Source organism: Engystomops pustulosus, chromosome 9 (genome assembly GCF_040894005.1).
Source record: "Engystomops pustulosus chromosome 9, aEngPut4.maternal, whole genome shotgun sequence".
NCBI lineage: Eukaryota > Metazoa > Chordata > Amphibia > Anura > Leptodactylidae > Engystomops > Engystomops pustulosus.
The window spans coordinates 7,697,146-7,750,443 of NC_092419.1; the positions used below are offsets into that span (position 1 = coordinate 7,697,146).

Genomic DNA, 53,298 nt, shown 5'->3' on the forward strand with positions numbered 1-53,298 from the left:
ACACATGGTGGCAATGCCAGTCGTTACTGAAGAAAAGCAACTTCCAAAAAGCACAAAACCTACATGGTGGCCTTAATTGGCACTCTTATTAGAAGAACTGTTACTTCCCGACCCTAGTCACAAGCCTCTCACCCAGCCAAACCAGTTCCCTACACTGTACTTAGGAGACCCAACCAGGTCGAAACAGTTGGGAGCCCATTCCTTCTGGAATAGATATACTGGTTTGGTTTTAATCCCGCATCATGTCATTAGGCTTCTTGTAGGTCATGCTTAATGTCAAGGGAGCTGCCTTACAAGGAGCTAAAAGAGGCGGGGTTTTTCTTATCCCATCCTGGAAAACTTTCCATATTTTCCCAAAACTAAAGGATCACATTCCTCATAAATACCTTTCTCAATCCACATGGAAGTGCTCAGCAGAGCGATGAAAGGTTACAAGTTCCTTTTAGTAGTAGAAGCCTCTAGAATTTCTCGAGTGTCTCCTCTTTCCAATCCTATCCCCTTCCCCCTTGTCCTATGAGGAGCTAACTGTCAGGACAGATGGTGTGAGGTGCATTATGGGGTGTGTTTTATATTTTATGCCAATCGTGGAATAAATTTTAGCTCAACATAAATTTGTGTTTTTGGTGCAGGATATGTTCATAATTCATCAAGAAGCATAAACCTTAAAGAACCAGGTGTCCATAACGCCAGATACATCTCCCCAACAATATTTTATTATAAACATAAATCATGATATAACATTTTAAATTATTTTTTTATACAAAAATTTACAGTTTTATAAATTGAAAGTCACCATAGCAATTGACGGCCACTGACTTTTAGCTTTTTAGGCCTGAAATATTTCATTCTAGATGTAAAAATACAATTACTGACATAAAAAGGTTTAGAACAATTTAGCGCGGGATGAAGGCCAGTTCATAATTAGGGGGCAGATTTCCAAATCCACTCATTGAAGGTGTCAAGTCTATTTCCTCTCTGTCCACAGGTGACCGAAGGGTGAAGTTCTGTAATATTGTTGTAAGGAACAAGAAGAGCTCCATTCGAGCAAGACCTTCCCCGGCACAGATCCGTTTACCTGCAGGACACAACAAAAGGCTGTAGTTGATGTAACAATCTACGTCATGAACACATTCACCATGAAGACTCATCTTCTTTTAGCCAGGTCTTTCCCCTTTTATCGTATAAAATTTCATATGATAACTGCATCCGCTCATGGATCCTGGCTGTGACCATGATCTTACTGCCCAATATCCCTGTTCCTACAGAGGCCACTGTTGGTATGACCGACCCCTCGTCGCTCATCAGACTAATGGAGCAGACGGCCATGTATGACCCTTCTTATTAATGTCTATGGGGCTGACGGAGATCGATGAACGCATTGCCAATTTCCGTCAGCTCAATACAGATTAATGGAGCAGAACGGTCATACGCGGTCTGAGGAGCGTCCGTCGGACCCCTCATTTTCGCGATCCGCGGGGGTCTTAGCACAGAGACCCCCCACTGATCAGCAAGTTTGGCCCTATCCCGTGGATTAGGCTTAACTTGTCTTCGTGGGAAAACCCCTTTAAGGATTTAAGACAGTTTTTAGACATTTTGTACATGTAGTGCTCCAAAAGGGTGTGCCCGGCTCCACAGGGACAGTCTATGGGGCGCATTTACTAAGAGTGCAGTTAGTACTGTGTAGTGTGCAGGTTCATGATTCATGAAGAACGGGTGCCCCCCGCACTGCCACTGTCCGACTGAGCACTGGAACGCCCGGAGAACAGAAATTTGTGTTGCATGATGAGTATTGCAGCCGAGACACAAAAGGGTTGCATGCAACACATATATAGCGCGGACATTTCTTAAATACCTGTGCAAGCAGTTTGCACAAGAAAGAACATGCAAAGTCAGATAGAAAACTGGCGCAAGGCCCTTAGGAAATGTGCCCCTTTGTCTGGCTTACTGAAATGAGACATACTAAGTACTGCCCCCTAGCTTGGAGGTGTCTTATTACGCTCTTACCTGAAGAGAACGGCATGTATCCATCATTCCGCCTGAACTTGCCTTTATCATCCAGAAAATGTCCCGGATTGAACTGATCTGGACATTTAAACTGCTTTGGATCTCGTAGCACAGAACTGAGTACTGTATATATGGTCGTGCCCTGGAAATCAGAAAACATCAGAAAACTTATCTCTTTTACTCCTGGCAGTACTGCAATTGTTCATGGAAGCCTAAGGGGGTGTGTGTGGTTTGTTAATGGGGTACAAACACTTTTTATAAGGGGATATCACTAAATCTTGGGCCATACCCTTGGTGTTCATTGAGTGGTTACTGATAGTATTATGCCAGTACTTTATATTGCCAAATAATTTCAGGATAGGACGGCACAGTTTTACCTTTGGAATAAAATAATCTCTAAACGTCAGGTCCTGGGTTACTTTGTGGGGGACTCCCAATGGTACAATGTCAATAAATCTTTGAATTTCATGGATAGCTGCATCTGTATACGGCATATGAGATCGATCTTCTATACACGGAGCCCTGTCCCTTCCAATGACTTTGTCGATCTCTTGATGGATACGTTCTGAAGAGATGGAAGATGATTGAGTTTAGAAAAAGTCAACGCTACTTCTAAAAGCTTTTCTATCAATATTTTATATCCAAGGAACTTCAGAAGAAAGATTCGTTGGAAATCTAAACATGTTTCTTAGCACGTTACTGTTTTGGTTATTGGTATCCCTCTGTCTTCTTTATGCCCTGCTTGTAAAGCCATCTGGTTGTTTTGGCCTAAGACGCCTAAATTCTTGCCTCTCTGCCTCTCCTAGTTGTCTAGATTGTGATCGTCTTCCCTGACCTTGAATAGTTTACTGACTATGTCTCTGAGGGCTACTTTGGTACTATGCTTTCGTATCTCATCAGCTATCTTGGTCATCTTTCATCTACATCAGAACTTATTGAGATTGAAAAGTCTATACTTCCTGTACAGGAGTTAAACGCTAAACATTTTGGAGTTACATGACTTCCACTGCTATTTTTGTGTCGGACATAGAAAGAGGAAAAATATGATTTTTTTCATAACTTTAGGTATATTAGTACATTGGCACCTAATTAGGGATTGTTACATTGTTACATTTCTGAAACATTTTTTTTGCATCTATCATTGGTAAGGACTACATGGCAACTTTCGCAATGACTTCCCAAAGCAATAACGCAACAAATTGGGGCACCGAGGACTCCTGGATGTGCTGATTGATTTGCTTCAAAGTAATATTCAGATAGAATTACACTAAGACCCTGGGGGCTCTGTAAATTCTGATTTCAAACACCAGTACTAACCTTCAACATCTGGATGCTTGAGTAGAATCAGCATTCCGTATCTTAGGGTTGAGCTTACTGTTTCCGTCCCAGCCCCAAACAAATCAAGTATGGTATTGACCATTGCTTCCTCATGAAACTCAGTCGTAGATATATCTTTTTCCTAGTGAAATAAGATTAGCTCCATGACGTAAAATAATATTTTAAGTTTCTCTTGACATCAGCTCTTGGTATGTAAATGGTTTCCAAATCATTCATTGTTTGGCACAAATATTTTATTTCCTGTACTGTTTAGGGCAAACACACTAGTTGCTTCCACCCACACCAAATTCTTGAGGCACGTGCCCCTCCAACATTCATGGTATCATAGTATCATAGTATATAAGGCTGGAAAAAGACGCAAGTCCATCTAGTCAACCTTAAAAAATTAAACAAATGTTTTTTCGAGAAAGTCATCCAGGGGTCTCTTGAACATGTACATAGAGTACGCCAAAAAAACCTCCTGCAGCCTCCTCTACTTTGCATGTAAAAGATGCCCCCTGTCTATGGTGATGGTAGAACCTCCTCTCCTCTACATGTATAGGATACCTCGTGTCTATGGTGATGGTAGAACCACCTCTCCCTTAGGTGTAGAGGATGCCCCTGTCTATGGTGATGGTAGAAACTCCTCTCCTCTAGGTGTAGAGGATGCCCCCTTTCTATGGTGATGGTAGAACCTCCTCTCCTCTAGGTGAAGATAATGCCCCTGTCTATGGTGATGGTAGAACCTCCTCTCCTCTAGGTGTAGAGGATACCCCCTGTCTATGGTGATGGTAGAACCTCCTATCCTCTAGGTGAAGATAATGCCCCTGTCTATGGTGATGGTAGAACCTCCTCTCCTCTAGGTGTAGAGAATTCCCCCTGTCTATGGTGATGGTAGAACTTCCTCCCCTCTAGATGTAGAGGATGCCGTCTGTCTATGGTGATGGTAGAACCTCCTCTCCTCTAGGTGTAGAGGATGCCGCCTATCTATGGTGATGGTAGAACCTCCTCTCCTCTAAGTGTAGAGGATGTCCCCTGTCTATGGTGATGGTAGAACCTCCTCTCCTCTAGGTGTAGAGGATGCCCCCTGTCTGTGGTGATGGTAGTACCTCCTCTCCTCTAGGTGTAGAGGATGCCCCTGTCTATGGTGATGGTAGAATCCCCTCTCCTATAGGTGTAGAGGATGCCCCCTGTCTATGGTGATGGTAGAACCTCCTCTCCTCTAGGTGTAGAGGATGCCCCCTGTCTATGGTGATGGTAGAACCTCCTCTCTTCTAGGTGTAGAGGATGCCCCCTGTCTATGGTGATGATAGAACCTCCTCTCCTCTAGGCGTAGAGGATGTCCCCCTGTCTATGGTGATGGTAGAACCTCCTCTCCTCTACATGTATAGGATACCTGGTGTCTATGGTGATGGTAGAACCACCTCTCCCCTAGATGTAGAGGATGCCCCCTGTCTATGGTGATGGTAGAACCTCCTCTCCTCTAGGTGTAGAGGATACCCCCTGTCTATGGTGAAGGTAGAACCTCCTATCCTCTAGGTGAAGATAATGCCCCTGTCTATGGTGAAGGTAGAACCTCCTATCCTCTAGGTGAAGATAATGCCCCTGTCTATGGTGATGGTAGAACCTCCTTTCCTCTAGGTGTAGAGAATTCCCCCTGTCTATGGTGATGGTAGAACCTCCTCCCCTCTAGGTGTAGAGGATGCCGTCTGTCTATGGTGATGGTAGAACCTCCTCTCCTCTAGGTGTAGAGGATGCCGCCTATCTATGGTGATGGTAGAACCTCCTCTCCTCTAAGTGTAGAGGATGTCCCCTGTCTATGGTGATGGTAGAACCTCCTCTCCTCTAGGTGTAGAGGATGCCCCCTGTCTGTGGTGATGGTAGTACCTCCTCTCCTCTAGGTGTAGAGGATGCTTCTGTCTATGGTGATGGTAGAATCCCCTCTCCTATAGGTGTAGAGGATGCCCCCTGTCTATGGTGATGGTAGAACCTCCTCTCCTCTAGGCGTAGAGGATGTCCCCCTGTCTATGGTGATGGTAGAACCTCCTCTCTTCTACATGTATAGGATACCTGGTGTCTATGGTGATGGTAGAACCACCTCTCCGCTAGATGTAGAGGATGCCCCCTGTCTATGGTGATGGTAGAACCTCCTCTCCTCTAGGTGTAGAGGATACCCCCTGTCTATGGTGATGGTAGAACCTCCTATCCTCTAGGTGAAGATAATGCCCCTGTCTATGGTGATGGTAGAACCTCCTCTCCTCTAGGTGTAGAGAATTCCCCCTGTCTATGGTGATGGTAGAACCTCCTCCCCTCTAGGTGTAGAGGATGCCATCTGTCTATGGGGATGGTAGAACCTCCTCTCCTCTAGGTGTAGAGGATGCCCCCTGTCTATGGTGATGGTAGAACCTCCTCTCCTCTAGGTGTAGAGGATGTCCCCTGTCTATGGTGATGGTAGAACCTCCTCTCCTCTAGGTTTAGAGGATGCCCCCTGTCTGTGGTGATGGTAGTACCTCCTCTCCTCTAGGTGTAGAGGATGCCCCTGTCTATGGTGATGGTAGAACCTCCTCTCCTCTAGGTGTAGAGGATGTCCCCTGTCTATGGTGATGGTAGAACCTCCTCTCCTCTAGGTTTAGAGGATGCCCCCTGTCTGTGGTGATGGTAGTACCTCCTCTCCTCTAGGTGTAGAGGATGCCCCTGTCTATGGTGATGGTAGAACCTCCTCTACTCTAGGTGTAGAGGATGTCCCCTGTCTATGGTGATGATAGAACCTCCTCTCCTCTAGGCGTAGAGGATGTCCCCCTGTCTATGGTGATGGTAGAACCTCCTCTCCTCTACATGTATAGGATACCTGGTGTCTATGGTGATGGTAGAACCACCTCTCCCCTAGATGTAGAGGATGCCCCCTGTCTATGGTGATGGTAGAACCTCCTTTCCTCTAGGTGTAGAGGATGCCTCCTGTCTATGGTGATGATAGAACCTCCTCTCCTCTAGGAGTAGAGGATGCCCCCTGTCTATGGTGATGATAGAACCTCCCGTCCTCTAGGTGTAGAGGATGTCCCTGTCTATGGTGATGGAAGAACCACCTCTCCTCTAGTTGTAGAGGATGCCCTCTGTCTATGGTGATGGTAGAACCTCCTCTCCTCTAGGTGTAGAGGATGTCCCCTGTCTATGGTGATGGTAGAACCTCCTCTCCTCTAGGTGTAGAGGATGCCCCTTTCTACGGTGATGGTAGAACCTCCTCTCCTCTAGGTGTAGAGGATACCCCTGTCTGTGGTGATGGTAGAACCTCCTCTCCTCTAGGTGTAGAGGATGCCCCTGTCTATGGTGATGGTAGAACCACCTCTCCTCTAGGTGTAGAGGATGCCCCCTGTCTATGGTGATGGTAGAACCTCCTCTCCTCTATGTGTAGATGATGCCCCCTTGTCCTGGTCATAGGCTTAGGTATGAAAAGATCTTTGAGAGATCCTTGTACTGTCCGTTCAGGTATTTGTACATTGTAATGAGGTTTACCCTCCACCATTACCCCCAAGTCCTTTTCAGCTTCAGTTTTACTAAGTAATTGACTGTTTAGAACATAATTATACTTATTCTTCTATATAAAGTACAGCATTTAGAACCAACCTACCTGTTGCATCCTCATTATAAAGCAGTCAATAAAATCCCGGGGATCATTGGGATCCAGAGTTTCCCTATGCATTTTTACACGCTTGGAAATAAATTCCTTGATGACTTCACCGGCAGCAAACAATTTGTGATGAGGTCCCGGAATCTTTTGCATAACATTAGGATAGATATTGTATATCTGAAAATAATTGATTTAGTAAAGTCAGAATATGTAGACAATGAGCACGTTTCTAGAACCAAAACAAATCTTCCATTACCTGTCCCCAAGCTGAGCTAAATCCTATAAAGATTTTATGTAGTAAATCCAGAAGCGTCAGAAATTCCTTGTCCTCATACTTGAATCTTTTTCCAAATACCACCGAACAAATGACATTGGAAACCGCTTTGGAGAGATAGAAGGTTGGATCCAATTGCTGACCTGTAATGGAAGAACTTTTTTTCTTTACGGAAGTGTTCTTTTTTTTTGTTGCTGGGTGGTCCAAGGTAGGAAGAGTGTAGATATACAATCCTTGTTTCTTCTTCAAACAATGTATAGTGTAGTATTTGTTATAGGAAAGCTCCATTCCATCCATTGTGTGCTCAGTGTAGAACCCATTAAAGGGGTCTTCCCACGAACAAAAGTTAGAAGATTGATTGCGTCAATCTCACCTTCAGTATTCCTTGACCCCTTGCCTGTTTTCTGACTATTCATTTTGTTAAGGTAAACTTTTCTTACTTTCCTAAAAGCATTGTAACAGAGACTTCATGTTAAGATGGCGCTGGCATCATGATCATTACCAAAACAATCAAAGATTAAGAATTTCAAAAATGCATTATCCTGACGTCATGGAAGTTCTCCAATCAAGAGACTACATGAGCTGGGAATTCTCCGCCCCCCTTCTACTTCTCTCCTAATTTCTATATAGACTTGTGGATCCAAATAAAGCTTGCGCAGTGCCAAACTGCCCGGGGCATGAGTGAGACTTAAATCAGCAAATGTTGTCTGAATTATTTCTTATGATGTGCACACATGCTTATTGATTAGAAACACACGGTCAACGCACACTAAAAGAGGATGTCTTAAATCCCTACCCCAACAGTTTTGCCTGTAAAATCTGTACTGCGTTGTTCTCTTGGTTTTGATCTCTATTTATGGAATTCATTTCTATCTATGTATTGTCCAGTCTTTGTCTCAGTATTTGTACATTGGTGCAAGAAGGGAACATCAACCAGTTGCCACCTAACATTAAAGGGGTTTTTCCACCAAAGATCCTCATAGAACGTGAAAACAAGGGGGCCGTCGGATTAATGCACGGCCGTCTGATGGGGAGACGAGGGGGGCGAGTTTTCGCGATCTGCAGGGGATAACTTTCCTTCGTGGGAAAACACCTTTAATGTTAGGTGGCAACTGGTGGATGTTCCCTTCTTGCACCAATATACAAATACTGAGATAAAGACTGGACAATACAAAGATAGAAATGCATTCCATCAATAGAGATCAAAACCAAGAGAACAACGCAGTACAGATTCTCTAGGCAAAATGAATAGTCAGAAAACGGGCAACGGGTCAAGCAATACTAAAGGTAAGATTGATGCAAGCTCTAAATATGCTTCATAGCCAGCACTGGTAAATGACAGGAAACTCTTCTATGAGATGTCAGAATCCTTGTCCAGGAGGTGATTGGACATGATCCCTGACATCCACACAAGGTGGACCAGCAGGGGAGAAATCTGAATGGGGGGAGAATATTTTACGGACAGATAATAGCACTGAAGCCTGGATTGTAGATAAGGTGTGATTTTATGTAGTTCTTACCTTTGCTCTTTTGAAATTCTTCCACAAGGAACTGGGCCTCTTCTTGGATTCTCTGTTCGATGCTTCTTTTACCCATCCCGAAGTTCCTTAATGTCATCAAAGAAAATCGGCGTAGCTGTTTCCAGCGCTCCCCATTACTGCCTATCACGCCTAAGAAAATATGAAAGATTATTATGAAGGATTTCATCTAAACTATTCGGAAAGACATTTTCCAATAGTCAATTGTGGAAGTTTTGGCTCCAAATAAAATTAATTAGGTAAATTACGGAGCATCAGAAGCCACATGGTCTACGAAGACTTATACCTCTCCTATGGGGTTAATGGATTGTCAAGATCGATACACATTTTAATCAAAATTCGGTCTTGGTCCTTACCATGTCCTCCAGAATTAAACTTGTCCATAAAGGGCATATACCCTCTGCCACTGAAGACCTCCGCGTTGTCAATGAGCGCCTCCTTCACTGCATCGTAACTGCACAACACCACGACAGGATCCATGCCCATATGAAGAGTATATACCGGTCCATATTTTTCACTCAGCTAGGTCAGACAAGAAAAACTGGTCAGAACAATGCGATGCAAATATCTTTTCCAGGGTAGGATAATAAAAACATTGCCTCTTAGCTTCCATGCAAGGCAACCCCCTTTTCATCAAGAATGACTTTTAGGACGCCTAATGCTGTCAATAGTTGGGAATCTGTTCCTTTTCGAATAGATATACAGGCAGTCCCCGGGTTACGTACAAGATCGGTTCTGTAGGTTTGTCCTTAAGTTGAATTTGTATGTAAGTTGGAACTGTATGTTTTATAATTGTAACCATAGACAAATGTTTTTGGTTTCTGTGACAATTGGATTAATAAATGTTGGATTGTCATAAGAACCAGGATTAACAATAAAGTTTCATTGCAGACGCCTTTGATAATGTTTATAACTGTTTATTGTAGCCTAGGGCTAAAGTATATTAAATTGCCAACATCCAGAGATCCGTTTGTAACTAGGGGTTGTCTGTAAGTTGGGTGTTCTTAAGTAGGGGACCGCCTGTACTGGTTTGGCATTTATCCTGCATTATGTCATTAGGCTTCCTGGAAGTCATGCATGATGGTAAGGGGACTGCCTTACAAGGTAGTAAAAGACAATCCTGGAAATGTATTTGCATTTTTCCCAGAATCCCCCAGTGGAGCATCAATGGCTGTAAGTCTCTATAAGTAGACCTCTTACTTCCCTGTGATTTTATACTCTTCCATGCTCTTATACCTAAGATCCAACAACAGAACTGGATTCAAATTTGATTCTACACATTTATTCCTGTAATTGTGGCTTTTCCTCAGGCTTTCTGATTAGAGCTAAACACATGCCAACGTTACCGAATCTTGTCCATGCCTGTGCGCTTCTTATACTCAAACACGTGAGACCTCCGACTGTTGGTGCAAGGAGCCTTACAGAAATGTTTATTATCTCTCAATCGGGTGAACTCATTTTTATTTTACTGATAATCGTACACAATAGTAACAAAGAAATTTTCAAAATATTGAAAGTTATGGGACCGATGTATTATGATTGGGGCTTTGTGTGCCAGGCTTAGTAATCGATGTACTTGGTGCACGACCTACCAAAATTACTAAGAGGTGTCAACCTCTTAGAGATTCTGGCACAGGACCAGATGTGAAATCTACACCAGGTCCCGGATTTCAAATCTAACCTGAAGAAGGTTTTTGGTGCAGGTTGTAGTAAATTTGACCGCCTAGGTATCCCTGGAAATGGCAAAAAGAGTCGTAATTTCTGTTTTGCCTTCATTGGCCAAAATTGGCACTCAAGGAATGATATTTCAGCCCCAATGGGGAACATTTACTTACCCGTCCGGAGGAGTTCCCGAAAGTGCGTTGTCCGACGACAATGCCCTGTGCCACGATTCACAAACATCATGCGCCCGATATCCTGCATGTGTCTCCTCCCTGTCCAGGTCCGACAAAGTTCACCTTCTTCTTCCTGGTGCATGTAAGTGCATTGGTTGCGACACAATTTTAATCTTAATTCCCGAGCTCAGTCCAAATCAGTTGGATCGTCTGACGGCCCACCGCCCCGATTCCTGTTGCTTGAAAGCAGCGCAGCTGCGCCAAAATCCGATTGTGTGCGACACAATCCCCAGTTAAATACCTGTCACAGCAGCGCAAATCCCAAATACCATGAACAGTCCGATGGAAATGCGATCCGCAGACCCATAGTAAATAAGCCTCATTGGGGGTCATTTACTAAGGGCCGATTCGCGTTTTCCCGACGTGTTATCCAAATATTTCCGATTTGCGCCAATTTCCCTTGAATTGCCCCGGCGTGGCCGAACGAAAACCCGACGGATTCGGAAAAACCGCCGCATTTTTTTAAAAAAATGTGTCGCGGAGCTTGCACTTACCTTCACTAGGAATAGGCCTGTGAACTGGAGTGCGTTCTGGTGCTCTTCAGCGCAGAAGCGCTACCTGGTGGACGTCGGAGGAACTGCCTCAATGTATCCCGGCTGGACCCGAATCCACCGCAGAGAACGCGCCGCTGGATCACGAATGGACCGGGTAAGTAAATCTGCCCCAATGTCTTTAAAATTAGAAAATACTGCAGATAGTCCAACATGTGTTATGCTGCTTATAAATCCTCTGTAGTCAATAGACTGTTAATATGAATTAATTTTTATAAGGTTTAACCCCTTTAAACCTAAGTTTTTAAATTTTTTTGTGTTTCCCTTTTTTAACTGCTTTACTTCCAGAAGACATAACTTTTGGATTTTTTCGATTACAAAGCTATATGTTGGCTTCTTATATCCGAGACAAATTTTATTTTCTAGCGGCACCATTTTATATTCTGTGAAATTGTAACAAGTATTGGGTAGTGGACCCACTGGGGCAGATTTACTTACCCGGTCCATTCGCGATCCAGCGGCGCGTTCTCTGCGCTGGATTCGGGTCCGGCCGGGATTCATTAAGGTAGTTCCTCTGCCGTCCACCAGGTGGCGCTGCTGCGCTGAAAAGGATCGGAACGCACTGGAGTTCACCGGGCCGGGCTGAGTGAAGGTAAGCGCAAGCTCCGCGCCAGATTTTTTTTTTTTAAATGCGGTGGTCTTTCCGAATCCGTCGGGTTTTCATTCGGCCACACCCCCGATTTCCGTCGCGTGCATGCCAGCGCCGATGCGCCACAAACCGATCGGGTGCGCCAAAATCCCGGGGCAATTCAGGGGAAATCGGCGCAAATCGGAAATATTCGGGTAACACGTCGGGAAAACGCGAATCGGGCCCTTAGTAAATGACCCCCACTACTGTGTTATCCTACTGATTTGACTTAGGGTTATCCCTAAACCTCTCCGGTATTTACACTTTAAGAGGGATCTGGACTTTGCTGTGGAGGGGTTACAAGGCCGCTACCTCTTGTGGTGGTCCTAGTGCAGAGAGCAGCTGGCCCAGCGGGCACAGCGACACCGGTGCATGGTACCAATGGGTCAGGCAAGTAAATGGTCAATGTCAGAAGTAGAGACCGGCGGCGTACTAGCAGAATCAGAAAACAGGCCCAGCGTCATGGCTGGTAGCAAAGGTTCAAGATGCAAGCCGGGGTCGAATACCAAGGGGCACACAACCGGAAAGGAGTCTGAGAACAAGCCGGGGGTCACACACAGGAAGTCAACAGAAACAAGCACCATAATGCAGGACTAACAAACTAGGAAGCTTTGCTCAGGTGAAGGGAAGCAGGGCATGCTGGACTATATGGCTACACGTGCACACTGATAGGTTGGAATATAAATGGTGGTACATTCCCTGTTCCATTAAGAAGGGGAGAGGGACACCCTGTGCACCCTAAGGGACCTGGAGGATTAAGCATGCCCGACAGAGGAGGGAGTACGCAACAGGGGTTTGATGGAACATGGCTGGAGAAGGCAACGGTAAGTAAGCTGCATCGGGGGATGAGTGCAGGGGCGGAACCCTTTGGCAGCTTTACAGCCATTTACTGCGACACAGGAAAAATATTCTAAAGGTGGTGGAATTGGCAAAAATACACCGTTGTGCCATATTATGATGACATAAGTTGTATGGTTTTCAATTTTAATTTACATTTTTTTCATATTTTTTTACGTTATTTTTTAACCATTATTTCAGCCCCCTAGGGTACATGAACCCTGAGAGGTCTGATCATTAAACAATATATTGCAAATCAATTGTATTGTAGTACCGGTATATTGTAGATTTTGCAGTTTGTCTCAGATGATAAACCAGAGACATTACTCATAGATCTAGGCACAGTGACTGTGGTAATCCTTTTATATTTGTTTTTCATGGTCTCCTTCCTTCTAAAATAAGCTTTTAAAAAATTCTGTTAAAGAGCCTGAAGGGCTCTAGTGGGTGTTTCTACAGCCTTTCAGTGCCAAAGTGACAAAGTTACAATGAGCAGAACAGCCTGTGAAAAGACATCACTGAGGGGCTCCGTGAAAAACTACCACAGCCCTTCAGGCTCATTAGCATAATCCTCAAAGTTGATTTTAGACGGAAGGAGACCATGGATAACAAATATTAAGAAGATACCCACAGTCCCGGTGCCTGGATCTATAAGTAATGTCCTTGGTTTATCAGGATGGATTTTGATGAAAGATTTTCTTTAATGTGTTCCTGACACCAAACCTTCCCAAAACTAAACAAACGGGGAGTAAAAACAGTTTCCTTACTTTATATTAAAAAACTAAAGCTAAATTTTACTTTACCAAAACTTGGTAACTGAAAGCTTCAAGGAAAGCGTCCAAGGATGAGACATTATTTACTTGCATCAAATTGGGCAGAGACCTTGTGGCTCCCTGAGGACCAGTCTGGAAATATCTAGACTTACCTTAATGAGCGACTTGTGGACTTCTTTGCCGTTGAGTTGATGAAGGTTCCCCAGGATGGGCAGCGGTGTTGGACCTGGTGGTAGTTTCCCTTTGCTCTTCCCTTTCTGGGCTTGTGTTATACTGAGGACAATGAAGACTATGCACACGATTAGTAACAAGGTAGAAGCTCCGATGATCTCCATTGTAACAACTTCCTCCTCGTCAGACTGTAGCACTAGGGTATTAACTCTTTATAAATAGGTTCCCCCAGGGGGTTGTATTTGGCACATTTGATATTTATCTGATACATGGACTTAGTTCTTAGTGTTGGAGCCAAATGCACGGCAGAGATTGAGAAACTAACCAGGAACGGACAGTCACGAGGATAGGAAAGTCCACCCTTTTTCTACACTTTTATAAGGACGGAATAAATAACACGTCTTGTCCCTGGATGATCTGACAGTAAGGTAACTACAACCGAGATAAAGAAAAGCTATAAAAACACTAACAATAGTTATGTATCAGAAACTGGGGTAAAATGCAGGAGCAGCGTGTGAAATGAAGTACATCCGTTACTGCTTCTATAGGAATTTAGAGTGTGACCTTACAGTTTTAGGGGTTCACTGGTCTGATGCATTACTAAGTGTCAGGGATAGTGGACCCAGTGTACCAACCTTAGCGATGATGCAAGCCGACACCTGGGAGCGGAGTCTAAATGGCAGCCGCTTTTCACCAGAGCCCGCCGCAAAGCGGACAGAATTGCTGCGGCAGCATACCACCAGCGGTGGTGGCAAAGGCAAGGTCCAGAATCGGCAGGCTGGATAAGATTCAAGGTCAGGCAGGAGGTCAGCAAGGAATCGAAGGTCAGGAATGCAGCATAAGGTCACAACGGAAAATCCACAGGAATCACAACAGGAACACTTTCGCTAAGGCTATGAGGCACAAAGATCTGGAAGAGGGGTCACAGGAAGAGGCCGGCTATTTAATAGGTCAGCGGCTGGTCAGCGGCAATTAGCGGCTCCCTGGGCCTTTAAATCTCACAGAGCCGGCTTGTGCCCTATGAGGTGGGGACATGCACCCCGAGCCTCGGGAGACGTTGCTGGAGCACGGAGAGGTAAGTGAGGCTTAAGCTGGCACGGAGCCACACGGGGGCACCTGCAACCCGAGACACATCAGAAATAATCTTAGAGAAGAAATATTTTCTGCTCATCTATTTGAAATCCATCAAAATACAGTGAGAAAGATTATTCACAAGTGGGAAGTATTGAGTTGCAAATCTTCTCAGGAGTAGACTTTCCAGCCAATTCACGCCAAGAACCACACAAAAAACTAATGCTACATCTAAGACTTCAAGGGCCTCAGTTAGTATGTTAAATGTTCAAGTTCAGAACAGAGTTTGGCTTGTTTGGAAGGTTAAAGCAGAGATTTAGTATAATAACGCATTTTTGGGCATAAACCAAACACATCAATGAAAATCTAATTTCAGCAATCGAACACAGTGGTGGTCGGAGATATTTCTGGCTTGTTTTGCATACCACACCGTAGCCTTATTGAACATGTGAGTGAAATGCAGGAAAGGATGGCCGCCATAATGCCCATTGTGAAAGAGCACATGTTGCAGGCTCAAGAAGCTCAAGCTAGGGTGTACAATAAATCTGCAAAAGTCAAGTCCTTTCAAAGCGGTGATCGTGTGTTAGTGCTTTTGCCGACAGTTGAAAGCAAATTTTTGGCAAAGTGGCAAGGCCCCTATGAGATTCGGGAAACACTAAGTGAGGTAAACTATAGGGTGCATCAACCAGGGAAAAGAAAGCCACTCCAAATTTACCATGTGAACTTGCTTAAGCCTTGGAAAGACAGAGAGGTGCTGACTGCTGGAAGTTGGCCTAGAGATTCACCTAGTCATGAACTACAGGAGGTCAAGGAGTTCCTACAGAGAAATAGAGAGATTTTTCTGACCTGCCAGGGTGGACCAATGTCATACAGCACGACATAGTGACAGAGCCAGGACAAAAGGTACGGTTGAGATCTTATAGGGTAGCAGAGGCTCAAACACAGACTATTTCGGAGGAGGTGGGAAAAATGTTGTCTCTGGGGGTTATAGAGAAGTCTAACAGTGGTTGGTCAAGCCCCATAGTTCTAATTCCCAAATCTGATGGCAGTCTTAGGTTCTGCAATGACTTTAAACAGTTAAATGAAGTTTCAAAATTTGACGCCTACCCTATGCCACGAGTAGACGAACTGATTGAAAGATTAGACCTGGCAAGATATATTACTACTTTGGATCTGACCAAAGGCTATTGGCAAGTGCCACTTACTGAAGCGGCGAAGGAGAAAATAGCATTTTCCACGCCTGATGGTCATTTCCAATATGTAGTTCTCCCCTTTGGCCTGCATGGTGCGCCGGCTACATTTCAAAGATTGATGGACCTTATTTAACAGCCTCACAAGGAGTATGCGTCTGCATATTTGGACGATGTGGTTATTTTTAGCCCAGACTGGGAGTCACATTTAAAAAAGGTCCAAGGGGTGTTAAACTCAATTCGAGAGGCGGGCTTGACAGCTAACCCAAAAAAATGTGCCATAGCCCTGGAGGAAGCCAGATATTTGGGATACACCATTGGGCGAGGTGTCATTAAGCCCCAAATGGATAAGGTTGAGGCTATAAGAAATTAGCCTAAACCTGTTTCAAAAAAGCAGGTAAAGGCTTTTTTTTAGGAATAGCCGGGTATTATAGAAGGTTTGTGCCAAACTTTGCCACAATTGCAGCACCCCTCACAGACCTTACCAAAGGGTCAAAATCTGCTTTGATCAAGTGGGATGAGAAAGCAGACAAAGCGTTCCAACAGTTAAAGGAGATGTTGTGCAAAAGGCCAGTGTTGATAGCACCAAATTTCAGAGAAGAATTTGTGGTCCAGGCAGATGCCTCTAATGTCGGCTTGGGAGCTGTCCTCTCACAGATAGTCAATGGAGAAGAACATCCTGTTGTGAGTAGGAAATTATCTTCTGCAGAAAAGAATGATGCCATCATAGAGAGGGAATGTCTTGGGTTAAGTGGGCCATTGAGTCCCTAAGATATTACCTACTAGGGAGACAGTTCAGGTTGGTGACGGATCATTCTCCCTTAAAATGGATTGCTCAGAATAAAGGGAAAAATGCCAGGGTAACCCGGTGGTTTTCAGCCTTGCAGGACTATAAGTTCTATGTGGAACACCGCCCAGGGTCTAAGCAAGGTAATGCTGATGCCTTGTCCCGTGTCCACTCTCTAGGGGCACAAAGTGCTCCTCCCCACAGGTCTGAGCAGAGGGGGAGGGTATGTAGGACAGCGGCTGGAAAGGTAATAGATGGTGTATATATTCCTTTCAGGTTACTTCCATACCTGGGGTAAAGGGTTAATGCACTGACCAGAGACTGCACAGCCCTAATTACCAAGTGCAGCTGGGAGATGGGGTTTATAACCCAGAGCTGCATCCTGGGCTGGAGCTCTGTGTGAGAGACATTGCTCTGGAAGGCTATAGCCAGCCGTGTGTCACTAGCCGCTGTGATTACGCTGTTTTGCTAGAGAGGGACTTACCGATGTACAGGTAGTGCTCAGACGAGCCCGTTTTTGTTTCCCCGCTTTGTTTTATTTTACTTGCCTGTAAAGCTGCATTGTTTTGGCTGCCAATAAAAGCCGCAAGGAAACCGCATTTCTGCCGTCAAGCCTGTCTGTGTCTCTGGACTTTGTCACATTAAAACTGACCCCGCTACAATTAGTCCCAGGTTACAATGATCAGATGTAAAGTGTCTGTAATGAAGCTTTATTGATAATCCTTGGTCCAATTACCTCCAAAAATTTTGAAACTCCAATTGTTACTGCTACAAAAAACATTTGTCTGGAACTACCATTATAAAATATACAGTTTAGACTTACATACAAATTCAACTTAAGAACAAACCTATTGGGGGTCATTTGCTAAGGGCCCGATTCTCGTTTTTGCGGCGGGTTACTGGAATTTTTCCGTTTTGCGCCGATTTTCCATGTATTGCCCCAGGATTTTTCCGGCGCACGGGATCGAATTGTGGCGCATCGGTGCCGGCATGCACGCAACAGAAATTGGGGACTGGCCGTAAAAAAAACGGACGGATTCGGAAAAACCGCCGCATTTAAAAAAAATAGTGTCGCTTACCTTCATCCAGGATGGCTCGGTGAACTCCAGTGCATTCCGATGCTCTTCAGCGCAGCAGCGACACCTGGTGGACATCGGAGGAACTGCATTAGTGAATCCTGGTCGGACCCGAATCCACCACAGAGAACGCGCCGCTGGATCGTGAATGGACCGGGTAAGTAAATCTTAAGCAAAAAGGAAAAAAAAAAGTCCAAAGTAAACATATAATAAACCCTCAAGCCACAGTATTTTGACATTTTTCATGATTCCTCCTAGATTTCCCCCCTGGACTGGACCGGGTAAGTAAATGAGCCCCAATGTGTGCGGGTAACATACAAAAAGTAAAGATTGGCCGCACTCCAAAGTTGAAACAAATATAAAGTCCTTTCTATTCCAAAGTGTCCATGCTACTACATATATATTAAACAATTGAACAATATTTAATACCTCTCATGTTCCATGATAACATCTCTGCCGTTCTTAAGAAGATGGGAGCAAACAGAAGCAAAAACAAAGCAATAATGCAGACCCTCTAACCCCCCCAAAGCACATCGAAATCTTTTTAAGAAAAATACATTTTCATCCTGATGACTTCCTCCCCCACACATCGCGCATTATAACAACTCTGTAGATGCTGCAAATCCATCCGGGAGCAAACCAAATTCAGTGCCGAGGAGAATTCTCAAAAAACAACAAAAGAAACAAACAACAAGACAAAAACTTCTGTTTTTCTTTCCAAACAATCCTCAGTTTTGCTGGAGAAATCATCATATACGCAAGAGAATTGCCGTATGTTCTCAAGTATAAGCCGATACTTTCAGCACAATTTTTTTCACTCGACCTATACCCGGGTATATGAAAAAGTTCTCACCCTCAGGCGCTGGTCCTGGCCTCCTCTTATCCCTGCGGCACCTTTTTGCAATCTCCCATTCTTTTTGCAACTACACGTTTATGCAATCTCCCGGCACAGAAACTTTGGCACGGCTGTGTCGCCACCTGTTGGCGGCATAGTTTATCTGGTGGAAAATCGCATTGAAGCGCATCTACCATCCCAGCCGGGGACCTGAAGACATGCTGTGGGGAGAAGAAACCAGAGGTAGACATTTTATTAATGGGGCACTCTGCTGGATATTTTATTAATGGGGGCACTCTGCTGGACATTTTATTAATGGGGGCACTCTGCTGGACATTTTATTAATGGGGGCACTCTGCTGGACATTTTATTAATGTGGACACTCTGCTGGACATTTTATCAATGGGGGCACTCTGCTGGACATTTTATTAATGGGGGTATTCTGTTGGACGTTTTATTAATGGGGGCACTCTGCTGGACATTTTATTAATGGGGGCACTCTGCTTGAACATTTTATTAATGGGGCACTCTGCTGGATGTTTTATTAATGGGGGCACTCTGCTGAACATTTTATTAATGGGGGCATTCTGTTGGACATTTTATTAATGAGGGCACTCTGCTGGACGTTTTATTAATGTGGCACTCTGCTGGACGTTTTATTAATGGGGCACTCTGCTGGATGTTTTATTAATGGGGCACTCTGCTGGATGTTTTATTAATGAGAGCACTCTGCTGGACATTTTATTAATGGGGGTATTCTGCTGGAGATTTTACTAATGGGGGCACTCTGTTGGACATTTTATTAATGGGGGCACTCTGCTGGACATTTTATTAATGGGGCACTCTGCTGGACATTTTATTAATGGCGGCACTCTGCTGGACATTTTATTAATGGGGGCACTCTGCTGGACATTTTATTAATGGGGGCACTCTGCTGGACGTTTTATTAATGGGGGCACTCTGCTGGACATTTTATTAATGGGGCACTCTGCTGGATGTTTTATTAATGTGGCACTCTGCTTGAACGTTTTATTAATGGGGGCACTCTGCTGGACGTTTTATTAAATGGGCACTCTGCTGGACATTTTATTAATGGGGACACTCTGCATTAAAGTCCCATCAGGCTGCAGTGTAAGTTAAAGGCAGCTGCGTTCTGAGAGACGGTGATGTCATCGTCTTCTCTTTTCCAATCTTGCCGGCTCTTAGTACGCGTCTGGCACGGCATAAATTATATTACGGTGCAGCCTGACGGGGGTTTTCTGCAGAGCACCACAGCCTAATTTGTGTATCTTATAAACTTGTTTTTTACAGAAATGCGGCCATGCAAAGTTATAAGAAATGAAGCTTGAAACACACTGGGACGAGACGGGGAGGTAAGTAATAGTCATCTACCATAAGGTCATCTGATTTACGAAGGTCGATCTCTTTTTCTATGTATTATGTGAGAGATCTGGGTCTATTATTACCGAGTGAATATCGTAACTATTTCCCTTACCATTTTCTCATCCAAAAAATTCACAATAAATGGAGTGGGCAGGTTCCCAACCATTTTTTTTACTGACTCAATGGGGCAGATTTACTTACCCGGTCCATTCGCGATCCAGCGGCGCGTTCTCTGTGGTGGATTCGGGTCCGGCCGGGATTCACTAAGGCAGTTCCTCCGACGTCCACCAGGTGTCGCTGCTGCGCTGAAGTTGCCCGGAATGCACTGAAGTTCACCGTCCTCCACTGGATGCAGGTAAGCGCGTGTGTAAGCGACACTGTTTTTTGCGTCGGTTTTTCCGAATCCGTCGGGTTTTCGTTTGGCCACGCCCCCCGATTTCCGTCGCGTACGTGCCAGCGCCGATGCGCCACAATCCAATCGTGTGCGCCAAAATCCCAGGGCAATTGAAGGGAAATCGGCGCAAATCAGAAATATTCGGGTGACACGTCGGGAAAATGCGAATCGGGCCCTTAGTAAATGACCCCCAATTGGGCAGATTTACTTACCTGGTCCTGTTGCGATCCCGCGGTGCATTGTCCAATGAGGATTCGGGTCTGTTGCGATTCAGTAAGATCCTGCGTCCAATTTCCTGCATGTGTCGCTGCTGCGCCGAGGTCTGCCGGAGTTCACCTTCTTCTTCCCGGTGCATGTGAGAGCTTGATTTTGCGACACAATTTTGTTTTTAAATTCCACGGTGTGTCCGAATCCGTTGGGTTGTCAGACGGTACGCCCCCCGATTTCTGTTGCATGCAAGTCGGCGCAGATGCGCCACAATCCGATCACGTGCGCCAAAAATTTGGCGCAAAAAGGAAATATTTGGGAAACCTGAAAGAATCGCAAATCCCTATCCTCCAAATCCATCCCTTTATCCTGAAGGGAATCTATCTGCTGTGTTTCTGCCATGTTCCTCTTCTGCCGGCTCTATGAGCCGGTGGCTGGAGACTATGACGCTGCTTTGATGTCTCCCAAATTAGTTTGCATTTACCAACACTAAAAAAGAACCTTCCATGTTCTGGCCAAATATTGTAAATCTGCAGATCATATTTTGCTCTTGTTGGCTGATCTGCTCTTCCAATAACACGTTACACGTCTCCAATAAGTGAAAAACTTGCATGAACTCAAATTAAACTCGTTTCACATTGTTGGCTCTCAAATCCTGTAGATATCAGCTATGAAGCAAGACCTTTGCTTGACGTTTGGATCAGATTTCCAGAAGGTTAATGTTGTCAGGTGAATCAAGTTCATTAAAGGGGTTGGTCACTTTACCTCTTGTTTTTGTAATGTGTGTGGGTGGGTTGCAGTGGAGGTGAGGTTGCAGTGTGCTTATCTACCTATATAATAGGGGTGGAGTGTGGCTACAGTGTGCTGGCTACCTATATACTGGGGGGATGCATTGTACTGGCTGCCTACATACTGGGGGGATGCAGTGTGCTGGCTACCTACATACTGGGGGGATTCAGTGTGCTATCTACCTATATACTAGGGGAGGAGTGTGGCTACAGTGTGCTGGCTAAATACTGGAGGATGCAGTGTGCTGGCTACCTATATACTTGGGGAATGCAGTGTGCTGGCTACCAATATACTGGGGGGATGCAGTGTGCTGGCTACCTATATACTGGGGGGATGCAGCGTGCTGGCTTCCTATATACTAGGGGGTGGAGGGTGGCTAGCGTGTGGTGGCTACCTATATACTGGGGGGATGCAGTGTGCTGGCTACCTATATACTGGGGGGATGCAGCGTGCTGGCTAAATTTAGGGGGTGCAGCGTGCTGGCTGAATACAAGGGGATACAGTGTGCTGGCTACCTATATACTTGGGGAATGCAGTGTGCTGGTTACCTATATACTGGGGGGATGCAGTGTGTTGGCTACCTATATACTGGGGGGATGCAGTGTGTTAGCTACCTATATACTGGGGGAATACAGTGTGCTGGATGCCTATATCCTGGGGGGGATGCATTGTGCTGGATACCTATATACTGGTGGAGAAGGGGGAATGTGGTGTGCTGGCTACCTATAATTTAGGGGGATGCATTGTGCTGGCTACCTATATACTGGAGGATGCAAGGTGCTGGCTACCTATATACTGGGGGATGCAGGGTGCTGGCTACCTATATACTGGGGGGGTTGCAGTGTGCTGGATGCCTATATACTGGTGGGGAAGGGGGAATGCGGTGTGCTAGCTACCTATAATTTAGGGGGATGCATTGTGCTGGCTACCTATATACTGGGGGGGATGCATTGTGCTGGATACCTATATACTGGTGGAGAAGGGGGAATGTGGTGTGCTGGCTACCTATAATTTAGGGGGATGCATTGTGCTGGCTACCTATATACTGGGGGGGATGCATTGTGCTGGATACCTATATACTGGTGGAGAAGGGGGAATGTGGTGTGCTGGCTACCTATAATTTAGGGGGATGCATTGTGCTGGCTACCTATATACTGGGAGGATGCATGGTGCTGGTTACCTATATACTGTGGATGCAGTGTGCTGGCTACCTATATACTGGGGGGGTTGCAGTGTGCTGGGTACCTACATAATGAGTGGGTGGGGGTTATTATGTTTTTAAGTTGCCATTCAGAATATTCAGTATTTGGATTCTCCAGTTTTCTCCCTGTGGTTACCAGCTCAGTTCCCGTCCTGCTGGGGCGATGCCATAAAGTGTGTGATCAATGATATGTATACAGGTGCATCATCAAATATATATATCTAATAGAGAGGGGCACAGTATATGTATCTCATAATGGGGATGCTAATAGAAATTTCAAACAGCACACGCAATAGGGAAAGTTGGGTGCGAGCTCACTGAGATCGGGCTCCAGATCCTCCAAATAGAAAAATCAAAGGTAAGCAGCACTCCGAGACGTCAGATGTCAGGTAGCCAAAAAGGTGACGATCTTTATTCCATGTTTAATGGGGATGACGGCATTTAGTGCAGGGGCACGGTATATAGCTGATACGGTACGGATTAGAAGGGGGGGGCTCATTGTATTAATTTATTATAGGGGTCCTGTATACATGTAAATTAGAGGGTTCTGTACATAAGTACTGTATATATGTATATAGGAGATTGGTCCTGGTGCTGTGTTTCTGTACGATGCTTAGTTCTAGTTCTGTACTTATGTGCTGGATACTCCATACTGGTGCTGGGCGTGGAGTAGCTGCGCCGTGTACCCTCAGCTCCGCCTACTCCACGCCTACAGTAGCCTCTTTAGAAAATTTGCATATTACTCTGATTAAAGATTAGAAAACATAGAGGGGAGTAAAGGATTAGCCCTAAAAAGGACTATCCTTACATATGTTAGATGCACCTACCACCGCATTTACCTTAATACCTAGTGGTAGGTATCCTTTAATAACCGAGAGGTAACATTCACCCTGTGCAACAAGTTACCTAGACACTGCTTGGGATCTGTAATAGTAAGCCACCGGCTTCAGGGGCCAGTAATGCAGTTTCTCCTCCTCCTGCTCAGACCAGATATTCGGCTGGGGAGAAGGTGGCGGTCATTACCCCTTCTGCCTTTCCTTACTACTGCTGAACCATCACTACACAGTGGTGAGAGGAAGCGGCAGTGCCAATGCCCCTATAGACCCGGCGGTGGGACGGCTGCTCGGTGCTGCACCCCTGTTGATCTTGTAGATAAAGTAATATGGAATATAAAAAAATCACTAAAATCTTCTAACAACATGTAATGTATAAAACATCATTCTAACAATAGTCATTTTGTGTCCTTTTTATCTGCACCCCTCACCCTTCTCCCTCATTGTAGAATATCTCCTCCTTGTTGTCATATAACAAATAATAACATGAATGATTGAGAAACTTGGATGAACCCGGTGGAACGTTAAATGCATGAACTCGGATCCCCTCAGATTAAACGCGCTTCACCCGCTGGCACCTTTACCATCAGGTATGAAGTAGGAGCTGGCACTGGATGCCAATCTGATAAGCAGAAGGTCAACATCGTGGGGCGAATCGAGTTTATTATGGAGAGAAAGTTAATATTTACAAAACGAGACTTTCCTTAATGTGCACTGCGGTTCCCTCCTGCACTTTCATGGCTCATGGGACCAGTTGTACTGTTCCTTTAATTTGTACCTGATGTAGAGTTGAGCAGAACCGAAACACCATTGGGTAATACCCAATGATCGGTGCTGACGGGTGTTAACCCTTTAATGTAATTAATAAAACGATTAGTGCATATAAGATCCACATATTATCTGCTGTAATTCACTCAATATGACATTAGATGGCGCTGTTACTCCCTGGAAAAATCATAGATCTAATGGTTTTGATTTTCAATGCGTGATAACTACATATGGTGCTGCAAGATGTGCCTGGGTATAATGCTCCTGGGTATGATGAACCTGCATATGATGCGCCTAAGTGTGCTGGCTACCTATATACTAGGGGGTGGAGTGTGGCTACATTGTGCTGGCTACCTATATACTGAGGGGATGGAGTGTGCTGGCTACCTAAATACTGAGGGGATGGAGTGTGCTAGCTACCTATATACTGCGGGAGGATGCAGTGTGCTGGCTACCTATATACTGGGGGGATGTAATGTGCTGGCTGTCTATATACTGGTGGGATGAAGTGTGCTGGCTACCTAATTACTGGTGGGATGGAGTGTGCTGGCTACCTAAATACTGGGGGGATGGAGTGTGCTGGCTACCTATATACTGGGGGATAGAGTGTGCTGGCTACCTATATACTGGGGGATGCAGTTTGCTGGCTACCTATATACTGGGGGAGGATGCAGTGTGCTAGCTACCTATATACTAGGGGCATGGAACGGCCTGGCTACCTATAAACTGGGGGGATGGAGTGTGCTGGCTACCTATATACTAAGGAGGATGCAGTGTGCTAGCTACCTATATACTAGGGGGATAGAACGCGCTGGCTACCTATATACTGGGGGATGGAGTGTTCTGGCTACCTATATACTGAGGGGATGGAGTGTGATGGCTACCTATACACTGAGGGGATGCAGTGTGCTGGCTACCTATATACTAAGGAGGATGCAGTGTGCTGGCTACCTATATACTGGGGGGATGGAATGTGCTGGCTACCTATATACTGGGGGGATGGAGTGTGATGGCTACCTATCTACTGGGGGGATGGAGTGTGCTGGCTACCTTTATACTGGGGGGATGGAGTGTGCTGGCTACCTATATATTTCAAATTAATTAATAAAACGATTAGTGCATATAAGATCCACATATTATCTGCTGTAGTTCACTTAATATGACGTTAGATGGCGATGTTACTCCCTGGAAAAATCAGAGATCTTGTGGTTTTGATTTTCAATGTGTGATAAATACATATGCTGCAGCAAGATGCACCTGTGTATGATGCTCCTGGGTATGATGCGCCTGGGTGTGATGCGCCTGGGTATGATGCACCTGGATATGATGTGCCTGAGTGTGCTGGCTATTTATATACTAGGGGGTGGAGTGTAGCTACATTGTGCTGGCTACCTATATACTGGGGGGATGGAGTGTGCTAGCTACCTATATACTGGGGGAGGATGCAGTGTGCTGGCTACCTATATACTGGGGGGATGGAATGTGCTGGCTGCCTATATATGGTGGGATGGAGTGTGCTGGCTACCTAAATACTGGGGAAATGGAGTGTGCTGGCTACCTATATACTGGGGTGATGCAGTGTGCTGGCTACCTATATACTGGGGTGATGCAGTGTGCTGGCTATCTATATACTAGGGGGATGGAGTGTGCTGGCTACCTGTATACTGGGGGAGGGTGCAGTGTGCTGGCTACCTATATACTAGGGGGATGGAATGTGCTGGCTGCATATATACTAGGGGATGGAGTGTGCTGGCTACCTATATACTGGGGGATGCAGTGTGCAGGCTACCTATATACTGGGGGAGGATGCAGTGTGCTGGCTACCTATATACTGGGAGGATGGAGTGTGCTGGCTACCTTTATACTGGGGGGATGGAGTGTGCTGGCTACCTATATATTTTAAATTAATTAATAAAACGATTCGTGAATATAAGATCCACATATTATTCACTGTAATTCACTCAATTTGTCACTAGATGACACTGTTACTCCCAGGAAAAATCACAGATCTAATGGTTTTGATTTACAATGTGTGATACATATGGTGCTGCAGGATGTGCCTGGGTATGATGGGCCTGGGTATGATGCACCTGGGTGTAATGCGCCTGGGTATGATGCGCCTGGGTATGATATGCCTGGGTATGATGCGCTTGGGTATGATGCACCTGGGTGTAATGCGCCTGGGTATGATGCGCCTGGGTATGATGTGTCTGGGTATGATATGCCTGGGTACGATGCGCCTGGGTACAATGCTCCTGGGTATGATGCGCCTGGGTACAATGCTCCTGGGTATGATGCCCCTGGGTACGATGCGCCTGGGTACGATGCACCTGGGTATGATGCTCCTGGGTATGATGTGCCTGGGTATGATGCGCCGGAGTATGATGTGCCTGGGTATGATGCGCCGGGGTATGATGCACCTGGGTATGATGCACCTGGGTATGATGCTCCTGGGTATGATATGCCTGGGTATGATGCTACTGGGTATGATGTGTCTGGGTATGATGTGCCTGGGTGCGATGCACCTCAGTATGATGCGCCTGGGTATGATATGCCTGGGTATGATGTGCCTGGGTATGATGTGCCTGGGTATGATGTGCCTGGGTATGATGTGCCTGGGTATGATGCTCCTGGGTATGATGCGCCTGGGTACGATGCGCCTTGGTACGATGCTCCTGGGTATGATATCCCTGGGTATGATGCTACTGGGTATGATGCGCCGGGGTATGATATGCCTGGGTATGATGCGCCTGGGTATTATATGCCTGGGTATGATGCGCCTGGGTATGATGCGCCTGGGTATGATGCGCCTGGGTATGATGCGCCTGGGTATGATGCGCCTCGGTACGATGCGCCTGGGTATGATGCGCCTGGGTATGATGCACCTGGGTGTAATGCGCCTGGGTATGATGCGCCTGGGTATGATGCGTATGATCTGCTTTGGTATGATGCGCCTTGGTACGATGCACCTGGGTACGATGCACCTGGGTACGATGCGCCTGGGTACGATGCGCCTGGGTATGATGCGCCGGGGTATGATATGCCTGGGTATGATGCGCCTGGGTATGATGCACCTGAGTATGATGCGCCTGAGTATGATGCGCCTGGGTACGATGCGCCTGGGTACGATGCGCCTGGGTATGATGCACCTGGGTGTAATGCGCCTGGGTATGATGCGCCTGGGTATGATGCGTATGATCTGCCTGGGTATGATGCGCCTTGGTACGATGCACCTGGGTACGATGCACCTGGGTGTAATGCGTCTGGGTATGATGCGCCTGGGTATGATGCGCCTGGGTATGATGCGCCGGGGTATGATGCGCCGGGGTATGATGCTCCTGGGTATGATGCGCCTGGGTACGATGCTCCTGGGTACGATGCTCCTGGGTACGATGCTCCTGGGTACGATGCTCCTGGGTATGATATCCCTGGGTATGATGCTACTGGGTATGATGCGCCGGGGTATGATATGCCTGGGTATGATGCGCCTGGGTATGATATGCCTGGGTATGATGCGCCTGGGTATGATGCGTATGATCTGCCTGGGTATGATGCGCCTTGGTACGATGCACCTGGGTACGATGCGCCCTGGTACGATGCGCCTGGGTATGATGCGCCGGGGTATGATGCGCCGGAGTATGATGTGCCTGGGTATGATGCACCTGGGTATGATTCACCTGGGTATGATGCTCCTTGGTATGATATGCCTGTGTATGATGCTACTGGGTATGATGTGTCTGGGTATGATGTGCCTGGGTGCGATGCACCTCAGTATGATGCGCCTGGGTATGATATGCCTGGGTATGATGCGCCTGGGTATGATGCACCTGGGTATGATATGCCTGAGTATGATGCGCCTGGGTATGATGCGCCTGGGTACGATGCTCCTGGGTATGATATCCCTGGGTATGATGCTCCTGAGTATGATGCTCCTGGGTATGATGTGCCTGGGTATGATGCGCCTGGGTATGATATGCCTGGGTATGATGCACCTGGGTATGATGCGCCGGGGTATGATGTGCCTGGGTACGATGCGTCTGGGTATAATGTGCCGGTTACACAAGGGGCGTAACTACAGCCGCAGCAGCCGCTATGGGGCTCACAGTGTCAGGGGGCCCACGTCAGACCTGACACTAAAGAATGGAGGATGTGCACTATTAGATACATATAATGCAGCACATTGTGTAAATATATATATATTATATGATATGTATATAACATATATGTGATGTATATACCCTGTATATGTGTGTATTTGTGATGTGTATATGGTGTGTATATATGCTATGTATGTGTATATATATGCTGTATGTCTGTATATGGCACTGTACATGTGATGTGTATTTGTTGTATATGTGTTTATCTGTGATATGTATATTATGTATAGTGTGTATATATGCCACATCCTTTACTAATCACTATTGTGTTCCGACTAGTCGGCACAGTGGACCCCCGACACATTGGGCCCCATAGACGCCACCATGGCTGCAAAAGTGGAAATTATGTCCATACTGTAGACACTTTGACCAAGAGGAACATAACGTTGTGTGGAGAGTAGCCTTAGACTACAGAATGACCAGACGTCCTACTGCAGGGAGAGATGCCTGGAGCCAGAAGGGTTAAGACACGAGTTCATACTGGGCAGCGCCCTCTCCAATGGATTGACAGGGAGCTGTAGAGCCCGTGCTTGTTGACTTTGTGAGCATTGTTGGGTAGATTAAGATTGTGTTGCAATGATTACATAAAGGCAGACACCACCCACATATTATAGGTAGGAGCATCTAATCCACTCACGTGCTACAGACTAAATATAATACGTCTCCACAGAAATCCTGGGTCGGTTTTGGTAAGTTATATGATGCTTTGAAAAAAGTAAATCTTTACGGGCTAGACCATAGGTAGACCATTCCAACCCAAGTGTCTTAGGTCCTTCACACATCTACATGAGGAATGTCCTTTGACCTCAGTGGCTGTAGAAGGCCACCACTGGGGCCAGTGAATCTCTACAGGGGTGACCTACCCTCTAACGACCCTCATCCTACAAGAGCCGAGCAGGAGCTGTAGAAGTCACCATCAGTGACTAAGCCTCTTGGTCCTGGATCTTGGCCAAAATAAAACTGTATAAATTGACACTATGTTCCAATATATATTTTTTTCTACCAAAATATAAGACTTTTTCAACAAAGAGGATGAATAATTATCGATATTATATAACATTAGCATATTGACGAGGTCACCACAGCAGCTGTTGGCAAAACGATTTTTCTTCGAGCCTTGACAACGTTGGTGCAGAAGTTTAACCGATGATAAAAAACTTCTCAACGCGGGGTGAAAGCCAACTGGTAATAACGGGGAAAATTTCCAAATCCACTCAGCAAAGGTGTCAAGTCTATGTCTTCTATGTCCACCGGGGACCAAAGGCTGAAGTTCTGTAGAATGGTGGTGAAGAACAGGAAGAGCTCCATCCTTGCGAGACCTTCTCCGACACAAACTCGTTTTCCTAGAGGTAAAGACATTTCTAAGTTAATTGATGTTAAGAGGTTGTCCAGGAATCTAAAAAAATATGTTATACATGACTGGGGGGGGGCTAAAAAACAATAAAGCTCTCATAGTCACCCCCTCCGGTGCTCTGTTCTCCTGCCGGGGCTTTGTTTGTATACACAGGTCGGTGGTGCTTCCTGACCACAGCCACGTGCCTGCTACTGCCTGAACTCCTGCTGTAGTGGACATTCGGCTGTGGTCTGGATGGCAACCAGAGACCCAGTAGTGATGGGCGATGTTCAAAAATTTGTCAAAACGTTTTTATTTTTAACACCAAACAACTCTCAAATAATCTTGAAAAACTATGGGGCACATTTACTAAGGGTCCGAACGCCGCATTTTCGTCGGGTTTCATGATTTTTTCCCTTTTGTGCTGAAGTGCCCCAGCTTTTTGGTGCACGCGATCGGATTGTATCGCATCGGCGCCAGATTGCATGCAACAAAAATAGGGGGGGCAGGCGTGGACGTCGGACAACCCGACTGATTCGGACAAACCATGGAATGCAAGTACCAAATTGTGTCGCAAGATCAAGCACTTACATGCACCGGGAAGATGGTGACACACAATCTTAGTGAATCGCGGCAGCTCCAAATCCTCGTCGGACACTCTGGATCAGCGACGTCAACAGGACGGGTAAGTAAATGTGCCCTTTTCTTGTATTTGTTTTTTACGCCCAATAATAACATTGTAAATTAAAAGTCGTTTTGAAAATTAGACCAGTTCTCATGTTCCTCGGGCTGAGGAAAGCTCCTGGGTATTGCTTAATTCCGAGCACTTACCTGAAGAGAACGGCATGAATCCCTCATTCCGAATGAATTTCCCTTTGTCATCCAAGAAATGTTCCGGATTGAACTGATTTGGGGATTTAAACTGCTTTGGATCTCGCAGGACGGAGCCGAGCATCGGATAGATGGTCGTACCCTAGGAAAACAATCCTAGATAATACAACTGCTTCCATTTAGAGGGAGTCCCACAAATAATATTTTGACCTAAGTGAGTGTTGGAAACTTTTTGCGATCATGTGGATATAGTGGAAAAGTTAATTTGTACAAAAAAAAAAACCCCTTAAAGTGAACCTGTCACCAGGAATGTCATTTTTAGCTAGGGACAGGTTCCAAAAATCATTACAAAACCCTTTCTGAATCATTACAGTACTTTCTAAAACTTTATTTCACCTGTCTCCCTGCCAACTTTTTGTGATGAGTCTCAAGGGCTGTTGCAGCTTCTGAGTCTGAGACACAGGCACACAGGCAACACCCTTTACTTCCAGGGACTCACCACATGCTGCTAGCAGGGAGCCAGGTAATGTAAAATCAAGTTTTATAAAGTAGTGAAATGATTCAGAAAATGCATTTTTAAAATTAGCATAGCATAGTCTATTGGAACCTTTCATTTCACCAGTTAAAAATTGGATTCCTGGTTATAGGTTCACTTTAAGATCCTTATATAATTGAGTTGTACTAGTGTTGTTACTTAAAGGGAACCTGTTCCGAGCTTTTACCCCATTAAACTACTATCCCCTCTGATTGGGTCTGGAACATTGTTTCTAGAATTAGTTTCTATGTTAATACTAACTTGTTTACCTATAACAAAATAAATCTCCTCTAAATGAATATGTAAATGAGATGAAAAGAGTCACTTTTGGACAGAGATAAATGACTTTCATAGGCTGAAGATGGTCTTATCATGGTGCTACAGACCACTGGTGTCATTGTAAAGATTAGAATTCTCTCGGATCGCAGAATTGGAGTTCTGTGAGCAATAGAACCAAGATATAGTTGGGAATATGACCTCCAGATAAAGATTAGATTCCAGACTATGGTGGTGATTTCTGAAGCGCTGGCTCATTGTGCGTCAGTGTTTGATGTTAACCCTGTCCCTTATGGTGCCCGACCCTTTGGCAGGAACTGGCATAGAGTTGTGCTATAACCTACTCCAGGAATGAGCAGGCAATAGCTAAAGCTCCATGCATGGTGAACTTAGACTACCCCATACCCTCTTGGTGTGGAGTAGGTATTAAGGCAGAAATAGTCATATGTGTGTATAAAACCTTGACGTACAATCCATCATCAATCTCCCCCTCTGTCTTTAATGACTTGTTCCTTTAGCTCCCAGAATCACAGGTCTGATGTCATTTAGAAGTTGAAATTCTCATCTTTACAATGAGACCAGTAATGGTAATAGCCCAAGAAAGAGGCGTCTTAAGTAACGTCTATTATTAACAACAGAAATAAGTCATTTTTTACCTCTGGAATAAAATAATCTCTAAATTTTAGGTCCTGAGTTGCTTTACGTGGGACTCCCAATGGAAGGAGGTCAATGAATCTTTGAATTTCGTGGATGACAGCGTCCATATATGGCATCTGAGGTCGATCCTCTATACACGGAGCCCTGTCCCTTCCGATGACGTTGTCAATCTCCTGATGGAGGCGTTCTGTGTAGATGGAAGTAATTTTTAGATGAGCAGGTCCAGTGCACCAATCGACTCTTATACTCTAAATCTCTGGAAATGATGTATATTTGAGAGCCAGGACAAAAAGTTGTATTTTGTCATTACTACCAGGGTGTATAACTTATGTAAAAAGACTCTTCCCTATATGTACCATCAGAAATCTACCTATTGTGGCACATTTACTTATTCGGTCCCGCGGAGTTCATGGAAGTGCATTGTCCCACCGGAATGCACTGTGCCGCGATTCACTAAGATTGTGCGTACGATATCCTGCATGTGTCGCTTCCCCGCTCAGGTCCCTGGAGTTCTCCTTCTTCCTCCTGGTGCATGTAAGTGCATTGTCCGTGTATAATGCACTGTGCCGCGATTCACTAAGATCCTGCGCCCGATATCCTGCATGTGTCGCTCCCCCGCTCAGGTCCCTGGAGTTCACCTTCTCTCTTCTTGGTGTATGTAAGTGCATTGTCCGTGTATAATGCGCTGTGCGGGGAGTCACTAAGATCCTGCGCCCGATATCCTGCATGTGTCGCTTCCTTGCTCAGGTCCCCGGAGTTCACCTTCTTCTTCCTGGTGCATGTAAGTGCATTGTCCGTGTATAATGCGCTGTGCGGGGAGTCACTAAGATCATGCACCCGATATCCTGCATGTGTCGCTTCCCCACTCAGGTCCCTGGAGTTCACCTTCTCTCTTCTTGGTGCATGTAAGTGCATTGTCCGTGTATAATACGCTGTGCGGGGAGTCACTAAGATCATGCACCCGATATCCTGCATGTGTCGCTTCCCCACTCAGGTCCCTGGAGTTCACCTTCTCTCTTCTTGGTGTATGTAAGTGCATTGTCCGTGTATAATGTGCTGTGCGGGGAGTCACTAAGATCCTGCACCTGATATCCTGCATGTGTCGCTTCCCCACTCAGGTCCCTGGAGTTCACCTTCTCTCTTCTTGGTGCATGTAAGTGCATTGTCCGTGTATAATACGCTGTGCGGGGAGTCACTAAGATCATGCACCCGATATCCTGCATGTGTCGCTTCCCCACTCAGGTCCCTGGAGTTCACCTTCTCTCTTCTTGGTGTATGTAAGTGCATTGTCTTGCAACACAATTTGAAAGTTAAATCCCGCCCTCAGTCCGAATCAGTCAGATCGTCGACGGCCCAACCCCCGATTTCTGTCACATGAAATCCAGCACAGCTGCACCACAATCCGATTGTGATGATGCAACATAATCCCCAGTTAAATACCTGTCACAGCGGCGCAAATCTTGAAAACCGTGAACAGTCCGACGAAAGTGCGATCCGCGACCCTTAGTAAATGAGCCCCATTATGGTAGGTTCCTATTTACCTACTAAGCTCCACTATATCTTCACGTAATCCTATAATACTTTCTAAGCTAAACTTTATCTTTCTAATATGCAAATTTTCTGGAGAGGCTACTGGGGCGTGGAGCAGTCTCTCCTGGTAGTTGGAGCAAAAGCTTTTCCATGCAAACCTCCGATGGAGCTAGGAACAGTGTGAGGAGCATGCTGTGATCATCCAGGTAGGAGAGATGCAGAGGCTTCTGGAGCTTGGAAAAGTCTTTGCTCTAACTGCCAGGAGAGGCTACTCCACGCCCCAGTAGCCTCTCCGGAAAATTTGCATATAAGATAAAGTTTAGTTTAGGAAGCGTTATAGGATTAGGTGAAGATAGGATAGATAGATAGATAGATAGATAGATAGATAGATAGATTAGGTTTAGTAGGTCAATAGGAACCTACCTTCAGATCTACTTTAATTTCTGATGTTAAGTTTTTAGTATTTTAAGCACTTTACCGACCTTCAACATCCGGATATTTGAGGAGAATCATGAATCCATATCGCAGGGTTGTGCTAACAGTTTCTGTCCCAGCACCAAACAAATCGAACGTGGTATTGACAATGGCTTCCGTATTAAACTCACTCGCAGGAACGTCTTTTTCCTGTTGAAATAGGATTTCCATACCATAATTTAAAATCCCCTTGACCCCTTTGTGATCGATGGGCATTGGGGCACGATTGTTTCAGTAATTACATATATTTTTTCTTTTTAAATTTGCCAATAATTGACTAAAAAATGTGAAAAAAATGCTCTTTTAAGTTAAAAGCTTAAAGTTTTTTTTAATGAGCAGTAACTTTTACTAAACTATGTTATGAATATGTACAGCATCATTCCATCACCAAAAGAAGTGAAAGTGTTTCCTACAGCTTCTTCTACATTCTGCCTTCAGCTGACAGGCCTAAATCTCCTGAACCCTGGCACCTAGAAACACAAATTAATTGTGTTGTTATAATAAACAGGAAAGTCTCACCTTTAATTTGATACATGGATTGTGTATGGTTGCTTCACAAAACCAGAGATATCCACTCTTAGGGGACATGTATCTTTATTTTGTTTTTTTTTTCTCTTCTTTTTGCAGGTTTTTTTAAATTTTTTGGGACCTTTTAGGTGCATTTTTGCGACTGTGCCAAGGTCGTAAAAAGTGAGCCGGTGGTTGTGTCTGTTACAGTGTTCCTAAATGTATCTTTCCAAGACAGATGTTTTCTTTGTTTTGCAACTTTTTAGGTGCAAATTAGAGACGTTTTAGGTGCAAAACAAAGTACAACTGACCCCATGTTCAGTTCCATACATGCACCTAAAAAGTCGCATAAGACCCACAAATCAGAGACAAAAAAAGCAGACATGTATCACAGTGCCAAATTTAGAAAGATACAAAGCACTGCTAGAGTATGCCGACTTCAGCCAAGTTTAAAAAGTTGCAAAGGAAAACAAATAATACATGTGCTCTTTTAAGTCACAATTGAAATAGAAGCTGTACATAAAAATGTATCATGTATCATGGTGGATATTTCTGGTTCTGTGACAGAATTCCTACACAAAGGGGAGATTTACTTGTTTAATATGACACCGGAATGGTGTTTCTAGGTGCCAGGGTTCTGAAGATTGTTTGAAGTTGGTCACTGTCAAGACGTTTATCAACATCCTTTCTGCACATAGGACTTATAGCTGTATGGCACTAGTGAAGGGGTTAATGTTAAGATTAAACTTAAAGAGGACCTGTCACCCAAATTTTCGGCACTAGGAGCTGCTTACTAATGTAAGCAGCTCCTAGTGCTTGAACAGACGCCTCAGTGTTAGAGTGATAGCGTTACCGAAAACCTCTGGGAATGCTATCAAACACTGCGGCGGGGTACAGTGTAAGAGGCTTTGCCTCTTCCTGGGACCACCCCGCTCGCTCCGTAGTCCAGCAGTGATGGCGAACCTTTTAGAGGTGCCCAAACTTCAACCAAAAGCCACTTATTTTTTGAAAAGGGCCAGCGCAGCAATTTAAGCAGTAATTTATTTCTCCTTGTTCTTTGACAACTTTCAATCATTCAGCCTCCTAAGGAGGGCAAATTCGCCTATTATTGTTGGAAGATTCTGTAGGAAAATTCTTTGAGTCCTGTCTGGTGAACTTCGTGCTGGGGTGATGGCCTGGGTGCCCACAGGGAGGGCTCCGAGTGCCGCCTGTGGCACCTTAGTAAGCAGCTCCTTGTGCCGAAAATTTGGATGACAGGCCCTCTTTGAAGACTAAAAAGACTAGCAGCATGATCAGCTATCACTTCCCTGCCTACTGTAAGTCCTTGTATAACAAATATGGAACTATTTTACCTGTTCTGTCTTGATAAGGAAGCAGTCAATGAAATCACGAGGATCATTGGGATCCAGAGTTTCCTTGTGCCTCTTCACGTGTTTTTTAATAATTTCGTGTATACCATCAATGGCTTTGAACATTTTGTGATGAGGTCCTGGGATCCTATCCATAACATTTGGATAAAGGTTGTAGACCTGAAGGGAATAGATGTAGTACAGTCATTTATCTGCTCGGTATCTGCTTTCTATTACTACTTTTTGAGATTTTTTTCTGTCTTCCCTTTGCAGTTTTTTGTGAACCGGAGTATGAAGTTGCCCCCCCCCCCAGCAGCAGCCGGATTTACCTAATGGGGCATGTACTATGCCAGGTCCAGCCTGGTGTAGAATTGCACTATAGCCCAGCCTGAATTAACCACTTTGTCACTGATCATCATCCCATCTTCAGCCCCTTTATAACAACTTGATTGGGGAAATCGGCACAATTCTTGCCCATGTCTCAGAAATGTCCTCTATGTCAGGGATTGTAATCCCAGATTTCAGGCGTCCAAGCCCAGATAAATGTGCCCCTAATGAGCCTTTTTTTGCACCTCCTTTGTCTTTGTAGTTTGGGCTCTTTGGGGCATATTTATCAGGGCCTCTGTGCCATGTCATTGGCGTAGAAGCACTGAAATAATCGCAAGTGCTAGCTTAATGCTAATTTTTGGCACTTGCGATTATTTAGCCCTCAACCACCATCACGACAGTGGGGCATGAATTGGCATGAAAGTATGCGCACACATGTGATAAGTCTCTGGCAGCATTTATTTGTATGCCGAGCAGGGCCTGCCATAGAAAAGATGCTGCGCAGGACCCTCTCAAGTACATCAAGTGGCTGAAGCCTCTTGACGTATCACGCTTCGAAAATGCAATGGCGGGGCTATCATGCACTGGGGCACAATAAACATACATTAACCTTTTCATCATGTGATCAGATAACCATCTACAATTACTGTGACATTGCTCTGCTCTAAAGATGGCGTCTGTGTCTGAAGACTACTCCCAAAGATGGCGTCAGCCAAGGGCCTCAGTTCCTCTATTCTCCCTCAGCCTGTGTAATCCTGTAGAAACAGGAAGTGCAGGGGGAGGGGAGACCTGCTCTATTCAGTGAAAAGACACCACTGAGGGGCTCTGGAAACACCCACCAGGCTTATTAGCATAAAAATAAGAGTCATGTTGCCTGGGTCTAAGAGTAAGTGTCCCTGGTTTATCATGATGGAGGTTGATGGTAGACAACGTGGTGATAAGATATTGATGTGGTCAAGTCATTGCAAGAAATTGATACAGTAAAGTAAACATATTGAGTGAAATTCTACTTGCCTGTCCCCAAATTGAGCTAAATCCTTTAAAGATTTCATTCATGAAACCCAGAATTGTTAGAAAATCTTTATCTTCATACTCAAATCGATCTCCAAGGACAACCGAACAGATGACATTGGAAACAGCTTTGGAAAAATAGAAAGTTGGATCCAATGGTTGACCTGCCATGGAAGAGACACATATGTCAAAAAGAACCACCAGCATTGTATATTATGAAATATATTTGTAACTTTATATGACTTTGCTCATTTGGCTCAATCTACACAGTAAAGCCAAGAAGTCTTCTTATTGTTCATAAAGCAATTCTCATAATTACATCTCAAACACCTCTTGAAACATTTGAGACCAGGTTGGACAGGTTCACCCTATATCAGGCTACATTCATAGGGACGTATGGTGGACGTAAATACATCCCCCATACATCGCAATGGCCTCGCGGTGCCGTACGGGAGCGGTACGGTGCAGCACCCGTGCGGCACCGTACTGTTCCGTAGCACTTAGAGAGATAGGACATGTCCTATCTTTTGATGGAATATGGCACCGTGCTCTATGTTGAGCTTTGGAGATGGGTGGGGGGGAGCGGCGCTCTACCCCATCTCCTCTCCCCGGCACCAATTTATGCCCGCCTGGCATACATCATGTGAATGCATCCTCAATCTAATAAGGAAGGTATGGAAAGACATTGGTGCACAACCATTTCTGTAATTATTTAAGCAACTTTTTGATTTTTGGTTTAAAAAATTCTAGAGAAGACTTTTCACCTAGTTCTTACCTTTGCTCTTTCGTAATTCATTCATAAGAAATTGGGCCTCTTCTTGGATTCTCTGTGCGATGCTTTTCTTACCCATCCCAAAGTTCCTCAATGTCATCAGCGAGAAGCGGCGCAGCTGTTTCCACCGCTCCCCGTTACTGCCCACCACACCTAAAATACATGTAGAATGTAAAACCACCTAGAAAAACACCTCAAACACCATAAGCAGAATCCTTCGAAAACATATCGACCAAAAAACCAATAAAACACAAAGCAATGACCCAAATATCATAAATATGATCAAAATATGGAATAGACAGGGCAGAATGGAGAATATTGGGCCTAGAATAATCATATAATAGTATAGAGAAATATATTGGATAACCACCAAATGGTGAAGTTGTTGTGGAGCTGCAGCGTCTCTTGGCACGGTTCCGAAATCAGTACCAAGATTGAGACGACGCGCTGCTCAGTTATTACATATATTTATTGTTAACAAGGACATTGGGGCAGATTTACTTCCCGGTCCATTCGCGATCCAGCGGTGCGTTCTCTGTGCTGGATTCGGGTCCGGCCGGGATTTATTAAGGTAGTTCCTCCGCTGTCCACCAGGTGGCGCTGCTGCGCTGAAGTTCCCTGGATCGCGCTGGAATACACCGAGCCGGGCTGAGTGAAGGTAAGTGCAAGCTCCACAACAGATTTTTTTTTTTAAAATGCAACGGTTTTTCCGAATCCGTCGGGTTTTCGTTCGGCCACACACCCGATTTCCGTCACGTGCATGCCAGCGCCAATGCGCCACAATCTGATCGCGTGCGCCAAAATCCCGGGGAAATTCAGGGAGAATCGGCGCAAATCAGAAATATTCGGGTAACACGTCAGTAAAACGCGAATCGGGCCCTTAGTAAAGGAGGGTGTTTCTGCCAGTAGGCAATAACTGCTATAGTCAGCCGGATTCCACGTGTTACACGTATTACACACTCTTGGCCCTGCATCGGTTGTTGTAAATATATTGTTTTAGGCTAAATTCACACTAATGTGTGCCCGTCGTACCGTAGCATGAGGGGAACACGTCAGCATCGGGGAGAGAAACATAAGGCAAGACTCGGTATTACGGGGAAAGATAAGACATGTCCTATCTTTCTCCCGGCTACTGAAACGGTACAACTATCAACAACTGAGCTTCCAAAGTGTACAAGGTCACACAATATGGATATAAGTTAGGCCTCATCCACACGGGCGTTGAGGGACGTATATACGTCCCCATAGGCTGGCAATCAGCTCCATACGGCGCAGTGCGCCCATTGCTGGCCTATGGGGAACGTATATCCGATGTATATACATCGGCTGTGTGAATGAGGCCTAACTTATATGCACATAGTGTGACCTTGCACACTATGGATACTCAGTAGTTGTACTATACATCATTGGGGGTCATTTACTAAGGGCCCGATTCGCGTTTTCCCGACGTATTACCCGAATATTTCCGATTTGCGCCGATTTTCCCTGTATTGCCCCAGGATTTTGGCGCCGGCACGCAGGCGATGGAAATCGGGGGGCGTGGCCGAACGAAAACCCGACGGATTCGGAAAAACCGCCGCATTAAAAAAAAAAAAAAAAAAGTGTCGCGGGACTTACCTTCACTAGGAATAGGCTGGTGAACTTCAGTGCATTCCGGCGGGCCTCGGCGGACTTCAGCGCAACAGCGACATCTGGTGGACGGCGGAGGAACTGCCTTAGTGAATCGCCGGAAGACCCGAATCCACCTCACAGAACGCACCGCTGGAACGCGAATGGACCGGGTAAGTAAATCTGCCCCATTGTGTCGCACAGCACTGGTCATTTTTCACTAGACTACACAAGTCCTTGCTGTACAATGGCATATATGAGTGTGGGGGGGTCTCGTTTAGTGTATCACCTTTACGAGTTCCATCTGGCTATTTTTTAGCATCTATTCTCTAAATAGTATTTTAAATTACATGTTGTGTATAGTTTATAATAACATTTTACCCTTTTTATGATATATGGGTCATATGTAGAATATAGTCTTGAAACAAAACCCTTAAAGGACATTTACCACCAGGATTAAAGATTATAAACCAAGCACAGTGACACAGTGAGGATCTGCTCTTCTTTAAGCTTCCTATGACCTTGTTTTTAAGAAAAAAAGGCTTTAAAAATTATGCAAATTAACACCTATGGGGCCCAGAGCCCCTCAGGATCATTTGCATAATTGTAAAAGCCTTTTTTTTAATAAAAACCATGGTATAATAAGCTAAGAGAAGAGCGGATCCTGTCAGAGGGGGGACACAGTAGTATGTCACTGTGCTTGGTTTACAATCCTTCATCCTGGTGGTAGATGTCCTTTAACGACAATGCAATGCAAGATAAGATTAATAATAAAGATATGAGAAAGATGCAGTTGTGGTCCTTACCTTGGCCTCCACAGGTTATCCTGTTCAGAAGTGGCATGTGCCCCCTGGCACCAAAATCCTCTGCGTTGCTAATGAGAGCCTCCTTCACCGCATCACAGCTACATAACACCACAACAGGGTCCATGCCCATATGGAGCAAATATACTGGTCCATACTTCTCGCCAAGCTAAGAGGGGATCGGCACAAGTCAATACAAATCCTCCTACGACCTCAAGGAGAAACAGCCCCGGTATTACTATCTACCCAGAACCACTCATGACCAACCTAAAGTAAATCTACCCTCAAAATCCATCAGGATAAACCCGACCCAGGCAGCGGGACGGAGGTCATTTTCTTATATGTTATCCATGGCCTCCTTCATTCTAAAATCAACCTTTAAAATTATGATAATAAGCTTGAAGAGACCCTGGGGGAAATTCATGTGCAGAAGTAGCTTTACAGGCTGTTACACTGTGCAGGAGAACTTTCCTACTGTGTGAGGTTACAACAGGCAGAGAAAAGGGGGAAGTTCTGAGGGAGCAAAGGGGGGAGGGTGAGACAGTGTAACATCCTGCGAAGCCAGAGAACGAAGGGGCTAAGTTAGCACTTATGGCTCACAATTTTAAAAGTCGATTGGATAACAAATATAAGAAGATACCGCAGTCCCGGTGCCTGGATCTATGGGTAATGTCCCTGCTTTATCATGATGGATTTTGATGATAAATTTCCTTTAAGGCTGAGTTTAAAAAAAAAATTTTGATGACTCAAAATCTGATTTCAAACCATGAATACGAAGTTTTGCAGGTCCTAATTCTATAAAAACTTTGTGTTTCTATGCCCTGCACTTGTCCATGTTCACGTTCACTAAAGCTATTTTTTTTTTTTTTTAACTATTCTATAAATCCGAAATATAGATTATAGGACGAAGGGAAATGTGGTGGAACAGTAAGTTAAGAAATTGATAGACACTTACCTTATAGAGTGACTTAAACACGTCTTTGCCGGTGAATTGGAGAAGGTTCCCCAGGATGGGCAGCGGTGTTGGACCTGGTGGTAGTTTCCCTTTGCTCTTCCCTTTCCGGGCTTGTGTTATACTGAGGACAATGAAGACTATGCACACGATTAGTAACAAGGTAGTGACTCCGATGATCTCCATCTTGACAAGTCTCTTTGATATTAACTATAGCACTAAGTGGATGAGGTCTATTTATACATAGGATCCCTCAAGAGGGTTGTATTTGGCAGACCTGATGCCAGGTTACCCAATAGGCGCCTCGATGTTTGTTTCTCTTGTGGATGTACTTATTTCTTTGGGCAGAATCCAGTCTCGCTGCTGAGACCGAAAAACAAGAAGCAAGAACATGACTCATTACACTGTAGATACAAAGAGCTAGAGGAATACAATTAACCTGTACGCTCCTGTGAGTATATACAATAGGACAATACACAGGTAAAAGCACTTATACCGTTAGCTCTCCGATTACATTATCTTCAGATGCCAAACCAGTTTATATGGTCACGGACTATATGAAGGTGAGGGAACTACTAGGGCTAGGGTCCAACAGAATGTAGTCTGGAGACTAGACCCAACCAATGAGGAGCCGGGTCCAGTAAAGAGTAAAATAAGGTTTTACGTTTCCGCTTCTGGACTGGTTGCTTCCTACAGTATTGGAATAAATTGAAGAAGTCCTCTTGATGTCTTTAACAACCCTAACTCTGTGCTGCCAGTAATAGTCACCACTGATTTCAGATAACCCAGAACTTTCTCTCAATCGCTGTTAATATTTTGGGTTCTCTTCTGTCAGATGGGTGGAGCCAGTCTGCCTGCTTCAGCTCAGGATCACCTATCTGACCATAGATAGCATTGACATTCAGTGATTGAGAATTGTGAGGGTTTGAGAGCAAATTCGAACCACACCGGAAAAAGTGTAGTGACTCCTATTGCAGAAGGCAATGAGTTGGAGTTGGTCAATTGGCAGACTCATCAAGATGAAGATGGAAAATGGTCAAAAGCATGTTAGGAGGGGCTTCTATTACCATGTCCCCACTAGACACCATGATGTGGCTCAATACAATCAATCCGAACAAAAGTTGAAATATACAACACATAGAATTTCAACATCCCCACCGGGGCCGTCAGCATGTGGGGGCAACGGGAACTAAACCTTGGTGTGGCTGACTATGGTGGTGGCTAGGCTACAGGTGTCTTATGTAGGCCTCTTCTGCACCCATCCAGACTGGCAAGGAATAAGGTGTTAAAAGTTTCCCTCAGGGTCACTCACAGTATCTCCCCAGCAGATGTTATGTGAGAGGCCATTATGGAAGAGACAGAACAGGCACACAGAGTAAAGTAGGGATCCTTAAACAACTTACTTTTCCTTTTATTGGCAGTCTCCAAACAGCAGCAACAGCGGGCTACTGAGAACTCCTTCCTATGAGGCTAGCAGGCTGTTGATTGGCTGGTTGTGGTGACAATGGCTTTCCAGAATGTCTACATGGAGTGCTCAGCTTTGATAAGAAGAATCTCCAGAGCCAGATGGGTTCTGCTGCTTCGGCAGCACTATAGAGGTAGTATAGTCTCAGGACTGAGACAGATAACGAAGACTAAGACCCAGAAGTCCAGGCAGCGGGCTATTTATTGATTATCTTAACATTAGCCTGAAAACTCACAGGAAGATGCATTATAATATAAACATTTGATCTTTCAGGTTACAAACATATGAGTAACATTGAACAAATAATTCCAAGTCACTTGGTGTTACGGTGGCTCACTGCAGCCTAACAAAGGGGAGATGTATGCAGTTTAATATACAATTAAAGTGATCCTGGGATAGGGAGAGGGTTTCATTATCTGAATATCTGAGTTGGGGGAGCTCAGTGGTGTGATCAGTCCCACTAGGTCCCTTGGGCAGGAATTCTAAGGACAAAATTTAGGGCATTACACTATCACTATCCAATCTTCCGTGTTACATCATGTTAAAAAAGACTGATATGGCATTTTTTGGGGTCTGAGAAAGCTCATTGATTATTACCGATAGTGCAGACTAGCCCTACAGTGTCGTAACTGTGCTGTATGTGTAGGGAACCTCTGTGTCATATAATCAGGGCGGAACAACCTCAAGGCAAAGGGAGAGACTCCTCTAGAGCTCCTCATGTTTTTGGGAACACCCAAACAATATTTAAGGTATGGGCTTCCTACAATTTCAACATGACCAATGGTGCTTGGTCTGATTTTTTCAAGTTGGTCAACTCATCCTTCCTTGACTTCTTTCCAATATACAGTTGCTGCTCCTAAAATGGCCTTTTTAGCCACTTAAGAAGAGATACCCGACTGATGTAACTGATGGTTGTGTATCTCTTCTTAAATAGATGAAAAGGTCCCTTTTAGGGGCAGCAACTGTAGATTGAAATGAAGTTGAGGAAATGTCCTAAGAATGAACTAAACACGTTGAAGAAATCAGACCGAATACCAGTGGTGCAGTGGTGAGTGATCCTCCCAAGGAGCTGTTGATCACAGCTAAGGCTGCGCCCCCATACCGGGGTTGTTTATGTACTTACAACTGAAATACGAGAGACCGGTGCCTAACTCACAAGCTATTTTTGTGAAAGTAAGATATGTTATTTTCTTAACATCCCGTGCCCGGTCTATTCTGTCCTTACTGTGAAATTTTCTACTATGTCAATAAGGTTGAAATGAGGACACAGTGGGGTTGAAGTGGGGACACAGGAACTGTAGTATATTGGAGCTTCACACAAGGGGGGATATTTATCATACGTCGGCGTTCGTATATGCACCAGCCTGTCGTAGAAACAAACGCAGCCGGCGAGTTTTCACATGTGGCTGCAGTGAGAGCGCAGGCGTGGGCCCACTCCTGGCTCGAAGATGGCACATTGGGCTAAGTGCTAGCAATGAGCAATGAGCAGTAAGCTAGGATTTGTGTTTATTTCAGGGGTTCTACACCACTGGCGTGGCACTGACGGGGGGTGTTATCTATAGCAGTGGTCCCTAACCATTTCTTTTACCAAAAAAACGTCTGTATGCAAAAACACTGGTACTGATGGAAGGGAGTTGTGCTGGAAATCTTGTTTGTGGGCTCAGTCTTTACTGGGTACCTATCCCCACTCTCTTCTATTCCCTACCCCCTTAGTGGTTTCCCTTTCCTGTGACACTGACCTATTGTGCCCCTTTTCTATAACTCCCCCACCCAGGGTCGGCTCCAGGTTTCAGTGGGCCCCTTTGCAATGAACTCATGCGGCAGCATTAAAAATTCAGAAACTAACTAAAATAATCCATAGGGGGGTATAAAATCCCTGTGCAGAGGGAGCACATGGTACAGTATACAGTGGTCTTAGTCCATTCTTAGCTGGTCTGTCTGACCTCTAACCTAGAGTCTGTCAGGAGACTCTAACCCAGAGCTGCAGCTTCCACAGTTTGAACACAGCTCCATTTCCATTATCCCAGCCCTGAATCTACTACCAGGCTGCATCTACTACCAGGCTGGTGCATTATTCCTTGGCAACGCTCTCCATGACCACTTCAGTACCAGAATCTGCTGTTAAACCGTTTAAGCCCATTGCCTGTGGCCTTTTGTTCAATAAAGAACTGTGAGTTGATTTGCACAACGTTGCCTCCATCTGATCCCTGGATACGGCTGTTACCACCTCGGGCTCCCCATCTATCACCCAGGGACTTATCTTACAGACACTCAGCGATTGCCCAAGGGAGAATCAGTACATCAGCCTCTCCCTCCACATTTCTTGCACTGCTGGGGAGCTGCCAGGCTGTAGGTCAGCCCTCCGGTCCCCATACCAAGCACCGTGACCACAGCGTGCCCTAGGCCGCAGCCACCAGCCACTCTGGTATTCTGGGCCCCAGCTGTCTCCAGATTTTTATCAGGGCCACTGCGCCACATCAGCTAGCATTTGCGATTATTCTCCCCAATCCGCCATCTTCCCGCCAGGGGAGAATGAAGGGGTGGGAAAGGGGGGGACACTGCCAGGTGAGAGGTGGGCGTGACTGACGGATAGTGGGCCTGCCTGCACACACGTTAGAAACCGGAAAATTTTTACCTACGTTTATTTCTACGCCAGGCCCTAGGCTATGTAGGACTCCACCAGATACATTAAGAGTATGAAGCCTCTTGATATATGGGGCTGCTCCAGAGCAGCGGCGGGGCTATCATAAGCCGGTACTTGTTATGATAAATAACCCCCATAGAGCATATACACATCACACATACACACACATACAGTACCATATACACAGACATACATCATATACACACATAAAGAATATAAATAGTACACAGCAGGAAGTAGAGTGAGAGATTCCAGTCCTGTCATTCAACTGTCCCATTCCCATTTCCCAACTTTTCACAACTGTGAAAGATGCAGACTGTTATACACACATTGGGGCAGATTTACTTACCCGGTCCTGTCGCGATCCAACGGCACGTTCTCCGTCGAGGATTCGGGTCTTCCCGCGATTCACTAAGGTAGTGCACCCGATGTCCACCAGGTGTCCTGCTGCGCTGAAGTCCGCTGGAGTTCGCCGGAGTTCTCCTTCCTATCGTGGGTGCATGTAAGTGAATGTCAAGCAACACATTTTTTTTTTTTTTAAATTCCACGGTTTAACCGAAAAATAGCTATTCGGTCCTTACTAAATGACCCCCATTATGCTGTACAATGTGCAGCATAGTATATATAAAGTTGTGCACATCCTCCATTCTTTTGTGTGCCAGGTCAGATGCAAGGGCCCCCCGACACTTCGGGCCCCATAGCAGCTGCTATGTCTGCCATCACTGTTGTTACACCCTTGTCTGTCCGTAAAGAATAGCTGAGAATACTGAGCATTTCATGTCATTCTGTCCTTGATAGTCAGAAGGCTCATTTACACCTTAGGCAAGCTTGACAAAGGTGGTTGACACCGATACATTGCTGCACTTTCAATAAATTTCACCCACTTTTTTTGATTGGAGTCTGCAGTGTGTTTACAAGTCTATATGTTTGGAGGCCTGGACAGATGCACCCCTCCTTTTTGGAGTTTTTTCAGCACTGTGCTGCCTTGGACTTTCATCCTCTGGTTTACACCTTAGCTAGCAGCCTTGATTGATTTCCACCACACCTATCTCCTGTGGACTCCTGTGGTTTGAAAACAGTTAATATCTCCCGACTGATGCAATAATTACCTGGACTGGGTCTCGGGCATCTCATAAAAGTTTTTGTGATAGACATTTAAAATTTTTGTATTCTGGTATTTTGACCCTTTGCCTGCTTTTCTGACTATGCCTGTCGATTTTGTACTTCATTGTCCTCTTGGTTCTGGTGAACTATTTGTCTAACCTTTGTCTCTATGTTTCCAGAGGGAATATTGGCAAGTTGTGTCCTATTACTTAGGGTCATCAGGGCAATTAGTTAGGCTTAGAAGGGTTAAGGCTTAGGCCTCACTTTCCTTGTGTAACCTATAGTCCATGCACTATATCCCCCTACTGCAGCATTACATAGTATTTTGGATTCTTCTTTGGCATAGATACATTTGTGGGTAAAATTCTTTTTAATTCAGACTGTGACTCCACCTCATGTTTTTGGGTGGGGTAAGAATCAGGTATTTAGCTTGTATTCTGTCACTTCCATTGTATTGTTAGTAAGGACTTTAATGCTCTAATGAGTTGAAACCATTTTAATACAAAAATAGACCTGACACTAATGTGGTGTGGCCTCTGAGCAATGTGTTCATGCATAATATTAAATGACAGCTTCTTCCAAGTTGTAGATGTGAATTTTTTTGTAGTCAATAGAAATTTTTTTTGGTAATAATTCATTCATGTATCATGTATTCTTTTGGCATGAAAATTCAGGAAACATGGCCGTTGTCTATTTTTTTCCTCCATTTATATAAATAGTTCTTATGAACAGAGTTCTAGGAGCTATGGAACAGAAGATAGGGGAGCCTGATGTCCAATGCAGACGTGAACTCACATCTTTGGACAAATGATTTCACTGTGTTTTGTCTGTTTGCTCTCGGTAATCCTCAGCTAATACTCGCTCAGAGCAAGAAACTCTTGGATGAGATACAAATTTCATCTACAAATAAATATTACACAAGTGACGGGGCGAGGTCATCACCTCAACTCCATAGAGACACCCAATATATTGGTGTTCAGATTACAATTTTTTAATAATTTTCTTTCTTAATCTTCTGAGAGTCCTAAAATTTTTATTTTAGTTGATGTAGTTGTGGCGTAGGATCTGATAGGTAACTCTTATGGCTGAGATAAGTCCCTCCAAAAGACCTCCTGTTGATATGATGCCCTAAAATGTCATTGGGTGCCAATTTAGATATAGGTTTAATCTGTTGTGATCAGTGGAATTACCAATCAAAGCCATTGTACAAAGGTGTCAACTATACCACCTGCATTTATGGTGGCTCAGCTCCTAAATTGGCGTCATGCTGCCCCCAGTGTAATATTAAGGGACTTCTACCACCAGGATGAAGGTCTGTAAGCCAAGCACAGACATTCTGGTGTGTGCCCCCCTTTGGCAGGATCTGCTCTTCTTTTAGCTTCTTATGCCCTTGTTTTACATGAATAGGTTTTGAAAAATTATGCAAAGTAGCCTGAGGGGCTCCGACTCCATAGATGTTAATGCAGCCTGGAGCCCCTCAGGGTTATTGGCATCATTTTTAAACCCTTTTTTTCATAAAACCAGGGCAAGAGAAGCAAAAAGAAGAGCAGATCCTGCCAGAGGGGGCGCACGCCAGTATGTCAGTGTGCTGGGTTTACAATCCTTCATCCTGGTGGTGGATTCCCTTTAAAGGTTGGAAGTAGTTAAATCACTTTGCTGCTGTTGTACATCAACTGTAAATTTTGGTCTTAGTCTTGGTGCTCACTCAGTAGACTTTTTAGAAGATTAGACTTGTCCGAGGCGAAACCGATGTGGATAACCCAGTAAGGGTAAACTTAAATAAAGATGAATTTTTTAAAAATGTATTAAATAGGCCACAAGTATAAACCTTTTAATGGAAAACTACCATGAAAATCCATCAAGATAAACCAGGGACACTTACTCATCGATCCAGGAATCGTGACTGTGATAATCTGCTTATATTTGCCTCCTTCTTTCTAAATTTAACGCGCCAGAAGTGCTATGGGGATATGACCAGAGGCCCTCCATGCTATAGCTTCAAGGGCTGTTACACTGGGAGTATTAAACACAATCTTACTTTGCCATAAACTTTGGTGTAAAGAGCTGGGCAATGTTGCATTTTTTTTTTTTTTTTTGGTGGGATGAGATGTCCCGTTCAATCTTTCCATCACTTATCATGAAAATTTTTGTGCAAAATAGTAGTGATTTAGACACTTTGGGGGTCATTTACTAAGGGCCCGATTCGCGTTTTCCCGACGTGTTACCTGAATATTTCCGATTTGCGCCGCTTGTACATGAATTGCCCCGGGTTTTTGGCGCACGCGATCGGATTGTGGCGCATCGGGGCCAGCATGCGCGCGACAGAAATCGGGGGGGCGTGGCCGAACGAAAACCCGACGTATTTGGAAAAACCGCCGCATTTAAAAACCGAAAATGTGTCGCTTGGGGAGCGCTCACCTTCACCTTCTATGGGATGGTGCATTCCGGGGCGTTAAGATTATTTTCGGCGCTGCAGCGCCACCTGGTGGACGGCGGAGGAACTACCATCTTAAATCCCAGCCGGACCCGAATCCTGTGCAGAGAACGCGCCGCTGGATCGCGAATGGGCCGGGTAAGTAAATGTGCCCCTTTGACTTGTGGAATGTGGGTACCCGACACATATTATTGATAAAAAATGTTATCCTGTAGGAATGTACTAGTGAGACGGCCAACAAAGAAGAGCCAAAATGTTACAAAATCTCAAGAAACACTTAAAAGGACTCAAGATTTGAATACTTTCTATGTTATCAACTCGTCGTGTAAGTTGTTATTAACCCTTGCCTCCTCGGCAGGGAGACATTGGGGCAAATTTACTTACCCGGTCCATTCGCGTTCCAGCGGCGGCTTCTCCGCTCTGGATTCGGGTCCGGCCGGGATTTAATAAGGTAGTTCTTCCGCCGTCCACCAGGTGGCGCTGCTGCGCTGAAAGTAAACTCATCGCGCCGGAATGCACCGAGCTGGACCAGGTGAAGGTAAGCGGTCCTTATGCGACACATTTTCGGGTTTTAAATGCGGCGGTTTTTCCGAATACGTCGGGTTTTCGTTCGGCCACGCCCCCCGATTTCCGTCGCGCGCATGCCAGCGCCGATGCGCCACAATCCGATCGCGTGCGCCAAAATCCCGGGGCAATTTAAGTACAAGCGGCGCAAAACGGAAATATTCGGGTAACACGTCGGGAAAACGCGAATCGGGCCCTTAATAAATGACCCCCATTGTGAAATTTGGTGATTTGTATTGCACGCGCAGGCTACTGCAGCGGCATCAGATCTCCCATGTTAAAGCATACTGCTAGTATAGAACCATTATATCCCAATGTATACGAATGATATTACCCTCAGATTACAATTATAATGTTCTATTTAGGATTAGATGGTCCATAATAATCTCTATAACGCTAGCTAAAACCTATTCCAAGATATATCCAAAAAGTCATGGGATCCCTGGTTTTGGATATGATAAAAAAAAACTTAAAAATTCTATCTCACTCATTATTCTGGCATTTGGCAAATATAAATAATTTTGGTCATCGTAATTGACCTGAATCGGGAAAGGTTTACTCTGAAAAATGCATCCCAATCCCGAGGATTATCCCAGTGTTTTCCTATCAAATTTCACCTTCTAAACCCTATTCAAGGATACAAGGACAGATGTCTACTATGGTGTAGGTCACAATTGGAACAATGGAGTGGAAGGTCACCGGTGGTCAGGCAGGGAGAAGGCAGAGACAGTCTGAGATCAGGGCAGACAGCAATCAGGCAGAATATGGAACACAAGCCATAGGTCAGGGCAGGCAGAGTACAAGAAGAGACCAAAACACAGGCCATGGTGATCAGAAGCAGAGGTCACCTTTAGATGTCAGCAGAAAGCTACACAGTAACACTGAAGGATCCCATCGGGGAGGGTAACTTATATCACCAAGAGCAATGTTTTGTATTCTGAAACCTCAGGAGGCTTCTTTCCAGAAAACCAGATTAAAGGGGTTATCCGGGTTTAAAAAATTTCTTATGGTCGGGCTGGGGAGGGCTATTTAAACACAATAAACATGTACTTACCTCCTCCGGTGCTGCCAATGTCCCGCGTCGCGGCCGGTCTTTTCTGTGTGCCGGTTTCATTACAAGTGCGCACAGCATCCGGCCAACCGGAAGCTCCCATGCGCACCATCTCCCAGCGCTTACAACGCTGAGAGATAGGGACGGATGGGAGGAGCAGTCCACAACGCGGACCGGAAGCTCCCTGTGCGCTGCTTCAGTGCCCCTGTAAACAAACAGGGGCATGGATCGAAGCGACCGTGGTGCTGGACATCAGTGGTGCTGGAGGAGGTAAGTACATGTTTATTAGGTTTAACTAGCCCTCCCCAGCCCGGCCCTAGGTAATTTTTAAAACCCGGATAACCCCTTTAAGGGTGCACTAGGGAGGGTGATAGAGAAAGAAGGACCCTGCTCTGATAAAAGTGTATTACAAACTTCCCATCATTCCTTTCCTTATACTACGGATTTCTAAACGTAAAGTCAGTAAACAAAAAAGAACATCACCACATCACGAGGAGGTCCCGTTGGTTGTGGAGGATCAATTTGTGAAAAAAAAAACATTTAAAAAAACCTCCTTTTACTCTGTGATTCCACTTTTCCTTTCCCAGAACTAACACAATGAGGAGATTGAGGGGCCATGATTTATTTATAAGCCACTTGAAAATACCCAAAGCTTTTCTTATTGATGTCAAACCTTCAGCTCGGCTTCCCAAGACCTCAGAACTACATAGGAGGTTGTTGTTGGAATAGTAAAAGACGACCTTTCACCACCTCCTTCTATTCTAAGTCTTCTTCTCTAGCCCCAATGGTTGTGAAGTAATAAATGCCATTTTTTTTATCTCTAATGTCAGACAGTAAACAGGTTACACATGTTCGACAGTAAGGAAACCGAGTAGTATATTGGGCGCTGATGCACAATCCCTGGGATTTATAGGGCCAAAGATCAGTGAGAACTAACTACTAGTAAGAGAAGTCCATCTGCCAAGAAGATGGATTAGTACATGCAAATATTTTTATACAGTACAAACTTCTTACATTAGTTGTCACTGCGAGATATATTAGCATAGTGCACCAGATGGGAGGAGGATTGCTATAGTACTGGAGGCGATGTGTGTGTGAGACCTTGACCACCCATATTGCCCTAATAGTGATAATGGGGCATATATATATATGCTATCTTTGGGGGCACTAGGTTATATAAAGGTTATCCAGGTGACACTATGATGTTAGTGACTGTGGTATATTCAGAGGTGCAGTGTGTGCTATAAGGAGTCAATGATACCTGGCATATATATGGCTATTGACCAGCAAGAAAACAAGGACAAGATCCAAATCTAATTTACATAGTGATTGATGTATGTCTTATAACAGTCCTGGTATTCAGTACATTTATTGCTTCGAAAATATATGGTATATTTACTGCTGGTATATATATATGTGTGGTGTATATTTGCTGCTTGTATGCATTTTTTTCTTATGATTTTTATCATACATAAGATTTTGTTTTATTGCTGGTGTGATAGCCTACAGGACAAGGCATTATAAACTAATACACTTCAGCTAGTCCTTAGCCAGCTAATGGAGTATGACCAACTTTATTAAGCCAAATTAGGTAATTATATCTATTTCCAGCAAACTAATCCCTTTCTCCTTTGCAACCATCTAATGGTTATTTCGGGTATTGCAGCTGAATTGTCATCTGCCTGTGAAAGAAGGGTTAATGTTTACTCTGTTAACAATCAAATGTAACACTTTGTTTATCCTTCCCTGCAACTGAGGCTTCTCATTGGTTAGTAAACCCAGACTGCCTTGCAATGATCTCCTACTAAATTTTATATAAGGAATTATTTACAAGGCTCTGGGTCTTGTCTTCAGTCAGCCTACATGAGAAGATCTGTGGAGATAAGCAGGGTCTTCTGTTTTGGCATAAGAACTAAGGATGTGAACCCAAGTGGTAGAGTCTTCCACCCCAGCAGGTACCAGATTTCCAAGTTCAGCAGACCCCCAGCATTCTTCATGGTCTACAGCATATTTTAATTAAAGATGATATGGAAGTCCATCCTTTAACTAATGACTATTTTCAACATCCCTATTGACTGGGAGAACACGTGGGAAGTTCAACTAACACTCCCTTCAGTAAATTGGTAAATCACCTATGGTACCCCCAACCAAAAAGGAATAAAACTAAGCAAACACTGCAGTTAGAAAAATGTAATAATTACTCTTTATTGGTACAATACATGTAAGCAAAGATGCTCTAGCGCAGGGGTAGGGAAGGTACGGCTCGGGAGCCAGATATGGCTCTTTTGTTGGCTGCATATGGCTCTTAGACAGAACTTTAATAAATAGTGATGGCTGCTGTGTGTCTCTTAGACTGATCACTGGACACAGTATGTTACCGCCGCCTACGTCCTTTGAACGTCCCAGGCGCCATCGTCTGAGCCTGGGTCACAGAGAAGAGCATGGGTCCGATGAGGAGCTGGCTGCAGGGAGCACTGGGGGCATGTGCTGGGGCTACCTATATACTGGGGGCGTGTGCTGGGGCTACTTATATACTTGGGGCATGTGCTGTGGCTACCTATATACTGAGGGACATGTGCTATGGCTACCTATCAACTTGGGGGCATGTGCTGTGGCTACCTATCTACTGGGAGTATGTGCTATGGCTACCCATCTACTGGGAGTATGTGCTATGGCTACCCATCTACTGGGAGTATGTGCTATGGCTACCCATCTACTGGGAGTATGTGCTGTGGCTACCCATCTACTGGTCCGGGGTCACAATGGGAGG

At 44.9% G+C, this 53,298-nt stretch overlaps 2 protein-coding genes across 2 annotated transcripts; both read right to left on the reverse strand.

Annotated features, from left to right (window-relative positions):
• Positions 1–691: 691 nt before the first annotated feature.
• LOC140077668 (cytochrome P450 2G1-like) lies at positions 692–13,811 on the reverse strand. Its single transcript, XM_072125008.1, has 9 exons — positions 13,592–13,811; positions 9,115–9,280; positions 8,741–8,890; positions 7,203–7,363; positions 6,947–7,123; positions 3,322–3,463; positions 2,382–2,569; positions 2,005–2,146; positions 692–1,075 (listed from the first exon to the last, which is right to left on the reverse strand). The coding sequence occupies exons 1-9, from the start codon at positions 13,772–13,774 to the stop codon at positions 894–896; spliced, it is 1,491 nt and encodes a 496-aa protein (XP_071981109.1). The 5' UTR covers positions 13,775–13,811; the 3' UTR covers positions 692–893.
• Positions 13,812–29,281: 15,470 nt separating this feature from the next.
• LOC140077733 (cytochrome P450 2A6-like) lies at positions 29,282–41,488 on the reverse strand. Its single transcript, XM_072125168.1, has 9 exons — positions 41,270–41,488; positions 40,318–40,483; positions 37,907–38,056; positions 37,135–37,295; positions 35,797–35,973; positions 33,946–34,087; positions 31,933–32,120; positions 30,466–30,607; positions 29,282–29,644 (listed from the first exon to the last, which is right to left on the reverse strand). Exons 1-9 carry the CDS (start codon positions 41,450–41,452, stop codon positions 29,463–29,465), a joined length of 1,491 nt encoding a protein of 496 aa, XP_071981269.1. The 5' UTR covers positions 41,453–41,488; the 3' UTR covers positions 29,282–29,462.
• Between the last annotated feature and the right edge of the window lie 11,810 nt (positions 41,489–53,298).

Bases quoted from the DNA above. Each gene is read 5' to 3' on its own strand.
- LOC140077733 (XM_072125168.1), bottom strand. From the start codon at position 41,452: ATGGAGATCATCGGAGTCACTACCTTGTTACTAATCGTGTGCATAGTC. The intron at 40,484-41,269 runs GTAAGTGTCTAT...ATCCCCTCTTAG, and splicing joins TGTTTAAGTCACTCTATAAG to CTTGGCGAGAAGTATGGACC. The intron at 30,608-31,932 runs GTAAAAAATGAC...TTGTTTTCCTAG, and splicing joins GAGATTATTTTATTCCAGAG to GGTACGACCATCTATCCGAT.
- LOC140077668 (XM_072125008.1), bottom strand. From the start codon at position 13,774: ATGGAGATCATCGGAGCTTCTACCTTGTTACTAATCGTGTGCATAGTC. The intron at 7,124-7,202 runs GTAATGGAAGAT...AATTATTTTCAG, and splicing joins TTAGCTCAGCTTGGGGACAG to ATATACAATATCTATCCTAA. The intron at 2,570-3,321 runs GTTAGTACTGGT...CCATCTCTTCAG, and splicing joins CAAGCATCCAGATGTTGAAG to AACGTATCCATCAAGAGATC.